Here is a 72,089-nt window from a genome sequence, read left to right on the forward strand (position 1 = left end):
TTGGTTGTGTTGATCATGTGGATTATCTAAATTTTGGTGTGAAATTTCCATGCTTTTGTAAATCTTTTCGAATGAAATTTAAAGGGTTTGCTTGTTTGAATTTGAGTATGTTAACACCCTCGTTGTTTAATTTGTGTAAATTGTTGGAGATAAAAGGACTCTTTTTGCCATTTGGATCGAGTAGTCAAAATCATGTCTTTAATCCTGGAGTTTGCTATTATGAATCATCCATGAAAGAAAGCAAGCATCGTAAAATTTGTTTGAATGAATGTGTAAATAATCTTTGTTTGTATGATACTTTGTCTTTAAGTTTGAAAATGAGCCATGTGAATCTTGTTGGTTTGTTAAGTCAAAATCAAAATTTTGTTTTCGGAGGATGTTCTCAACTGTGGACTAAAAGATCCGAACATGTTTTGAATGATAATGATTTTGAGTTGCTTAGTGCTCTTTCTATGAAGTCGGTCATGAAATTGCCAAATCAAATTGAAATGGCAAGAGAAAATTTTGTCTTTGACCCCGGTGAACACCATTTTATATCATTGCCTAAGGTAATCGAACCATGGAAAGTTGACTTCCAAAACCATAGCTATCAAATGCCTTGTGATTTATGTTTGTTTCCATCGAAGAAAAAGGTAAGAACAATTTCTATTTTCGATCCCGGTATTGGATTATTTGTTCAAACTGTGAATCAAATCTCAAAAAGTTCCTTCGTGTTTAATCTTCATCGTGTCACTAATTCGTTTTATTCTTTTAAAGGCGACAATGTGAAGTGGTACCCTCCTAAAGAGGGAGGGCATGCGAATGAGCTTCTTTTGATCCGAGTTAATTGTGGCTTTCAGAATCTTCAACAATTTTTCGCGAGTAAATGGCCCGATTTGGGGACAAATCGCTTTAAAGAGGGAGGGGATGATACGACCATGCCCCGGGCACACTTTTGGATTAGCTCCCTAAGCATTGTTTGCAAATCCATGCGAGCTGAATTAGTTCAATTTCATTTCGTTAAGCTCCATTTAGCTCGTTTCCAGCGCACTCGAGCTCAAGTCAACTCACTCAAGCTCAATTCAGCTCAATCTTAACCCAATGAGTTTATTTTTAGCTTTCTTTAGCTTGCATTTATTTTGCTGAAATAAACCATTTAATTTGTCATTAGTTAAATTAGTTGTTTATCTTAAGTTAGTTAATTTGTTAAAATCTGGACAAATAATTAATTAAGTGTTTTAATTATATCTAAATTAAATACTTAATTAATTATGATGTTTTAAATATGTCTAAAATTGTTAATATGTATGGCCAAATTTAATGTGCAAATTATTGAGTTCATATGCTGCTAATTTAATGTGTTTGAAATGCATTTAACTTGCTGATTTAATTTGCTGCAGGTTCATGAACGGATTGGTGCAATGTATGGGAGTGTGCATGCACAATTGAGGTTCAATGGATGGCATTTAAAGGAGCACATGCATTTGGGACGTTCATGCAAGAGGGAGTTGCTGAAAGTTCATGTATTTGAAGATTCATGGATCATATTTATGGGGGAAAATACATGGGACGTTTCATGCATGATTCATGCATTTTCAAGATGACCATTCAAGTATTTTAGGCATATTAATGCCTCATTCAGCCAAGGGAGATGTAGGATCATTAAAGAGCTGCACATTCAAGGAATTATGGAGATTCTTCAAGGCTAAGGATGCATGAATGCATCAAGTGAAGCATCATGATGGTTCGGCCAATTCATGTACCATCTTCAAGCATGAACTGGATTTTAATGCTATTTGTGTGAACATGTTAAATACCTGTGTGAACAGAATTTAAGTTAGTGTGAACAACATAGATGCCGAATATCAATAGGCATTTTAGGCTTATAAATAGTTTACTTGTTTATTGTAAAAGGTTACAGAATTTGATTATTAAACTTAATAGAACTTTTGTTCTTGTGAGGTTACCTCCTCTCTTCTTTCGTTCGAGTCTCGAAGCGACTTATCTAGCTTGCTAGTGGCGTCCATCCAAACTCAATTGAACTTATCACCAAACCAGTGTGGCGTTCAACCATATTTTTATACCTTTGGTTCTTACCTCTATATAGGTATTGGGTCAAGGTTCGTTTCTATCCTTCATCAAATTTCACCTTAAGCAATATAAGACTCGGGCAATACTTTTTAGTATTGAACATTCTTGACGTTTAAGTTTTATTTTCCATCTCCATCAATTACCTTTTTCTAACCTACCTTGTTTCTATTCTAAACCGAATTTATCAACACCAAACCACTCATCTAAACCCTCTCAAAGCTTCCGCAACCCTTAGCCTAAATCACCCAATTTTGACAACTCCAACTACTCCTCGTAGACGATCGGGCAACTTTGTGAAACGACTCGATTAACCTGGGCCAGATCACATCATCAAGGCCAACGAAGCGTGGAGGATTACTACAAGGAAATGGAAGTGGCCATGATCCACACCGATGTGGAGGAAGATCGAGAAGCCACCATGGCTCGATTTCTCGCCGGCCTTAACTGAGATATTACAAATATTGTGGAGCTACATCATTATGTCGAGGTCATTGATATGGTCCATATGGCCATAAAGGTTGAAAAACAATTAAAGAGAAAAGGTACATTCCGTTCTTTCCCTAATACTTCTTCTACGACTAGGTGGGGGCAAGGGTCCAACAAACGAGACTTGCCGAGTCAAAATAAAGAAGTAAGTGGAGCTACCAAATTCAACAAACCAATGGCCGAATCGAGTAAAGGAAAGATGGATGCCCAACCAAATAGATCTCGAGACATTAAGTGCTTCAAATGTCTTGGAAGGGGCCACATCGCAAGCCAATGCCCGAACCGAAATGCGATGTTTGTTCGAGATGATGGTGAAATTGAATCCGAAAGTGAATAAGAGAACGAGGCTGTTGAACAACTCAAAGAAGAGGAAGACATCGAACAAGCCGAGAATGGAGAAATCTTGGCTGTGAAAAGAAGCCTTACTTTGCAAGGTGCCGAAAATGATCAACAACGCGAAAACATCTTCCATACGCGATGTCACGTGCAAGGTAAGATTTGTTGCGTGATAATCGATGGGGGAAGTTGTACAAATGTGGTAGTACGTTGATGGTGGAGAAACTCGGATTGGCCACCATCAAACATCCCCATCCGTATAAACTTCAATGGCTTAACGATGGTGGAGAATTGAAGGTGATAATCGATGCTTTGTGACTCGTATCAACCACGCAAGTGCTTATTTCGTTTACAATCGGAAAATATCAAGATGAAGCGAAGTGTGACGTTGTGCCAATGCATGCGGGGCATCTTCTTTTGGGACAGCCTTGGCAATTCGACAAATGAGCAATTCATGATGGATACACGAACTGTTTTTCTTTCAAACATATGGGGCGAATGGTGACGTTAGCTCCATTAACACCCAAACAAGTGTATGAAGATCAAATCAAAATGAGGAGCTCTATTGAAAAATCCAAAGAAAGTGAGCGAGAGCAAAAAATGAAAAGAATGTAGAAAGAAGAAAAGCAAAAGATGAGTGATAAAAAAAGAGAGAGTGATTCAAAAGAGAAAGAAAAGAAACGAGTGATGAAAATGAAAAAAGAGTTTGTATGTAAAAGAAAGAGAAGTTAGGAAATCGATGTTGCTAAAGCAACCATTGTTGGTTCTTTTGTACAAGGAAAGCTTATTTGGTACTAACGAACTTGATGACAACTTACCTTCTTCTGTTTTGTCTGTGTTGCAGGATTTTAAAGATGTTTTCCTGGAAGAAATCCCGAGTGGGTTGCCACCTATTCATGGAATTGAACACCAAATAGACTTGGTGCCGGGGGCTACTATTCCAAACCGTCCTGCTTATCGAAGCAATCCCAAAGAGACGAAAGAACTACAAAAGCAAGTGAACGAACTTCTTGAAAAAGGCTATGTGCGTGAAAGCCTTAGTCCATGCGCCGTGCCTATTTTGCTCGTTCCGAAGAAGGATGGAACGTGGAGGATGTGTGTGGACTGCCATGCAATTAATAAGATAACCATTAAGTATCGTCATCCTATACCGCGATTGGATGATATGCTTGATGAACTAAGTGGCGCAAGTTTGTTTTCAAAAATCGATCTTAAAAGTGGTTATCACCAAATACGGATGCGCGAGGGAGACGAGTGGAAGACTGCTTTCAAAACAAAGCATGGGCTTTACGAATGGCTCGTTATGCCCTTTGGCTTAACAAACGCCTCGAGTACATTCATGAGGCTTATGAATCACATTTTGAGGCCTTTTATTGGTAGATTTTGTGTAGTATACTTCGATGATATATTGATCTATAGTAAAAATTTGGATGAACATGTTTTACATCTAAAGGCTATTTTGGAAGTATTGAGAAAAGAAACCTTGTATGCTAATTTGAAGAAATGTGATTTTTGCACTAACAAGGTTGTGTTTTTAGGTTTTGTTGTTAGCTCGGAGGGTCTTGAAGTAGATCAAGAGAAGATCAAGGTGATCCAAGAATGGCCCCGTCCGATGAATGTCTCCCAAGGTTGAAGTTTCCATGAATTATGATACGACCTCGATTTAGTAGTTGAACCCGAGTCGTTTAGTTCCCGATCGTAAACGAAGAAGTATATTAGACCAGAAGAAGATAGAATATATTTGAGTTCAAAGAAGTAAAGTAAGTCCGTGCAAAGTTGGATATGGATTTGGTTTAAGTCGAAATGGTATAACTAGAATGGCCGAGTTCGGTTTAGGATTAATTAAGAAATGGTATTTGGTTTTGGTACGTTTTGGTATTTGGGAATTGGTACGAATTGGTAAGGGATTTGGTACGAAATGGTAATGGTTCAAAAAGGTCAAGAGTGAACCAACACTAAAGAAAAGTGTCGACCCGAAACTTATAGGACCAAATTGAGTTGGAAATGGTTGATAAGGACCTTGACCCGATACTTAGTAAAGTATGAACCAAAGGTATCAAAGGTGAACGCCACACTCAGGTTTAGGGAGTGATAAGTTCGACAGAAAGACTCGAAAAGATGCCACTAGAAGCTAGATAAGTCTTACGGGTCCCGAACGAAATTTGAGAGAAAATGCCTCACAAATTTGGCAGCAATTCGTTACTTAAAAATGTCAAAAGTCCTTTACAAAGTAAAATTTCAGCTATTTATAAGCAACACCTAAGCTAGCCGAATGGTCACTTACATTCCTTAAAAATTAAGCAAATGAATCACTTAAATGAACTAGCTAGATTCGGCTGAACATGGAGCTCCATTAGACACCTTCTAGATGAAGCATTGGACTTGGAAAAACTTGGATGATGCATGGATAGCTAGGTTCGGCCAATGGGCATAAATTAGCTCATTTATGTTGCAACTTTTGGCTGAAAAGTGACCAGCAATTAAGAGGGTAATGAGCAGGCAATTCAAGTGTGAAAGCTCAACATTGAAGAGTCATGGAGTGTGAACACATGGAACCGAAAAGCCAATATGCATCCAGCAAATGTGAAAGGATTAATTGACAGCTTTGGAGTTGGAAACATTAGCTCTCTTGACTGAATAGTCACCTAGGAATGCCAAATTCAGCTCACCAATTTGATGCATGTATCTCCAGGTTCATTGAATCTATTGTGCATGCACCAAGCTTAAATGCTCCATCCACATTCGGCCAACCTACATAAAACATGAATGAGCTCAAATTGATGTAATATTGGCTGAACATAATTAAAATAAAACTTTGACAAGTTAAACATATTAATTCGGCACTAAAAATCTGCACATATAATTTAGTTTGGACAAAACACATTAAAACATGTAATAAAACTTGACTCATTAAAAATGCATAAAACAATTAATAAGCTGTAAAAATTAAGACAAACTAATGACATGTAAAATAACTCAATTAAGATGCAAAATTAAATTTCTCCAGATTTTAAGTTATGCAAACAACTAAAATTAATTGAGCTGTAATAAACTAATTAAATTGACTCAAAATAATTATTCAGCTACTAAATTAATGTCCAATTGATATTGAGCTGAATCGTAAGTATTTGAGCTGAAATTGAGCTGATTCGAGCTTATTGAGCTTGAAAGGAGCTGGAAACAAGCTAAATGAAGCTCCACAAAATAAGATTGAGCTACGTCCAGCTTGCAAACACGACGAGCCTCGCTTGTAGGCTGAAACAATAGCCGTTCCCAGGGGCGGGTCGTATCAAATTAGCAAGTTTTTACCGATGATTCGTGCCAAACTTCAGCACCTTAGCCGCACCCTTAACTGGGGTTATTCGTAAGAATTCTAATTTTGTATGGGGAGAGGAACAAGAAAAATCCTTTTTGAAAATTAAAGATTGTTTAACTCATGCACCCTTATTAGCATTGCCTAATTTTGATAAAACTTTCGAGTTAGAGTATGATGCATCAGGTTTAGGTATTGGAGCCGTGTTGATGCAAGATGGACGCCCTATCGCGTATTTTAGTGAGAAACTCAACGGTGCCGTTTTAAACTACCTGACGTACGACAAGGAGCTTTACTCGTTGATCCGAGCCTTAGAAATGTGGCAGCACTATCTTTGGCCCAAAGAATTCGTAATACACACCGACCACGAGTCCTTGAAGTATTTTAAAAGGGCAACACAAGTTGAATAAGAGGCATGCTAAGTGGGTAGAATTTCTTGAATCTTTTCCATATGTTATTAAATATAAAAAAGGTGAGGAAAACGTAGTGGCTGATGCACTATCTCGGAGGTATGCTTTACTAAATGTTTTGGATGCAAAATTGATAGGGTTTGTATTTCTCAAAGACTTATATGTCGAAGATGTTGACTTTGGTGAACATTTCAGGTTATGCGAAAAAGGAGCTTATGAGAAGTACTATCGACATGATGTGTACTTATTCCGAGAAGGGAAGCTTTGTATACCCCAAGGGTCCGTTCGAGAGGTGTTGATTGAGGAAGCGCATAGTGGTGGATTAATGGGGCACTTCGGAGTTGCCAAGACTTTAGCCACACTCAACGAACACTTTTTTTGGCCCAAGATGCGACGTGATGTTGAACGATATTGTAATCGATGCATTGCTTGCAAACGGGCTAAGTCACGAATTAAGCCCCATGGTTTGTATAAGCCATTGCCTATTCCCGAAACCCCTTGGTCTGATATCTCTATGGATTTCGTGCTAGGATTACCAAGGAGTAAAAATGGCCGAGATTCAATATTTGTGGTTGTAGATAGGTTCTCAAAAATGGCTCATTTTATAGTATGTCATAAAACTGATGATGCCGTGAATATTGCTAACTTATTTTTCAAAGAAGTGGTCAGGTTGCATGGCATGCCTAGGACGATTGTGTCCGACCGAGACGCGAAGTTTCTTAGCCATTTTTGGAGGTCACTATGGCGGCGTCTTGGAACGAAGCTGCTGTTTTCAACCACTTGCCATCCGCAAACGGACGGCCAAATCGAAGTGGTCAACCAGATTCTGTCTACATTGCTTCGAGCTATTAGTCGGAATAATTTGAAGGCTTGGGAAGAATGCTTACCACATGTGGAGTTTGCGTATAATCGAGCTGTTCATTCAGCTACCAAATTTTCTCCTTTTGAAATTGTTTATGGTTTCAATCCATTAACACCACTTGATTTAATACCATTGCCTTCTAATCAACTTGTTCATGTAGATGGGAAGCGCAAAGCTGATTTCGTCAAGCAATTGCACCAACGAGTTCGAGACAATATTGAGGCCAAGACCAAGAACTATGAGCAACATGCTAACAAAGTTCGTAAGCGAGTTGTGTTCGAGCCGGGAGATTGGGTTTGGTTGCATATGCGCAAGGAGAGATTTCCTATGCAAAGGCGATCCAAACTTCTTCCGAGAGGGGATGGACCGTTTCAAGTCCTTGAGCGAATTAACGATAACTCCTATAAATTAGACTTACCTGGTGAATATAATGTTAGCGCGACTTTTAACGTTTTTGATTTGTCTCCGTTTGATGCAGATTCCGATTTGAGGACAAATTGTTCTGAAGAGGAGGGGAATGATGTGAGCTTGCCTACGAACCAAGTGGAGAACGAACAAGAAGCCATCAAGCTGCCCATTGGTCCAATAACGCGATCTAGAGCTAAACGATTCAAAGATGCTATTTTAGCAATGGTGGAACGGGTTGAGGAAAATGATAGCAAGGAGTTTAAAAACGAGCTGAACATATTCAACTTCTTTGAAGCTGAATTTCATTCTAGCTAATTAATTTGCTGCTGGAATTTTAGACCATTTAAATAAGCATTTAAATAAGTTTCATTACAGCTTTTAAATATGTCTTAATTTATTACAAGTGTTTAATATGTTGATTTGGTTGAATTAAAGGTGTCCAGATGTCATTTAATTTGTCTGAATATATTACATGAATTAATTATGTTCAGCCGAATTAATGTGTCTTGTTTAGTACATATTTAATTCGGCTTAATGTTAATTAGTATGTTCATATTATGTTTTAAATTAATTCAGCTGGATTGAGTTAAATTAATGAGGTTCATTTGTTTTGTTTAGGTTCAGCTGAATGTGGAAGATGCATGGGAAAGGTTGGCCGAATGTGGTGTGCAAGATGCATGCATGTTGGATTCAATGCACCTAATGATACATGCATGAACTACATTAAAAATGGTGTGCTGATTATTGAAGTTCTCTAAGTGACCATTCGGCTAAAGAGATAGTTTTTCAAGCTGCCATTTATTTCCTTCACATTGCTGGATACATTTTGGCCATTTGGTTCTTGGTGTTCACATTTTAAGGCTCTTCAAAACCATCCATTCACACCTAATGTGGCTGCTCAAGTGCCCTCTTTATTATTGATAATTTTTCAGCAAGAGTTGCCTATTGAATGATCATTTAAGATCACCAGCCGAATGTAGCTGCTACATGCATCCCCAAGATTCATTTGCTTAATGTGGAAGCTTCATGTATGGTCACCATTTAGCCGAACCTACATTGGCCATTTTTGTTCAATGTTTGCTTAGAAACTAAGTCTAGAATATGTCCATTCGGCTACTAGGCATTAGGCTATAAATAGTTACTCATTTTCTTGTAAAAGGACTTTTTGCCAAATTTCTGAATGAAATATAATTTTAGTGAGAAATTCACTCTCTTTATTCTTCAAAGCTCAATTGACTTATCTTTACGTGTGGCGTCAATCTGACTTTGTTTCGAACTTATCTCCCTTGGTGTGGCGTTCACAAATATACCGAAGGTTCCTATTTTGCTAAATAGAGGGTCTCGATTTTATCTACCATCCTTTTCTTTTTCTTTGAAACCTTTAAGCCCGGGTCCTTATTTGCTAATAAGGGTTTGTTCTTGTTTCATTGGAAACCATTTATCCCCATTTTGCTTCCTAAGTCATTTAAAACCATTATAACTTATCTTATTGAATTTGAACTAAATCGACACTACCTAAATTCGATCGGGAACATAATACGACTCGTCATATCATCCAAAACGAGCTCGTATGAGGTAGAATTCAGTCTTGTGAGTTCTTTAGTAGAGTTTATATCAACCAATTAGAGAGTGTATGAACCGAACTACCAAAGAATCCTAATTTGCACTAGGATGCCAAAAACTGATGAGACACCAATTGATTCGTGTTGCACCGAGGAAGAATTGTGCACACTTTAAAAATCCTACTAACACAAGAAACAATAAGATGTTAGATAATGTAAAGGGATAATAAAGGAAAACAAATGAAAAACTTATAGCTAAGAATCAATAAAAATTGCTGAAACCAGAAAACCTGAAAAACTGCGGAGTAACTTGACAACTTCGTTCGAGGTGTTCCTCATCTCCAAAAATCATGAAATTAAATCTGGAATGTCCTTAAATATTTAATCTTTGATCTTGAAAGTTTGGGCACCTGATACGACCTCGGCCTCGTTGATGAATCCGAGTCGTTTTTGTTGCCCGATCGTCCTAACGATGAAGTTTCGTTCGTCTTGAATCAAGGAGTTATATTTGTTCAATGAAGGTGTTTATGGTTCATTTAAGGTTAAAAGGAAACGATTGGTAAGATATTTTTGCTAAGAAAGAAAGAAAAACAAATATTAAAGGTATGGAATTTTCGGTTTAAGGTGAAATGGAAAGAAAAGCTTAAAAACAAGAATGAACCAACACTAAGGAAAATGTTGACCCGAATCTTATATGTCTTTAAGGTGGATGAAAATTGATGTAAAAGGACCTCGACCCACTATCTATCAAAGATAGGAACCTCGGTATCAAATGAACGCCACACTTTGGGTGAAAGTGATAAGTTCGGGATGCAAAGAACAAAGGTTGACGCCACTAACTAGTAGATAAGCCAACTAAGTCTTTGGACGAAATTGAGAGAAGAATTCCTCACAAAATACTTAATTCAATAATCAAAATGGCAAAAGTCCCTTTACAAGAAATTCAGCAACTATTTATAGCTTGAGTGACTAGTAGCCGAATAGACAAGTTCAAGACTTAATATCTAAGAAAACATTGAAATAAATTCAGCTTAAATCCATGTATATTGGCCAATGTAGATTCGGCTGAATGGTGACCAAAATTAAAGCTTCCAAATTGATCAAATGAATTTCGGAGATTCATGTAGCAGCCAAACCCACCTAATGAGTTTAATTGACTCATTCATTAGGCAACTCTTGATGAAAAAATGACCAGCATTAAAAGAGAACTTGAGCAGCCTTTTTGGGGTGTGAATGGACGGTTTTGAAGAGTCCCCATGGTGTGAACATGGCTGAACCGAACAGCCATGGTGTGAACAGCCTTTATGCTCCCTTGAGAAGAGAATCGGCCAAGCTTGGAGGGATGAACAACTTGGACACTTTTGGCCGAATAGTTGCCTTGAAAAACACTAAAATTAATCAACTTTAATGCATTAAACCAGCTGCACATGCACCTTCACATTCATTGAATCTACATGCATGAATCGGCCAAATGCAATGAATCTAAGATGCATGCACCTTTGCCGTCCAAGGTAAATTCCTGCACCAAATTAAAACAGCAAATTAATCATGTATAAAACAAATTAAATTCAGCAGCAAATACTTGTAAAAATCTGCACATTTAATCATGTATTAGTTTAGGACATATTTAAAACACTTGAACTAATTAGGACATATTTAATAGTATCTAATTATTATTTGACCAGAAATTAGACTCAATTAATTAACTTAACTAATTAATTAACTCAATTAATGATCTATATGAAGCAAGTGACGTTGAAAGTGAACGAGGTTCGCGACAAAGTGCAAGGATACGAGGTCATCGAGTACGGGAACAAAGAGATCGAGAGAGACCTGATGATGATTTGAAGAATATTAAAATGGCAATTCTTGCTTTTCAAGGAAGGTCAGATCCCGAGGCCTATCCAGCAAAATAAAAATAAACGCGAATGAGCTTAAAATGAGCTAATCGAGCTACGAGTGAGCTCAATGAGATAAAATTGAGCTGAATGCACTTAAAGTAGATTGCACGGATTGCTTAATTTGCTGGCCCATGATTTTTCAAGTAGAACAGCCACGGATTCACCCCAAACTCGATCAACCAAAGCTAAAATTGCGTCTTTGAACTTCTTAGCCCTAGCTCGGGTAATAGGTCCTTTAGGCAGCTCAAGGGAAACATTGTTTGCACTTGATAGCTCATGGGGCTCGATTGCATCAGCAGCAAACTCAACCCGGTGAATATTTTTTTTAATTTTTATTGAATTTCGTAATTTTCAATTATTTTGACTTTTTCGACTGAATTTTTTATGGAAAATATTTTTTTATATTCAATAACAGTGCGAAAAATATGTATGTAAAATTTCAGATCAATCGAACAACATTTACCCACTCAAATGAATTTTTTTCGAAAAATTTTTCTGGGTAAAACTGTTGTTTGTAGTTTAAAAAATAGAGATCAGTTTAGAAATCAACCAAGAACACCCAAAACGCCCAAAATCTGATACCAAATGATAGAGGGTTGCGCAGGGACCAAGATCGAGTTGTCAAGTCACGAGAAACTCCTACGAGGCTCTAAACGAACAGATCTGAAACGAAATAGAAATTAAAAGATTAGAACTTTGAATTTCCAGATCTGGAATAAAAATCCCCAAATCAGCAAAGAATCAAATTGAGAATAGGAATAAGTGTTAATAAAGGTTCTTGGGGAATCAAGAACATGTAATTGAACCCAAAGAATACTCCAATCTGCCGAATCTGAAAAGAAAGACACAAACAGCAAGTTAAATTTCCCCAAAATTCCAGCAATCAAAACAACCCAAATCTGAAAAGAAGAAATCGGCAAGAACAAGGAATTTAGATGATACGAGTTACAAAGGCCTTAGATCCGTACACAAAAGAAAGAGAAAATTAAGATTTACTTTCTTGTTTTCAAGAAAATCAAGAAACCAAATCTTGGCCCAATTTTGCTGTTTGGAGCGATTTCAAGAATCAAGAAAATCAAGATTTCAAATCTTGGAAATCTTGGTCCAAGAAACCGAGTCTTGCAACTAAAGCGCATTGGATCTCCATTACGAGCATCAATGAACCAATTTCGATAGCAGATGGACTACAAGCCCAAGTTCTTGAAGGCAAGGCCCAATAAGAGGATTCCAAGCCCAACCAAGAAGTCAAATCATACTTAGTTGAAAATCAGGCCAAATTGTTAAAGTGGCGCAATTTGTAAAAATTTTAATTGTTTAATTTAATTTTTTGACTTTAGGAGTATTATATGTAAAAATTTGGCCCAAGCAGCCCATTAAAATGACTTGGCCAAATTTCCCTCTTAAATTTGTTAATTAGGCTTTTTTTAGTTTTCCTAATGAGATTAGGAAGTAGTTATAAGGCCTATTTATAGGCATGGCCAGCCACCCTTGTTACACACATTACAATACATTAAAATTTCAGATTTTTGCTGAGTAAAAATTCTCTTAGAGTTTTCTCCAAGAATTCTCTCTTGAGTTTCTTTAGAAGTAGTTTTAACAATCTTTTTGATTGTGGGAGCCATCTTCAGCCTTCTTCTTGCCATTGTTATTCATTGGAGGGGGGATTAGAGTCGTTTGAAGGGAGTTGTGAAATCTTTCAGGATTTCAAGGCTTCTTAGGACTTTATCTTTATTTTCTTGCTGTTCAATCTCTTTTAAATTTCTGCTTGTGTCGATTTTTATTAGCTAATTTGTTTGCTATTCTTGTTGCGTTTTAGCCTTTCTAAAACTCCAAGATCTGATTTGGCACTTCCTTGGACATAAAGAAACGTTTTTGATTTCACAAAAAACCCCTCTTTTCTTGCCGTCCAATCCCTATAACTAGTTTCAATTGATTTCGCAATCTATTTTTAATTTATTTGCTGTTTGTGTTCTTTGATAGTTTCGGCTGATTGGAAGTTGATCTTGGGGCTTAATTTCGTGTTCTTGGCTTCCAAGAACATCTATTCATAAGTGTGTTGATTCTTGGCTGTTCTTTATTGATTTGGGGATTTTTAGTTTTCAGATCTAATTGATTTTAATTAAGTTTTGCTGTTACATTCCAGATCCAAATGTTTAGAGTTCTCGTAGGAGTTTCTCGTGACTTGACAACTCGATCTTGGTCTGCGCACAACCCTCTATCATTAGGAATTTTGAACAAATTTTGCTGCCAAGAATAAAAGGGGCGATTCGATCTTTGGCAAAGAAGAGGGCGAATCAGATTTCGAATGCTTTGGAACGCCTAAAACGTAATAAGAACAACAAACAAACTGATTAAATAAAATCGACACAAGCAGAATTTAAAAGAAAAAAATTGACAGCAAGAAATTAAAAGATAAGTCCTAAGAAGCCTTAAAATCCCGAAAGATTTCACAACTCCTTCAAACGGCTCTAATCTCCCCTCCAAAGAATATCAATGGCAAGAAGAAGGCTGAAGATGGCTCCCACAATCAAAAGATTGTTAAAACAACTTCTAAAGAAAACTCAAGAGAGAATTCTTGGAGAAAAACTCAAGGAGAATTCTGCACTTAAGCAAATCTGAAATTTTTAATATATTTGAGAAGTGAATAACAAGGTGGCCGGCCAAGCACACAACTTCGTCTTGATACTTACCGATAGAAAAGGCGATGCGCACTTGTTGAGTGACCCTAAATTGGCCTTCATTGCTAAGCCCTTGTAGTTGATAAGGTTGCGAATGCTTGGTAGTGGTTAAGCAAAGCTTTTCCACCATCGTCGTGATGGCTATGTTCGAGCAATTTCACCATCAATAATAACTCTACAAAGCTTACCTTGTACATGGCAGCGAGTATGAAAGAGATGTTCTCGTTGCTGCTCGCTCTTTGGTTTTGCAAAAGAGGGTTGTCCACGATCATGAAGATCATAATCAGTTCTAGGGACACGCCGAGGAGCGCGCCTATGAGCAGGAGGCTGGTTATCCACATCGTCTTTAATTTGATCTCGATATTGAGGCTCTTGATTCAACCGCACCTCATTGATAGTAGCAGTCAACGCTCGAAGTGCAGCAGCCTGTTCGTCCAACTGTTGTTGGAATCTTTTAAATATGTCCTCATTATTATCACCTTTAGACATTTTCAAAAACCTGTAAAAAATAAACACTCAACACTCAAAAATAGAGTGTGAGTTCTTTATCAGAGTTTATATCAACCAATTAGAGAGTGTGAACTAAACTACCAAAGAATCCTAATTTGCACTAGGATGCCAAAAACTGACGAGACACCAATTGATTCGTGTTGCACCGAGGAAGAAGTTGTGCACACGTTTAAATCCTACTAACACAAGAAACAAGAAGGTGTTAGATAACGTAAAGGAAGAATAAAGGTACACAAATGAAAACCTACAGCTAAGAATCAATAAAAATTGCTGAAAACAGAAAACCCGAAAAACTGCGGAGTAACTTGACAACTTCGTTCGAGGTGTTCCCGATCTCCAAAAATCACAAAATTAAATCTGGAGTGTCCTTATATATTTAATTTTTGATCTGGAAATTTTGGGCACCAAACTCAACCCGCTGAATATTTTTTAAAATTTTTATTGAATTTCATCTTTTTTGATTTTTTGACTTTTTTGACTGAGTTTTTTTGTGGGAATAATTTTTTTATATTCAATCACAGTTCCAAAAACATGTATGTAAAATTTCAGATCAATAGGACAACGTTTACCCACTCAAATGAATTTTTTTTGAACAATTTTTCTGGGTAAAATAGCTATTTATGCTTTAAAAAATAGAGATCAGTTTAGAAATCAACCAAGAACACCCAAAACGCCCAAAATCTGATACCAAATGATATGGTGTTGCGCACAGACCAAGATCGAGTTTCCAAGTCACGAGAAACTCCTACGAAAGCTCTAAACGAACAGATCTGAAATCAAACAAAGAACGAGATTAAATCTGGAAAATTAAAATCTGAAATAAGAACCCTAAAAATCAGCAAGATCTAATCAAGGAACGAAACACTTATGAAAGAGGTTTCTTGAAACCAAGAACACGAAATTGATTCCCAAGAATGAACTCCCACAAGCCGAATCTGTCAAAGAACACCAAATCAGCAAGCAAATTAGATCGACCAGAATTTCTTGAAACAAATTAGGGTTTATGCGTCAATGAGAAAGAAAGAAATTGAAGGCATAAAACGGCTATTGAGGCTGAGAAAGCGAGGGCGATCTGCTCAATTGACCACCACGAAAGTTTCCCCTAAGTTTCCACAACCAAATTCACCCAAGAAGAATAAGTGTGCATTTGGCAAGAACCCTAGAATTTGGGGATTTAGGGCTGATTGTCGAACTCCAGCAAAAAGTGAAATTGATCAATTCTTTAAGATAAACGAGGGCTGGAACCACAAATAAAACAGCAAATAGATTAGAATTGAGATTCTGCACAAGTAGAATTAAATAAAAGAAATTGAACAGCAAAAATTAATGGATAAGTCCTAAAGATCCTTGAAATCCCAAAAGATTTCACAAATCTCTTCAAACGGCTCTAATCTCCCCTCCAAAGAATATCGATGGCAAGAAGAAGGTTGAAGATGGCTCCCACAATCAAAAGATTGTTAAAACAACTTCTAAAGAAAACTCAAGAGAGAATTCTTGGAGAAAACCTCAAAGAAAATTCTGCACTCAACAAATCTGAAATTTGATAAAAAAATAATAATAAGATGTTTACAAAGGGTGGCTGGCCAATGCTTATATAGGCCTCCAACAAATCCTAATCTAATTAGAAACTTAAAAAAATTTAAACTTAATTAAAAAAAACAAAGGAAAATTCGGCCATGCATCCTATTGGGCTGTTTTGGGCCGAATTTAACATGTGATATTCCTAAAACTTAAAAATTAACTTAAACAACTAAAATGTTTACAAATTGGGCCCTTTGACATTTTGGCCTGATTTTCAACTAAATATGTATGGATTTCTTGATTGGGCTGGGAATTTGCTTATTGGGCCTCGCCTTTAAGAATTTGGGCTTGTGATCCATCTCCTACCGAAACTGGGTTGTTGACGCTCGTAATGGAGATCCAACGCGCTTTGGCTGCCAGATTCGGTTTCTTGGACCAAGATTTCCAATATTTGAAATCTTGATTTTCTTGATTCTTGAAATCGCTCCGAACAGCAAAATTGGGCCAAGATTCGATTTCTTGATTTTCTTGAAAACAAGAAAGTGAATCTTGATTTTCTTGATTTGAGCCCATCACCTTCTTAAGCTTGGGTTGGGCCTTTGTGACTCATATCACTTTATATAGGCCTCTCAAGTGTTTTCCTAATCTAATTAGAAAACTAAAAATAAAAATAAAAAACTCCTAATTATTTTAATATTTAAATGGAAATTTGGCCAAGGGCTTTTAATTGGGCCTCTTGGACTGAATATCTACATAAAAATTTAAACTAAGTATTTAAAAAATAAAACTTTACAAATTGGGCCACTTTGACAATTTGGCCTGATTTTCAAGTAAGTATGGTTTGTCTTCTTGTTCGGGCCTGGAATCATCTTATTGGGCCTTGCCTTCAAGAACTTGGGCTTGTATTCCATCTTCTACCGAAATTGGTTCGTTGATGCTCGTAACGGAGATCCAATGCACTTTGGCTGCAAGATTTGGTTTCTTGGACCAAGATTTCCAAGATTTGAAATCTTGATTTTCTTGATTCTTGAAATTGCTCCAAATAGCAAGATTGGGCCTAGATACGGTTTCTTGATTTTCTTGAAAACAAGATGATATATGGTTGCGCACGGACCAAGATCGAGTTGCCAAGTCACGAGAAACTCCTACGAAAGGTCCTAGACAAATAGATCTGAAAACAAAAACAAAGATTAAGATTAAACCAAATCAGATTTGAATTTAAAATTCCCAAATTCAATTAAAAGAGCAGCAAGAAGAAAAGAAATAGAATCGATGAATCAAACGAAATTGAGAAGAAAGAAAAGATGCGAATCTGCCAAGGAATTGATTCGGCCAAGAATGCCCAATTTCCAGCAATCAATTGATTCCCAAATTGAAAGAGATCCAATCGGCCAAACCCTAGGAATTGGGGATTTTTGGGTTCGAATGGGTGCTGCCAATAGGAGAACAACTTAAACGATGAGATCTTGAGTTTAATCAATGCTGGAAAACAAACAAGAACAACAAAATATTAGATGAGAAATCGGCACAAGTATAAGCAAAGAAAAGTAAAGAAAGAAATCGAAAACAGCAAGAATTAAAGGATAAGTCCTAAAGATCCTTGAAATCCCGAAAGATTTCACAAATCTCTTCAAACGGCTCTAATCTCCCCTCCAAAGAATATCGATGGCAAGAAGAAGGTTGAAGATGGCTCCCACAATCAAAAGATTGTTAAAACAACTTCTAAAGAAAACTCAAGAGAGAATTCTTGGAGAAAACCCCAAAGAAAATTCTGCACTCAACAAATCTGAAATTTGATAGAAAAAAATAATAATAAGATGTGTTTACAAAGGGTGGCTGGCCAATGCTTATATAGGCCTCCAACAAATCCTAATCTCACAAGTAACTAATAAAAATTAAACCTAATTAATAAAATAACAAGGTAAATTCGGCCATGCACTTATATGGGCTGTTTTGGGTCGAATTTTACATGTAATACTCCTAAAGATTAAAAAATTAAATTAAACAAGTAAGATGTTTACAAATTGGGCCCTTTGACATTTTGGCTTGATTTTCAACTAAGTATGAAGAAATTTCTTGATTGGGCTAAATTTTGGTTATTGGGCCTCGCCTTCAAGAATTTGGGCTCGTGATCCATCTCCTACCAAAATTGGGTCGTTGACGCTCGTAATGGAGATCCAATGCGTTTTGGCTGCAAGATTTGGTTTCTTGGACCAAGATTTCCAAGATTTGAAATCTTGATTTTCTTGATTCTTGAAATCTCTTCAAACAGCAAAATTGGGCCAAGATTCGGTTTCTTGATTTTCTTGAAAACAAGAAAGTGAATCTTGATTTTCTTGTTCTCTCGTGTATGCATCTAAGGCCTTGCTAACAAGCTCTTGAATGGTCCCATTTAGTTTGGACCGCATTTGTCGGGCCTTTGATCTTGTTATTGGGCCTTGTGGCAATTTGAGCCCATCACGTTCTTGAACTTGGATTGGGCCTTTATGACTCGTATCATTCCCCCCTTCCTCAAAAAGATTCGTCCTCGAATCTGAAAAATCAAATGGGGACAAGTCAGCCACATTAAAAGTAGAACTTACATTGTACTCACCAGGTAGATCAATTTTATAGGCATTATCGTTGATCCGCTCGAGTACTTGGAAAGGCCCATCGCCCCTTGGGTCCAACTTAGTCTTCCTTTTTGTAGGAAATCGTTCTTTCCTCAAATGGACCCAAACCCAATCTCCGGGTTCTAGTACAGCCCGTTTGCGCCCCTTGTTTGCTTTGTTGGTATTGGCGTCATTTGTTTTGGCTATTCGCTGTCTAGCTGATACGGCCACGCCTCGGGCACACTTTTGGACCAGCTCCCTAAGCATCGCTTGCAAATCCATGCAAGCTGAAATAGTTCAATTCCTTTTCGTTGTGCTCCGTTTAGCTCGTTTCCAGCTCACTCGAGCTCAAGTCAGCTCAATCGAGCTCAATTTAGCTACAATTCAGCTCATTTATTTTATTGGTTGAATAATTAGAGTATTTATTAACTTAGTTTAAGTTATTACAGCTCATAATTATGTTTTGATTTATTTCATGTTTTTAAAGTTGTCTTAGCCGAATTTAATATGTTTAGCTTAAGACTTTATTAATCTGTCCAGCCGAATTTATGTGTCATGTTTATTAATATTCAAGTTGTCACAATGTTAATTAGGATGTTCACATTATGTTTATTAATATTTATGTGTCATGTTTATTAATATTCGGTTTAAGATTAATTAGAAAATGGTATTTGGTTTTGGTACTTTTTGGTATTTGGGAATTGGTACTAAATGGTAAAGGATTTGGTACGAAATGGTAATGGTTCAAAAAGGTCAAGAGTGAACCAACACTAAAGAAAAGTGTCGACCCGAAACTTATAGGACCAAATTGAGTTGGGAATGGTTGATAAGGACCTTGACCCGATACTTAGTAAAGTATGAACCAAAGGTATCAAAGGTGAACGCCACACTCGGGTTTTAGGAGTGATAAGTTCGGAAAAGACTCGGAAAGACGCCACTAAAAGCTTAGATAAGTCTTACGGGTCTCGAACGAAATTTGAGAGAAAATGCCTCACAAATTTGGCAGCAATTCGCTAATTAAAATGTCAAAAGTCCTTTACAAAGTAAAATTTCAGCTATTTATAAGCAACACCTAAGCTAGCCGAATGGTCACTTACATTCCTTAAAAATTAAGCAAATGAATCACTTAAATGAACTAGCTAGATTCGGCTGAACATGGAGCTCCATTAGACACCTTCTAGATGAAGCATTGGACTTGGAAAAACTTGGATGATGCATGGATAGCTAGGTTCGGCCAATGGGCATAAATTAGCTCATTTATGTTGCAACTTTTGGCTGAAAAGTGACCAGCAATTAAGAGGGTAATGAGCAGCCAATTCAAGTGTGAAAGCTCAACATTGAAGAGTCATGGAGTGTGAACACATGGAACCAAAAAGCCAAGATGCATTCAGCAAATGTGAAAGGATTAATTGACAGCTTTGGAGTTGGAAACATTAGCTCTCTTGACCGAATAGTCACCTAGGAATGCCAAATTCAGCTCACCAATTTGATGCATGTATCTCCAGGTTCATTGAATCTATTGTGCATGCACCAAGCTAAATGATTCTCCACATTCGGCTCACCTTGCTAAATGAACCCCCACATTCGGCCAACCTACATAAATAGGAAAAACTAAGATTAATGTGGTATTTAGCTGAACTAAATTAAGAATAAAAACAAGACACATTAATTCGGTCAATAATGACACTAAAATCAGCTCATTAAATTCGGCAGCTTTAAAGCAATTTTAAATCATGTAATAAAACTTGACATATTAAAAACATGCAACAAACATATTAAAAGCTGTAATAAACTAATTAAATCGACTTAAATGTTCAGCTATTAAATTTAACCTAACATTAATCCCTTGTAAAGCCATTTGAAGCCGACCCATTGAACTACGATAAGGTCACGACGAGTCGCTTACGAAATCACGAGAGGAAATTGAGTGGAAAAAGGCACGAGTGTTGTGAGAGCATTAGAGAGAGAAGAAAAAGCCATTAAAGAGTGTAAACACGAGTGGAGTGCCAATTTATTTTCTTTTTGAGTGACTTGTGAGTTTTTGTTGTGAGGTTATAATTTCATATATCAAGAAGTCCTACAATAAACATGGCAGAAAGGCAACCTGTTCGAAATGTGCCGGACTTGAATTTACAAGCATTGCTACGCGAGGTGGAACGATTATTCGATCAAAAGTTAGAACCGATTCAAGATAGACTTGATCGTGTGGAAGGAAGAGCCCAACGAAGGAGAACTCCCTTAAGCCCTCCGAGAAATCGAGGACGGCAATCTGATTTAGATGATGAATCTTCCGAGTCGATTGAATACGAAAGTGATCAAGGGTCCAATGCGAATGTTCAACAAAGAGGCCAACGCAACCGAGGCCAACGAAATTGAGGGAGGTTCGATGATGACTTGAAAAGCATTAAGTTGTCAATCCCTTCATTCCAAGGCCGATCGGATCCTGAAGCTTATCTCGAGTGGGAGAAAAAGATCGAGCTTATATTTGAATGCCATAACTATTCTGAGGCCAAGAAAGTTAAGTTGGCTGCTATCGAATTTTCGGACTACGCAATGGTGTGGTGGGACCAACTTACAACTAGCCGAAGGCGAAATGGCGAGCGTCCTATCCAAACATGGTCCGAGATGAAGGCTGTAATGCGACAACGTTTCATCCCTTCGTACTACCATCGGGAGTTGTACCAAAAACTTCAAAATCTTACACAAGGGACGAGAAGCGTGGAGGATTACTTCAAGGAGATGGAAGTGGCCATGATTCGAGCGGATGTGGAGAAAGATCGAGAGGCAACTATGGCTCGTTTCTTAGCCGGACTTAACCGTGAAATTGCCAACATAGTTGAGTTGCAACACTACGTAGAGATCGTCGATATGGTTCACATGGCGATCAAGGTCGAAAAGCAACTCAAAATGAAAGGAGCCGTACGTGGTTATTCCTCTTCGAATGCATCTAAGTGGAACCAAGGGGCAAGTAAGAATGTTTCAACGAATCAATCAAAAGAAACTGTGGTGCCCATGAAGTCCAACAAGTCTGTGGCCGAATCTAGCAAAGGTAAGGCCATTAAAAATACTCAATCCCGAACACGTGATATTAAGTGTTTTAAGTGCCAAGGGAGAGGGCACATCGCAAGCCAATGCCCAAATCGTAACACAATGATCATGCTTCCCAATGGTGAGATTGAATCGGAGGATGAAGTAGACAAAAACGAAGAAGAAGTTCAACATCCATCCGAAAATGAAGATGAAGTAGAATTTGCTGTTGAAGGTGAAATGCTCGTTGTAAAAAGAAGTTTTAGTGTGCAAAGCTCTATGGGTGAACCACAACGCGAGAATTTGTTTCATACCCGATGTTATGTTCATGGAAAGGTTTGTAGCGTTGTAATCGATGGCGGGAGTTGCACAAATGTTGCAAGCACACTTATGATCGAGAAGTTGTCCTTGCCGACCCTTAAGCACCCGAGTCCCTACAAGTTACAATGGCTCAATGAAGGAGCCGAACTTAAGTAACCAAACAAGCCTTGATTCCCTTTTCAATTGGAAAGTACCAAGACGAGATTTTGTGCGACGTTGTGCCCATGCATGCGGGCCATTTACTGCTTGGGAGGCCGTGGCAATTTGATCGGCAAGTCAAGCACGATGGGTTTTCTAACCAATATTCGTTCAAGCACAAAGGCAAAAATATCACTTTGGCCCCATTGTCTCCACAACAAGTGATGGAAGATCAACAACGATTAAAGCAATCCTTGGAAGATTTGAATGAACAAAAAAAGAAATTGAGAGAGAGTGAAAAGGAAAAGAAAAATGATTCAAAAGAAAAGAATCGAGATTGTGAGAAAAACAAGATCAAAGAAAAAGAAAGTGAAAGAAATTTGAGTGAGAGAAAGAAAAATGTTTTGATTAATCGTTGTCTTCCTGTCTCTTCATTTTTTCAGGTTAAACCAAACAAGGAATTACGATTACATTATATTCCTGAGAAGAGAAGGTTCATATTGCGAGAGAATGGTAAAACTGATCCTCAAATCTATAATCTCAAGGATAGACAAGGTTTGGTTTCTGAAGAACTAAAAACATCTCTATTTTGTTCAAAAGGTGATGACATTCGTGAATATGACAAGTTTGATGAAGAAGTGGAAGATTATTGGCCAGTACTAAGTTTAAATTTGCAAAACTTGGTTCGACTAAGTGATCTTGTTTCTTTTGACCGATTAATATTTTTTTCACATCTTTGTTTAAAAGACTTTTTGTGGATTTGTGGTTATTCGTTAAAATCTATTCGTCCATTGGATGGGATTTTTTATGGTGAAGATTTGACCAATCGATTTAATTGTTTGATTCATGAGTCTTCGAATCCATTTGATGGAGTGTGTTGTGGGATATGTGTTTATTTGCATGAACTGTTCATATTCGTAGAATTATTTCCCATGTCTAGATCCTTGATGAATTTGAAAAATCAATGTGGAAAGGTAAGGCTTATTTATATTTTGAATTCGGCAATAGTTCTTTTCCTCCAATTGAGAATGAAAATTTGGAAAGAGTTCGCAAGTTTTTAGTTCATTGTGTCATTCATAATTTTCTTTATTGTGTAGGTGACATTGTGTGAAAGCTCAACATTGAAGAGTCATGGAGTGTGAACACATGGAACCGAAAAGCCAAGATGCATTCAGCAAATGTGAAAGGATTAATTGACAGCTTTGGAGTTGGAAACATTAGCTCTCTTGACCGAATAGTCACCTAGGAATGCCAAATTCAGCTCACCAATTTGATGCATGTATCTCCAGGTTCATTGAATCTATTGTGCATGCACCAAGCTAAATGAATCTCCACATTCGGCTCACCTTGCTAAATGAACCCCCACATTCGGCCAACCTACATAAATTCGGTCAACAATGACACTAAAATCAGCTCATTAAATTCGGCAGCTTTAAAGCAATTTTAAATCATGTAATAAAACTTGACATATTAAAAACATGCAACAAACATATTAATAAGCTGTAATAAACTAATTAAATCGACTTAAATATTCAGCTATTAAATTAATGTCTAGTTGATATTGAGCTGAATTGAAAATGTTTGAGCTGAAGTTGAGCTAATTCGAGCTTATTGAGCTTGAAAGGAGCTGGAAACGAGCTAAATGAAGCTCCACAAAAATATAATTGAGCTACGTCCAGCTTGCAAACACGACGAGCCTCGCTTGTAGGCTGATGCAATGGCCGTTCCCAAGGGCGGGTCATATCAACACTACTCGACAAGAGACTCTTATCAAGACTTCTATTCAACAAGGCGTTCGAGACCAAAAGAAGCAAACTCCGAGTTTGAGTCTTTCCGAGATGATAAACGAAAAGGTAAACGTGTCTCTACAAGTGCCTCAATTTATTCATCTACAAAGGATTATTTACAAAGAGATGCACGTGTTTCAAGAGTGTCAAAGTACTCGGCTACGGAAGATTTATTACAAAGAGATGATTGTCATTTGTATGAAGAATCCTTTTCTTATTCTCAACAAAAGGTTTCTCATTTTGATGATTTCTACTTTTGTAATGGAATTGAAATAGCATGTGAAAAAGAAAAAGAGCACGAGCGAGAAAATGAAAATGAAAAAGAAATGATAGAAAAAGAAGATGAGTGTAAGATAGAAAAGAAAATTGAAAATGAGATTGAGAATAAAAACGAGTGCGAAAAAGAAAAGGAAACCGAAAAAGAGAGTGAGATTAAAGGAAGAAACGAGAGTGCAAAAGAAATGAGTGATATGGTAAAAGAAAGAGGATTTGAAAATGAGTTGGAAAAAGAAAGAAATGAAAAGGATGAAAGTGAAAAAGAAAGGAGTGTTGTTACTAACCATCCTATGAATTTTCCTTGTTTTGTTTCTACTTTTCAGGTTTCTCGAAATCCCATCGATCAATTTCAACTTCAATACTTTTCTAAGGAGAAACGATTTCGATTAGTCGAGAAAGGTAAGATCGTAGATGACCCTAGTCCACAAGTGCTTAAAGGTAAGCCATGTAAGGGATCTACTGTATTTGAGTCTTCTCAATCTTACTTGATTCTTGATGACGAGATTAGCAAAGACTTAGTTTGTGAGAAAGTTTTTCATCTTGATCTGATTGGAAATCATAATTTGATTGTTGATAAATGTGTTTTACATAGTAATGTGAAATATCTTTCTGCTCATGAGCCTATCATTGTCAAGATTGATCAAGAAGTAAGTCCAGGTAAGCCCAAACAAAATTTGGGATTGTGTGATGAAAAGTTGACATCTAATCTGTGTGCTTGTGATGATCATGCGAATTATCTAAATTGTGGTGTGAACTTTTCTTGTTTACGTGTGCGAATGAAATATGAAGGGTTTGATTGCTCGAATGTATGTATGCCTAACTCCTATTTGCTTGACATGTGTGAAGTCTTGGTGAAGAAGAAATTTTTGTTGCGTTGCGAAACGACCAATGAAAATCGCGTTTTTAAACCCGGGATATACATTCCTAAGTTAACGTCAAGCCAAGCAAGAGGAAGCTTCGTTTTTGACCCCGGAGATTATTATTCTTTGTTCTTGTTAAAAGGGTTTGGATTTTGCAATTTTGACTTTCGAGATTATGTCTTTCGACTGTTTTGTGGTTCGGATTTGTTTCTATCCATGAACTTTTTGATTCATTTTGGAAAGGTAAGACCGAATTTCATTTTTGGTCCTGGCATTGGGTTAAGCATCCCAATTTTGAATAAGCATCTAAAAATATCATTTGTGTTTATAATTTTTAGTGTCTCTAATCCCTTTCATTCTTGTGTAGGTGACACTCTAAATTGTTTCCCTCTCAAAGAGGGAGGGCGTGGAAATAATTCAATTTCTTATCGAACCATTTGTGATTTTCAAAGTTTAGGAAATGATTCTATTCGGATCATGAACAAAAGGGTTCGAGATCTTGAAAAAAATTTTCTCGAGCAAATGGCCCGATTTGAGGACAAATCGCCTTAAAGAGGGAGGGGATGATACGACCACGCCTCGGGCACATTTTTCGATCAGCTCCATAAGTATTTCTTGCACACCCATGCGAGCTAAATTAGCTCAATTGCATCTCGCTGAGCTTCGTTTAGCTTGTTTCCAGCTCAATGGGATCATTTTGCTCAATTTGAGTTTATTTTAATTCTTAAATTTTCATTTGCTAAAATAAATTGAATAAGTTAGTTTATTTATTTATTCCAGCACAACTAAGTGTTAGTATTAAATTTATTAAAATTGGACATTTTAATTAGGTGTTTTAAATATGTTTTATATTTATGTTTTTTTAATGTGTCCTATTTTCATACATAGCATAAATATGTCTAGGCTATTACATCTATTTATTATGACGAATTTAATGCTGCCACTGCATGTTATAAATATGTCTGGACGAAATTAATGCTGCTGCTACATGTTTGGACGAATTTAATGTATGTTTTTAAGGTGTCCAGCTGAATTTAATTGTCATTACATCATTTAATTTGTTTTGCTACAACCGAATTTAATGATGTCTTAAATGGTGTCCAGTTGAAGTTAATTGTGGCTGCCGAATTAAATATGTCTAGTTAACCATTTAATGTTGTCTTAACATGAATTAATGGTTGTTGCATGCAGGTACATGGACAGCATTAAAAGAAGTGGTTGTTGCCGAAATTAAAATTGCTGGAATTAATGTGCAACAAAAGCAATTATGGACGGCCATTCAATGGATGCTGGAAGCATTTAAGGAGCTGCTTGTGCTTTTTCATGTGGCCATTTAATGGACGAAATTAAAGAAGCTGCTTGCTGATTTATTGTGCAGCAAAGCCATGAATTAAATGTGATGTTCCACATGCAAGGAATGTCCACTTAATGAGCTGCTGATTTATTTTTTTCGTGCACAACAAGGGATCCATGAAGAGTTGCTGATTCCTCTTTTCCATGAGCCATTTTCGTTCTTTTCAAATGCCATAAATGTGCCGTCCATGTGAGGGAATGTGCCTCTTCGTGGAGATTAAAAAGCTATGACTCCTCAAATTTATTTGGCAGCCCATTTCTCTTCCCCAAGTTGGCCTTTGAGCTCCCCAAGCATCCATAAGAGCTTTCACACAAGTTGGACAAATTTAGGCCAATCTAAACAATTCTATTCAGCCATTTCAGCTCAACCATCACCTCATTAATTCAAGGCTATTAGAAGACATCAAATGGCTGTCCATTGACGTCTCCAAAGCTGGGAATCTTCAAGAAAGCTTCAAGGGACGTTCTAGGAAGCTACATGAAATTTTCAATTCATTTGCTTTGAAAATAAGCTGACTTTTTAGCTGCTCAAGTGTCCATTCGGCTAGCCTAGGAATTTAGCTATAAATAGTTTGCTTTGTAATTGTTTTGGGGTTAGACAATATACTTTTAAACTTTATATGAAATCTGATTACTTTGTGAGTTTGTTTTCAACTCTCATTGTTCTCCAAAGACTCGTCTGACTTATCAAGTAACCCTTGTGGCGTCAACCCGTCTTTCTATCCGAACTTATCACTTTAATCCCGAAAGTGTGGTGTTCGATTCGTACTGAGGTTCCTATCATTTTTGATAGCGGGTCGAAGTTTCTATCCACTTAACAAACCTTCCATTGACACCTTACCAACCTAAGCATTCTCATAAGTTATGGGTTAACACACTACTATTGTGTTAGTTCGGCTTTTGAATCCTTAGCCAAATTACATCCATTGTCTTCTAATTCATTTCCTAAACCAACAAAACTCTTTTGAGCCTAAATAAATCCTTTTCTTCTAGCCTATTTTGTAAAGCTTTCAAATTACTCCAATTCACGATCGGGCACATCTACGACTCGACTCTCCTTCCCGAGCCGGGGCACATCATAATGTGTTTAAGGGTGGCTGGCCAAGCCACATATATAGGCCTCCTAACTACTTTCCTAGCCCTACTAGGAAAACTAAAAAAAAAATCCTAATTTTGACTTTCAAAGGGGAATTTCGTCCAAGGCCTTTTAATGGGCCTCTTGGACTGAATTTTTACATAGAAATTTATTCATAAAGTCTAAAAATTAAAATTAAGTATTTAAAGAATTAAATTGGGCCACTTTGACAATTTGGCCTGATTTTTAGCTAAGTCTAATTTAAACTTCTGGATTAGGCTTGGAACATCTTATTGGGCCTTATCTTTAAGAACTTGGGCTTATAATCCGTTCTCTCTCGAAATTGGCTTGTCAATGCTCGCAACTAATATCCAATGCGCCTTAGTTGCAAGATTCGATTTCTAGGACCAAGATTTGAAATCTTGATTTTCGTGATTCTTAAAATTGCTCAAAACAGCAAAATTAGACCAAAATTCAGTTTCTTGATTTTCTTGAAAGTAAGAAAGTGAATCTTGATTTTCTTTTTCCTTCGTATACACATCTAAGGCCTGTGACTCGTATCAAGACTGAATTCTACCTCATTGAGAATTTAAATTTTCTTTTTGAGTGATTAACGGTGAGGTTTGCTAACTTTTATTTTTGAGTGTTGAGTGTTTATTTTGCAGGTTTTTGAAAATGTCTAAGGTTGGTCAAGGTGATAATGACCATAATGATGTCTACGACACATTTACAAAATTCCAACAACAGTTAGACAAACAGGTTGCCTTACTCAGAACTTTCAGTGCTACTTTAAATGAGGTGCGATTGAATCAAGAACCTCAGTATCGAGATCCAATTAAAGATGATGTGCATAACCAGCCTCGTGCTCATAGGCACACTCCTAGACGTGTCCCTAGAACTGACTATGGCGTTCATGATCGCGGACAACCCTCTTTGGCATAACCAAAGAACGAGCAGCAATGAGAACATCTCTTTTATACTCGCTACCATGTACAAGGTAAGCTTTGTAGAGTTATTATTGATGGTGAAAGTTGCTCGAACTAGCCAGCACGACGATGGTGGAAAAGCTTTGCTTAACCACTACCAAGCATCCACGACCTTATCAACTACAAGGGCTTAGCAACGAAGGCCAATTTAAGGTCACTCAACAAGTGCGCATAGCTTTTTCTATCGGCAAATATCAAGACAAAGTCGTGTGCGACGTAGTGCCTATTCAAGCCTGCTGATACGACCCCGGCCTCGTGGATGAATTTCGTTCATCTTGAATCAAAGAGTTATATTTGTTCAATGAAGGTATTAATGGTTCATTTAAGGTTAAAAAGAAATGGTTTGTAAGGTATTTCGGCTAAGAAAGAAAGAAAACAAATATTAAAGGTATGGAATTTTCGGTTTAAGGTGAAATGGAAAGATAGGCTTAAAAACAAGAATGAACCAACACTAAGGGAAATGTTGACCCGAATCTTATATGTCTTTAAAGTGGATGAAACGGATGTAAAGGACCTCGACCCACTATCTATCAAAGATAGGAACCTTGGTATAATTTGGGTTGAATGCCACACGTAAACGTGATAAGTTCGATTGAACAAAAACGGTTGACGCCACTAACTACTTAGATAAGTCAATGAAGTTTTTGGACGAAATTCAAGAGAAGAGTTCTCTAAACAAATTGACAGCATTTCATTAAGGTTCAAAAGTCCTTTACAAAATGAATTTAACAACTATTTATAGACAAATACTGAGCTAGCCGAATAGTCACATGAATTCTTAAGTATTAAGCAAATGAGTTCCTTTAATGTCAATGGATAGGTTAGGCTGAATGGGGAGCTCCAATAGTCATCTTCTAGATGGATAATTGAACTTGGAACTTGAGTAAATACATGGCAGCAGCTACATTCAGTTGATGTGCTTAAAGGAGTTCATTTAATTGGCAACCATTGCTGAAAAATTACCAGCAATTAAGGAGATGTTGAGTAGTCACTTCAAGTGTGAAAACCAAGTTTTGAAGAGTCCTTGAATATGAACACCTTGAACCGAACAGCCAAGATGTATCCAGCAATGTGAAAGCTGATACGGGGGTTGCGCGCGGACCAAGATCGAGTTGCCAAGTCATGGGAAACTCCTACGAAAGCTCTAAACGAACAGATCTGAAAATTAAAACAAAGAACAAGATTAAACGAATCAGATCTGAAATTAAATCCCCAAATTCAATTAAATGAGCAGCAAGGAACAAAGAACAAATGAATAAATGTATTCGGAGTTCAAGAAGATGAAATCGAACTCCAATAGTGAAATCCCACAAGCCGAATCTGCCAAGAACACCAAAATAGTAAGTAGATTGAAACAATCAGATTTTTAATTGGAAGATTAGGGATTTGGGCGGCAAAAAGAAAAGAAAGAAATAGATGAAATTGAACGGTTCAAGAAGTGAATTTAAGTTACGATTCGGTCCAATTGAACACCCAAGATGAATTGCCCAAATTTCAGCAGCCGAATTTCACCCAACAAGAAGAAATAGAAAATGGCAAGAATCCTAAATTTTGGGGAATTTTGAATCGATTAGATGCTGCCAATAAAAGGAGCGATTAAATGAAGAGTTCTTAGAGTTTGAATCAAGGCTGAAACACAAACAAAAACAGCAAAGAAATTAGATATAGATTCGGCATCAACAGAAATAAAGAAAAGAAATTGAACAGCAAGAATAAAAGATAAGTCCCAAAGACCTTGAAATCCCGAAAGATCTCACAAATCTCTTCAAACGGTTCTAATCTCCCCTCCAAAGAATATCGATGGCAAGAAGAAGGTTGAAGATGGCTCCCACAATCAAAAGATTGTTAAAACAACTTCTAAAGAAAACTTAAGAGAGAAATCTTGGAGAAAACTCAAAGAAAATTCTGCTCTCAACAAATCTGAAATTTAAGAATAATTCTAAGTGTTATGTACAAGGGGTGACCGGCCATGCCTTTAAATAGGCCTCAATTAATCCTAATCTACCAAGTAACTAATAAAATTAAACCTAATTAATAGAATAAATAAAGGAAAATTCAGCCAAGCATATATATGGGCTGTTTTTGGGCCAAATTTTACATGTATGTTCCTAAAGCTTAAAAAATTAAATTAAACAATTAAAATGTCTATAACTTGGGCCCTTTGACATTTTGCCCTGATTTTCAACTAAGTATGAAGGAATTTCTTGATTGGGTTGGAATTTGGTTATTGGCTCGCTATGTGCCCTCTCCCTTGACACTTAAAACACTTAATATCACGTGTTCGGGATTGAGTATTTTCAATGGCCTTACCTTTTGATACGAGTCATAAAGGCCCAATCCAAGTTCAAGAACGTGATGGGCTCAAATTACCACAAGGCCCAATAACGATATCAAAGGCCCGACAAATGCGGTCCAAACTGATATGACCCTGGTCAACGATGCCCTTGATTTCAGCTTGAATTCAGCTCCTCAAGCTCCATTTAGCTTGGTTCAGCTCACCGAATTTTATTTTAGCTCACATGAGCTTAATTCAGCTCGTTTGAGCTTGGTTTAAATTCAATTCAGCTCATTATTAGCTCTTTAGCTAAATTAACTTTATTTGCTGGAGTTTTAGACCATTTAAATAAGCATGTAAATAAGTTTCATTACAGCTTTTAAATATGTCTTAATTTATTACAAGTGTTTAATATGTCTTGATTTGGCTGAATTAAAGGTGTCTAGATGTCATTTAATTTATCTAAATTATTACATGTTTTAAATTTGTCCAGCCGAATTTATGTGTTATGATTTGTTAATATTTAAGTTGTCTCAATGTTATTTAGGATGTTCACATTATACTTTAATTTAGTTCAGTTGAATTTGCTTGAAATTAATTAAGTTCATGAGTGTTTTTAGGTGCAGCCGAATTTGAAGATGAATTGGGCAGATTCATGCATGGAGATTCAATGAATTTGAAGATGCATGTGCAGCTGATTTAATGCATTAAAGCTGATTAATTTTTGGAGTTTTTTTAAGGCAACTATTCGGCCAAAGTGACCAAGCTTTTCATCTTTTCAAGATTGGCCGATTCTCTTCTCAAGGAAGTATAAAGGCTGTTCACACCATGGTTGTTCGGTTCAACCATGTTCACACCTCATGGCCCTTCAAAACCGTCCGTTCACACTTCTAAATGGCTCTTCAAATTGCCAATTAATGCTGGTAATTTTTTAGCAATAGTTGCTTCATGAATGACCCCATTATGTTCATTGACCGAACCTAGCCTATTCATGCACATCCAAGATGTTCAAGGTGCATTTGCCCATCTAGAAGATGACCATTGGAGCTCTCATTCAGCCGAATCTACATGGGATAATAATTTTGCATTCATGCTGAATTTTAGTTCATTGTTTACTTAGAAACTAAGTCTTGAATTTGTCCATTCGGCTACTAGTAGGAAGCTATAAATAGTTGTTGAATTTCTTGTAAAGGGAATTTTGACTTTTGATCATTTGAATGAACTTTGTTCAAAGAGTGAGTTTTCTCCTCTCTAAATTCGTACGAGTTTCGATCTGACTTATCTAGCGTGCTAGTGGCGTCTATCGTTCTCTTTTGAACTTATCACCTTGCTTTGGTGTGGCGTTCAACCTTCTACAATTCCGTAATCCCACCTTGAACCGAATAGAAATCGGGGTGACACTTTTAGTGTTGAATCGTTTCTGGTGTTTAAGCTCATTTATCCATTCCACCGACTGTCCTAGATTTTACCCAACTATAATATCTTTTTACAAAACCGAGCCTTCATTTATCAACTTCCATTTTTCTTATTTTTATACTTAAATCGAGCCTACTACCCTTATAAATTTACCATCACCTTAGCCAACCTTTAAAACCATTTGAAAGCTTCCGCATCTTTAGCCTTATTTCATCCTATTTCCGATAACTCAACTATTCCTCGTCGACGATCGGGCAATCAAGTGAATCGACTCAATCAACCGAGCCGGATCACATCACAAACTAAATGGGACCATTCAAGAGCTTGTTAGCAAGGCCTTAGATGCATACACGAGAGAACAAGAAAATCAAGATTCACTTTCTTGTTTTCAAGAAAATCAAGAAATCGAATCTTGGCCCAATTTTGCTGTTCGAAGAGATTTCAAGAATCAAGAAAATCAAGATTTCAAATCTTGGAAATCTTGGTCCAAGAAACCAAATCTTGCAGCCAAAACGCATTGGATCTCCATTACGAGCATCAACGACCCAATTTTGGTAGGAGATGGATCACGAGCCCAAATTCTTGAAGGCGAGGCCCAATAACCAAAATCCAGCCCAATCAAGAAATTTCTTCATACTTAGTTGAAAATCAGGCCAAAATGTCAAAGGGCCCAATTTGTAAACATCTTGTTTAATTTAATTTTTTAATCTTTAGGAACATTACATGTAAAATTCAGCCCAAAACAGCCCATATAAGTGCATGGCCGAATTTACCTTGCTATTTTATTAATTAGGTTTAATTTTTTTTAGTTACTTGTGAGATTAGGATTTGTTGGAGGCCTATATAAGCATTGGCCAGCCACCCTTTGTGAAAACATCTCATTATTATTTTTTTCTATCAAATTTCAGATTTGTTGAGTGCAGAATTTTCTTTGGGGTTTTCTCCAAGAATTCTCTCTTGAGTTTTCTTTAGAAGTTGTTTTAACAATCTTTTGATTGTGGGAGCTATCTTCAACCTTCTTCTTGCCATCGATATTCCTTGGAGGGGAGATTAGAGCCGTTTGAAGGAATTTGTGAATTCTTTCGGGAATTCAAGGGTTCTTAGGACTTTTCTTTATTTCTTGCTGTTTCGATTTGTTTCTTTATTCCTACTTGTGCCGATTCATCATCTAATAATTTGTTGTTCTTGTTTGTGTTTCAGCCTTGATTCAAACTCCAAGAACTCTTCATTTAATCGGTTCTTTTATTGGCAACATATAATCGACTCAAAATTCCCCAAAATTTAGGGTTCTTGCCGTTCTCTATTTCTTCTTGTTGGGTGAAATTCGGCTGCTGAAATTTGGGCAATTCATATTGGGTGTTCAATTGGACCGAATCGCAACTTAAATTCACTTCTTGAACCCTTCAATTTCATCTATTTCTTTCTTTTCTTTTTTTTGCCGTCCAAATCCCTAATCTTCCAATTAAAAATCTGATTGTTTCAATCTACTTACTGTTTTGGTGTTCTTGGCAGATTCGGCTTGTGGGATTTCACTATTGGAGATCGATTTCATCTTCTTGAACTCCGAATACATTTATTCATTCGTTCTTTGTTCCTTGCTGCTCATTTAATTGAATTTGGGGATTTAATTTCAGATCTGATTAGTTTAATCTTGTTCTTTGTTTTAATTTTCAGATCTGTTCGTTTAGAGCTTTCGTAGGAGTTTCTCGTGACTTGGCAACTCGATCTTGGTCCGCGCGCAATCTCGTATCATTTGGTATCAGATTTTGGGCGTTTTGGGTGTTCTTGGTTGATTTCTAAACTGATCTCTATTTTTTAAAGCATAAACAGCAGTTTTACCCAGAAAATTTGTTAAAAAAAATTCATTTGAGTGGGTAAACGTTATCCGATTGATCTGAAATTTTACATACATGTTTTTGGCACTGTGATTGAATATAAAAAAGTTATTCCCGCAAAAAAATCAGTCAAAAAAGTCAAAAAATCAAAAAAATACGAAATTCAATAAAAATTTAATAAAAGGTGAAGCGAGTTGAATTTGGTGCCCAAAATTTCCAGATCAAAAATTAAATATATAAGGACACTCCAGATTTAATTTCGTGATTTTTGGAGATCGGGAACACCTCGAACGAAGTTGTCAAGTTACTCCGCAGTTTTTCGGGTTTTCTATTTTCAGCAATTTTTATTGATTCTTAGCTGTAGGTTTTCATTTGTTTACCTTTATTCTTCCTTTACATTATCTAACACCTTCTTGTTTCTTGTGTTAGTAGGATTTAAACGTGTGCACAACTTCTTCCTTGGTGCAACACGAATCAATTGGTGTCTCGTCAGTTTTTGGCATCCTAGTGCAAATTAGGATTCTTTGGTAGTTTGGTTCACACTCTCTAATTGGTTGATATAAACTCTGATAAAGAACTCACAAGATTGAATTCGACCTCATTGAGAATTTGATTTTTTTTCTTTTTGAGTGATTAACGGTGAGGTTTGATAACTTTTATTTTTGAGTGTTGAGTGTTTATTTTTGCAGCTTTTTTGGAAGATGTCTAAAGATGACCATAATGATACACACTTATGGAAGTCCAACAACAGTTAGAAGGACACGCTGCTGCAATCACACAAATAAATGCTACCCTTCAAGCATTGAATACTACTTTGAATGAGGTACGAATGAATCAAGAACTTCAATATCGAGATCCAATCAGGGAAGATAGGAATAACCAGCCCCATAGGCGCGGCCCTCGACGTGTCCCTAGAATGGATGATGATTTTCATGATCGTGGACAACCTTCTTTGGCAAAACCGAAATTCACAATTCCCCAATTTCGTGGTAAGAATGATCCTGACGCTTATTGTGAATGGGAATCTAAGATTGAACTCATGTTTCGGTATTATAAATGTCCGGATGATGAAAAGGTAGCGTTAGCAACACTGGAATTTTCTGATTATGCATTAAGTTGGTGGACTCAACTTGGGGTAAACCGCCATCGGAATTATGAAGGTGAGATTTCGACATGGGATGAGTTGAAACAGATTATGCGTAAAAGGTTTATTCCACCTCACTACTATAGAGAAATTAAAACAAAGTTGAGAAGACTTATCCAAGGTAGTAGGACGGTGGATGAATATTTTAAAGAGATGGAGATGCTCATTCAGAGAGCTAATGTGGAGGAAGATGAAGAAACAACTATGGTTCGATTCATTGATGGTTTGAACAGGCCGATAGCTAATACATTGAGGCTACAAACTTACATTGATTTGGAAGAAGCAGTTCACAAAGCCATTGAGATCGAGCAATAATTAAAGGAACAAAGGTTTGGGTCCTTCTCTACTTCACAATATTATCGAGGTAACAATTCCAATTCTGATTTTAAGAGTTCAAAACCACCTTTTGTTACTAACAAGTCTTCTTTGAGTAATGGAAGTAAACAATCAGATTGGAAAAAAGGGGCTCCTGCAAAAACGCAAACACCGTCTAAGCAGCCCAATTTAGGTGATTCGAGTGCGAAGAGGACTCGTGAGATTGAATGCTTTAAGTGCAAAGGGTGTGGTCATTATAGTAGAGAATGCCCTAACACGAGATTACTTCTTCTAAAAGATAACGGTGAGTACACTTCCGACTCTGATAATACAGATCCAGATATGCCAGAACTTGTGGATGACAGTGATAATGGCGACGAGTTAGTCGAACCACCAAAGGAAGGGGACTTTGCTAATTTTCAATGCCTTGTAGTTCGTCGAACCCTTAACATTCAGATGAAAGATGATGAGAGCCAAAGGACCAATATTTTCCATTCTCGGTGTTTTATTAAAGGTAACTTATGTTCACTCATTATTGATAGTGGGAGTTGCTCGAATGTAGTGAGTAGTTATTTGGTGGATTCTTTAAAGTTGCCTTGTACCAAACACCCTAAGCCATATCACCTTCAGTGGCTTAATGAATGTTCCGAAGTTAAAGTTACGAAACAGTCCTTGGTCACTTTTAAACTCGGCAATTATGAGGATGACATATGGTGTGATGTAGTCCCTATGCATGCGGCACACTTGCTCCTTGGACGACCTTGGCAATTTGATCGCGATGTTACACACCAAGGTAAACTTAATCGATACTCCCTTGTATTTAAAGGCAAGAAATTCACTTTTGCTCCTTTAAATCCTACTGATGTATATAAAGATCAATTGAGGATGATAAAATTTTGTGAGGGGGTAAGGGAGAAAGAGCAAGTACAAAAGACAGAGAGAAAAGAGGCTAATAGTAGTGGAAAAAGTCAAAATTTAAAAAGCCTAAAGGTGAGTGAATCCTCTAGTGGTAAAATGAGCGGAAAAAATCTTTTGGCAACAAAAAAAAGATGTGAAGAGAGCCCTACTTAATAAACAGCCTTGTATCCTTGTGAGGTTTAGGCAAAATTATTTATCTTTATCTAACATTAACGAAAATTTGCCTAGTGTGTTTCAATCTCTTTTGCAGGATTATGAGGATGTTTTTAGTGAGGCCCCTAAAGGTTTACCACCTTTACGAGGGATAGAACATCAAATTGACTTAGGCTTCAATCCCAAATCGACCAGCCTATAGATGCAATCCCGAGGAGACAAAGGAATTGCAAAGGCAAGTGGAGGAATTACTAGACAAAGGGTACATTCGTGAGAGCCTAAGTCCTTGTGCTGTTCCTGTCTTATTGGTGCTAAAGAAAGATGGTACGTTTCGTATGTGTGTTGATTGTCGCCCAATCAACAAGATAACGGTAAAGTATCGACACCCAATCCCTAGACTTGATGATATGCTTGATGAATTACATGGTTCAATAATATTTACAAAAATTGATTTAAAAAGCGGTTATCATCAAATTCGAATGAGGGAAGGGGATGAATGGAAAACAGCCTTTAAAACAAAATTTGGATTGTATGAATGGTTAGTTATGCCTTTCGGCCTTACTAATGCACCTAGTACATTTATGAGATTAATGAATCATGTTTTGAGGCTACATTTGAGTAAATTTGTAGTAGTTTACTTTGATGATATTTTAATTTACTCAAAGTCATTAGATGATCATGTTTTCCATGTTCGAACCGTTTTGGATATTCTACGAACTGAAAGATTATTTGCCAACCTTGATAAATGCACATTCTGTTGTGATAAACTAATATTCTTAGGTTTCATAGTTAGTTCTCAGGGTATTCATGTCGACGAGGACAAAGTTAAGGCAATTAAGGAGTGGCCGACTCCTAAATCGGTAACTGAGGTGAGATCTTTCCATGGTTTAGCCAGTTTTTATAGACGATTTGTGAAAGATTTCTCTACTATTGCTGCCCCATTAACTGAAGTTATAAAGAAATCAGTGGGTTTCAAATGGGGTGAAACCCAAGAAACAGCTTTTCAAACTCTAAAAGCTAAGTTATGTTCTGCTCCTTTGCTTAAATTACCTGATTTTGCTAAAACTTTTGAACTTGAGTGTGATGCTTCAGGAATTGGAATCGGCGCCGTTTTAATGCAAGATAAGCAACCTATTGCTTATTTTAGTGAGAAATTGAACGGTGCACAGTTAAATTACTCGACTTATGACAAAGAACTATTGGCATTAGTTCGTGCACTTCAAGTATGGCAACATTATTTGCTGCCTAATGAGTTTGTCATACATACAGATCATGAGTCTCTTAAATGGTTAAAGGGACAAGGTAAATTGAGTAAAAGACATGCCCGATGGGTAGAATTCATTGAAACATTCCCTTATGTGATTCAATATAAAACAGGTAAAGATAATGTAGTCGCAGATGCTTTCTCTAGACGATATACTTTAATAACTACATTGAATGCTAAAGTCTTAGGGTTTGAACATATTAAAGAGTTATATGATGATGATACTGATTTCAGCCATATCTATAAGAATTGTGGACATACTGCTTTTGAAAAATTTTATCTTGTAGATGGCTTTCTTTTTCGTTTAAACAGGTTATGCATACCAAAGTGTTCCATGAGAGAATTGTTGTGATGTGACCACGTCCCAAGCACCACCAAGCTTGAATCTTGTTTCCCTCGAGCTCCCAAAGGGACCAATGACTCGAGTTAGGTCCAAGCAAATTCATGAAGCTATTTTAGCTTTATTGTTCAAGTTTTGGAAGGAGAATCAGCTCGTTGAAGATGGGGAAGCTCGATCCAACTCCTTGAAGAAACCATGCACCTTAGTGCAAGCTAATTTCAGCTCAATTCCAGCTCCCTTAGCTCAATTCGACTTTAATCAACTCACTTGAGCTCAATTTCACCTATTTGAGCTCAATTTAGCTTCTTTCCAGCTCGTTAATTTTATTATTTGAATAATTTGAGTGATAGTTTTATTTTAATTATTTTTACTACAGCTCATAACCGAATTTTCTAGCTCAATTCAGCTCATCAAGAATTTTGACTATCATTGAGCTAGCCGAATTTATTATTAATTATATTTTATTTATGTCTTTATTTTAATTTGTTAAATATGTCTTGATATTATTTAATTTAAGCTGAATGTACCTTGAATCTAATTTGTTTATATCATTTGTAGGTACATCCACATGTGGGAACACAATTAATGAGGATTCATGAACATTTCTGGTTCAATGTATGTTCGGGTACATGCATGACTACCTACAACGAATGGTTGCCTTAAAGATGATGCATGAATGATTCAATACAATGAATGGAAGAGTGCATGAATATCCACCTACATGCATCGGTTGCTGACCATTGAATTTCCTATGCACCTATTCGGCCAAAAGACATCTTTTGAAGTGTCCATTCACACCTTGGCCGAATCTAGACAAAGCTATTGGCATCCCATGCATTCATCAGCCCTCAAGTACATTTCCTTACTCATGAAGTTGGCCATTGAACATCCATACAACTGAATTTGGACATCACTTTTAATGGATACATTTCTAGTTTAGTTTTACACATTTAATGCCGAATTACTTAGTCTTTAAGCTTGTTTAGTATGACTATTCAGTTATCATCTGAACTCTATAAATAGTTCATTTCTCTTTGTAAAAAGGTTAGACAATTCTGATTATTAAACTTGATTGTGAGGTTTCCTCCTATCCTATTTCGTACGAGTCTCGTTCTGACTTATCTAGCTCGCTAGTGGCGTCAACCTGACTCCTTGAACTTATCACCATCCTGGTGTGGGGTTCATCCACCTTTTTATACCTTTGGTTCCTACCTCTCTATAGGTAACGGGTCAAGGTCCATCTTCGACTTCCATTAAACCCACCTTAAGCAATATAAGTCCCGGGGCAATACTTTACATGGTATTGAATCGTTCTTCGCTTGAGTTCAATTTCCATTCCATTTTATCTATCTACTTAAACTTTATTTTCTTTGTTAAACCGAACCTATCCATTCTCCAAACCAAGCCATTTTTGAACCCTTTTAATTACTTCCGCTTAAAACAACTCCATAAAGTTATCTCCATTCGACATCAACCAATACTTCTCGTCGACGATCGGGCAACTTAAGTGAACTCGACTCCATCAACCGAGCCGGATCACATCATGTTGATTCATGAAGCCCATAGTGGGGGACTAATGGGACATTTTGGAGTGGCCAAAACACTAGACATATTGCAAGAACACTTCCATTGGCCACATATGAAGAAGGATGTGGAAAAGGTATGTTCCAAGTGCATTACATGCAAACAAGCAAAATCTAAGGTAATGCCTCATGGCCTTTACACTCCTCTACCGATTCCTACTTCACCTTGGGTAGATTTATCCATGGATTTTATTTTAGGTTTGCCTCGAACAAAAAAAGGAAGAGATAGTATATTTGTTGTTGTTGACAGGTGATACGAGTCACAAAAGCCCAAATTCTTGAAGGCGAGGCCTAATAAGCAAATTCCCAGCCCAATCAAGAAATCCATCCATACTTAGTTGAAAATCAGGCCAAATTGTCAAAGTGGCCCAAGTTGTAAAGTTTTATTTTTATTTTTATTTATTTATTTACTTAGTTTAAATTTTTATGTCAATATTCAGTCCAAGAGTCCCAGATAAAATGACCTTTGACCGAATTTCCATATTAAAATAATTAGGAGTTTTTTTATTTTAGTTTTCTAATTAGATTAGGACTAGTTATAAGGCCTATTTAAAGGCATGGCTGTCCACCTTGTTAAACACTTATCATTATTATTAAAATTTCAGATTTGTTGAGAGCAGAATTTTCTTTGAGTTTTCTCCAAGATTTCTCTCTTGAGTTTTCTTTAGAAGTTGTTTTAACAATCTTGTGATTGTGGGAGCCATCTTCAACCTTCTTCTTGCCATTAATATTCTTTGGAGGGGAGATTAGAGCCGTTTGAAGGGAGTTGTGAGATCTTTCGGGATTTCAAGGCTTCTTAGGACTTATCTTTTAATTTCTTACTGTCAATTCTTTCTTTATTTCTGCTTGTGCCGAATCTTTATCTAATTTATTTTCTGTTCTTATTGTGTTTTCAGCCTTTTTCTATCTTAAGGAATTAGCCCAAAAATCCCCAATTTCTAGGGTTCTTGCAGATTCATCCATACTCTTTTTGGGAGAAATTAGATTGCCGAAATTTGGGGAAAACTATCTGGGTGTTCAATTGGGCAGAATCGCAATCTCTTCTAGGGTTTCAAGATTCCTTATTAACACTTATTTCTATTCTCTATTTGATTCTTTACTGTTTTGGAGATTTTATTTCAGATCTGAAAATTCAAAAATCTAATCTTTTAATTTTCTGTTTCGTTTCAGATCTGATTGTTTAGGGTTCTCGTAGGAGTTTCCTGTGACTTGGCAACTCGATCTTGGTCCGCGTGCATTCCTCTATCATTTGGTATCAGATTTTGGGCGTTTTGGGTGTTCTTGGTTGATTTCTAAACTGATCTTTATTTTTTAAAGCGTAAACAGCAGTTTTACCCAGAAAAATTGTTCAAAAAAAATTCATTTGAGTGGGTAAACGTTGTCCGATTGATCTGAAATTTTACATACATGTTTTTGGCACTGTGATTGAATATAAAAAAATTATTCCCGCAAAAAAATTAGTCAAAAAGTCAAAAAAATCAAAAAAGACGAAATTCAATAAAAATTTAAAAAAAAGATTCAGCGGGTTGAATTTGGTGCCCAAAATTTCCAGATCAAAAATTCAATATATAAGGACACTCAAGATTTAATTTCGTGATTTTTGGAGATCGGGAGCACCTCGAACGAAGTTGTCAAGTTACTCCGCAGTTTTTCGGGTTTTCTGTTTTCAGCAATTTTTATTGATTCTTAGCTGTAGGTTTTCATTTGTTTACCTTTATTCTTCCTTTACGTTATCTAACACCTTCTTGGTTCTTGTGTTAGTAGGATTTAAACGAGTGCACAACTTCTTCCTCGGTGCAACACGAATCAATTGGTGTCTCGTCAGTTTTTGGCATCCTAGTGCAAATTAGGATTCTTTGGTAGTTTGGTTCACACTCTCTAATTGGTTGATATAAACTCTGATAAAGAACTCACAAGATTGAATTCGACCTCATTGAGAATTTGATTTTTTCTTTTTGAGTGATTAACGGTGAGGTTTGATAACTTTTATTTTTGAGTGTTGAGTGTTTTGCAGGTTTTAAAAAAAATGTCTACAGGTGATAATAATAGTGACATATTTAAAAAATTCCAACAACAGTTGGATGAACAGGCTACTGCTCTTCGAGCTTTGACTGCTACCATCAATGAGGTGCAATTGAATCAAGAACCTCAATATCGAAATCCAATCAAAGAAGATAGGGATAACCAACCCCAGAGGCGCGGCCCTCGACGTGTCACTAGAATGGATGATGATTTTCATGATCGTGGACAATCATCTTTGGCAAAACCAAAGAGCGAGCAGCAACGAGAACATCTCTTTCATACTCGCTGCCATGTACAAGGTAAGCTTTGTAGAGTTATTATTGATGGTGAAAGTTGCTCGAACATAGCCAGCACGACGATGGTGGAAAAGCTTTGCTTAACCACTACCAAGCATCCACAACCTTATCAACTACAAGGGCTTAGCAACACAGGCCAATTTAGGGTCACTCAACAAGTGCGCATCGCCTTTTCTATCGGTAAGTATCAAGACGAAGTTGTGTGCGACGTAATGCCTATTCAAGCCTGCCATTTGTTGCTAGGAGAACCATGGCAACTGGATCGAAAAGTCACTCACGATGGTCGTACCAATAGGTCTTCTTTCAAGCATCAAGGAAAGAAACTCACCTTAGTGCCGCTCACTCCGGAACAAGTCCATGAGGACCAAATCAAACTGAAAAATTCTGTTAAAACAAGTGAGGAAAAAGAAAAAGAGAATGAAAAAGAGCAAAAAGAGATTGAGAGTGAAAAAGAAATTGAAGAAAGAAGAGAAAATGAATTAGAAAAAGAAACAAAAGAAAAAGACGTGGAAAGGGTAGTGAGGAATGTTTCCACTAACCAAGATATGAATTTTTCTTGTGTTGCTACTTTTCAGGTTCCCGAAAGATCGAAAGATAATTTTCAACTTCAATACCTCTCAAATGAAAGACGCTTTCATACGATCAACTTAGGCAAAGATGAAATCACACTACATGATCCCGAAGGTAAGCGAGGTAAGGAAATTTTAGAAACCGAGTCCAGTACAGATTTGAAAATTATTGATAAAACTTTTGGTGACTTAGTTCTTAAAAGATCCCCTCATTTTGATCCGATTAATTGTTACTCTTCGATTGTGGTTGATAAAGTCATTACGAAAAGAAGCGTGATTTGTTATTCTCTTGATTTACCTTGTGTAAAATCCTCGAATTTGTCCAAATCTGTTTTGGAGAATAAGGTAATGAAATTTTCCAAATTTGTTTTCAATTTATATTCGTGCCTTAAACAGTTTATGTGGTTGTACATGAAGTTTGAGTTCCATTTGACAAAGGTTAACTCAACAACGGAGATTCGACTACACTATGCCCCCGATGAGCGAAGGTTTGTTTTAAATGAAAAAGGTAAAATCGACCCTTATTCTTCTGCTTATCGAGGTAAGATGCTTGAAACCTTTGAAACACTTTTGTACTCCTCGGATAGTGATAAAGATCGTGTTGATGAACACTTAGATCGAAACGTGCTTGACTGTCCTATTTTATTTATTGATGATTTATCTGTTTTGATGGTTGATAAAAAGATTCTTGTTTTTGATAATGCATGCGTGAGTGAATCTATAGACCGTCGATTAATGCATGGTATGATTATGCAACTCTGTGAACCATGTGAATCTTTTCAAATACCTACTTGTGACGATTATGTTTACCATTTGATTTATTACTCGCAATTTATTCATGGTTTGTGGGAACAATGTGAGACGACTGAATGCCTTAAAACATGTCCATCTTTGTTTCAAATATTTGACGAGGAAGTGGTGAGTAAATTAGATTGTTTGCATGGTAATCTGAATCTGTCCATTCACATGCGTTATACCTGTTCTGTTATGCTTATGATTGGACTACAAGCTTGTTTCCGTTGCTATTTACTATCTCATGGCTATTCTTTTCAGTGGACTCAATTGCCATTAGTCCCGTTCGATAGAGGAAAGTCGAGTTCATTTGATTTTTCAGATTCGAGGACGAATCTTTTTGAGGAAGGGGGGAATGATACGAGTCACAAAAGCCCAAATTCTTGAAGGCGAGGCCCAATAAGCAAATTCCCAGCCCAATCAAGAAATCCATCCATACTTAGTTGAAAATCAGGCCAAATTGTCAAAGTGGCCCAAGTTGTAAAGTTTTATTTTTATATTTATTTATTTATTTATTTACTTAGTTTAAATTTTTATGTCAATATTCAGTCCAAGAGTCCCAGATAAAATGACCTTTGACCGAATTTCCATATTAAAATAATTAGGAGTTTTTTTTATTTTAGTTTTCTAATTAGATTAGGACTAGTTATAAGGCCTATTTAAAGGCATGGCTGTCCACCTTGTTAAACACTTATCATTATTATTAAAATTTCAGATTTGTTGAGAGCAGAATTTTCTTTGAGTTTTCTCCAAGATTTCTCTCTTGAGTTTTCTTTAGAAGTTGTTTTAACAATCTTGTGATTGTGGGAGCCATCTTCAACCTTCTTCTTGCCATTGATATTCTTTGGAGGGGAGATTAGAGCCGTTTGAAGGGAGTTGTGAGATCTTTCGGGATTTCAAGGCTTCTTAGGACTTATCTTTTAATTTCTTACTGTCAATTCTTTCTTTATTTTTGTTTGTACTGAATCTTTATCTAATTTATTTTCTGTTCTTATTGTGTTTTCAGCCTTTTTCTATCTTAAGGAATTAGCCCAAAAATCCCCAATTTCTAAGGTTCTTGCCGATTCATCCATACTCTTTTTGGGAGAAATTAGATTGCCGAAATTTGGGGAAAACTATCTGGGTGTTCAATTGGGTAGAATCGCAATCTCTTCTAGGGTTTCAAGATTCCTTATTAACACTTATTTCTATTCTCTATTTGATTCTTTACTATTTTGGGGATTTTATTTCAGATCTGAAAATTCAAAAATCTAATCTTTTAATTTTCTGTTTCATTTCAGATCTGATTGTTTAGGGTTTTCGTAGGAGTTTCCCGTGACTTGGCAACTCTATCTTGGTCCGCGCGCAACCCCGTATCAATAGGTTTTCAAAGATGTCACATTTTATTCCTTGTCACAAAACAGATGATGCTACACATGTGGCAGACTTATTCTTTAAAGAAGTGGTAAGACTTCATGGCATCCCTAAAACAATTGTTTCTGATAGAGATGTCAAATTCCTTAGCCACTTTTGGAAGGTATTGTAGGGTAAGCTTGGTACTAAATTGCTTTATTCTACTACATGTCACCCCCAAACTGATTGATACGAGATCAAAGGCCCGACAAATGCGTTCCAAACTAAATGGGACCATCCAGGAGTTTGTTAGTAAGGCCTTAGATGCGTACACAAAAGAAAGGGAAAATCAAGATTTCAAATATTGGGAATCCTGGTCCAAGACACCAAATCTTGCAGCCAAAGCGCATTGGATCTCCATTACGAGCATCAACGATTCAATTTCGGTAGGAGATGGATCACAAGCCCAAATTCTTGAGGGCAAGGCCCAATAAGAAATTCCAAGCCCAATCAAGAAATCCACCCATACTTAGTTGAAAATCAGGCCAAATGGTCAAAGTGGCCCAAGTTGTAAAGTTTTATTTTTATTTATTTATTTATTTATTTTACTTAGTTTAAATTTTTATATTCAGTCCAAGAGTCCCAAATAAAAGACCCTTGGCCGAATTTCCATATTAAAATAATTAGGAGTTTTTTTTTTAGTTTTAGTTTTAGTGTTCTAATTAAATTAGGAAAACATTTGAAAGGCCTATTTATATGGCTTGGCCAGCCACCCTACATTACATTACAATTACATTGAAAATTTCAGATCTGATTTGAGTGAAAATTCTCTTTGAGTTCTTTAAGGATTTTCTCTTGAGTTTTCTTTAGAAGTTGTTTTAACAATCTTTTTGATTGTGGGAGCCATCTTCAACCTTCTTCTTGCCATTGATATTCTTTGGAGGGGAGATTAGAGCCGTTTGAAGGGAGTTGTGAGATCTTTCGGGATTTCAAGGCTTCTTAGGACTTATCTTTTAATTTCTTACTGTCAATTCTTTCTTTATTTCTGCTTGTGCCGAATCTTTATCTAATTTATTTTCTGTTCTTATTGTGTTTTCAGCCTTTTTCTATCTTAAGGAATTAGCCCAAAAATCCCCAATTTCTAGGGTTCTTCCGATTCATCCATACTCTTTTTGGGAGGAATTAGATTGCCGAAATTTGGGGAAAACTATCTGGGTGTTCAATTGGGCAGAATCGCAATCTCTTCTAGGGTTTCAAGATTCCTTATTAACACTTATTTCTATTCTCTATTTGATTCTTTACTGTTTTGGGGATTTTATTTCAGATCTGAAAATTCAAAAATCTAATCTTTTAATTTTCTGTTTCGTTTCAGATCTAATTGTTTAGGGTTTTCGTAGGAGTTTCCCGTGACTTGGCAACTCGATCTTGGTCCGCGCGCAACCCCGTATCATTTGGTATCAGATTTTGGGCGTTTTGGGTGTTCTTGGTTGATTTCTAAATTGATCTCTATTTTTTTAAAGCACAAACAGCAGTTTTACCCAGAAAAATTGTTCAAAAAAAATTCATTTGAGTGGGTAAACATTGTTCGATTGATCTGAAATTTTACATACATGTTTTTGGCACTGTGATTGAATATAAAAAAATTATTCCCGCAAAAAAATCAGTCAAAAAAGTCAAAAAATCAAAAAAAGACGAAATTCAATAAAAATTTAATAAAAGGTGCAGCGGGTTGAATTTGGTGCCCAAAATTTCCAGATCAAAAATTCAATATATAAGGACACTCCAGATTTAATTTCGTGATTTTGGGAGATCAGGAACACCTCGAACGAAGTTGTCAAGTTACTCCGCAGTTTTTCGGGTTTTCTGTTTTCAGCAATTTTTATTGATTCTTAGCTGTAGGTTTTCATTTGTTTACCTTTATTCTTCCTTTACGTTATCTAACACCTTCTTGTTTCTTGTGTTAGTAGGATTTAAACGTGTGCACAACTTCTTCTTCAGTGCAACACGAATCAATTGGTGTCTCGTCAGTTTTTGGCATCCTAGTGCAAATTAGGATTCTTTGGTAGTTTGGTTCACACTCTCTAATTGGTTGATATAAACTCTGATAAAGAACTCACAAGATTGAATTCGACCTCATTGAGAATTTGATTTTTTTTTCTTTTTGAGTGATTAACGGTGAGGTTTGATAACTTTTATTTTTGAGTGTTGAGTGTTTATTTTTGCAGCTTTTTTGGAAGATGTCTAAAGATGACCATAATGATACACTTATGGAAGTCCAACAACAGTTAGAAGGACACGCTGCTGCAATCACACAAATAAATGCTACCCTTCAAGCATTGAATACTACTTTGAATGAGGTACGAATGAATCAAGAACTTCAATATCAAGATCCAATCAGGGAATATAGGAATAACCAGCCCCATAGGCGCGGCCCTCGACGTGTCCCTAGAATGGATGATGATTTTCATGATCGTGGACAACCTTCTTTGGCAAAACCGAAATTCACAATTCCCCAATTTCGTGGTAAGAATGATCCTGACACTTATTGTGAATGGGAATCTAAGATTGAACTCATGTTTCGGTATTATAAATGTCCGGATGATGAAAAGGTAGCGTTAGCAACACTGGAATTTTCTGATTATGCATTAAGTTGGTGGACTCAACTTGGGGTAAACTGCCATCAGAATTATGAAGGTGAGATTTCGACATGGGATGAGTTGAAACAGATTATGCGTAAAAGGTTTATTCCACCTCACTACTATAGAGAAATTAAAACAAAGTTGAGAAGACTTATCCAAGGTAGTAGGACGGTGGATGAATATTTTAAAGAGATGGAGATGCTCATTCAGAGAGCTAATGTGGAGGAAGATGAAGAAACAACTATGGTTCGATTCATTGATGGTTTGAACAGGCCGATAGCTAATACATTGAGGCTACAAACTTACATTGATTTGGAAGAAGCAGTTCACAAAGCCATTGAGATCGAGCAACAATTAAAGGAACAAAGGTTTGGGTCCTTCTCTACTTCACAATATTATCGAGGTAACAATTCCAATTCTAATTTTAAGAGTTCAAAACCACCTTTTGTTACTAACAAGTCTTCTTTGAGTAATGGAAGTAAACAATCAGATTGGAAAAAAGGGGCTCCTGCAAAAACGCAAACACCGTCTAAGCAGCCCAATTTAGGTGATTCGAGTGCGAAGAGGACTCGTGAGATTGAATGCTTTAAGTGCAAAGGGCGTGGTCATTATAGTAGAGAATGCCCTAACACGAGATTACTTCTTCTAAAAGATAACGGTGAGTACACTTCCGACTCTGATAATACAGATCCAGATATGCCAGAACTTGTGGATGACAGTGATAATGGCGACGAGTTGGTCGAACCACCAAAGGAAGGGGACTTTGCTAATTTTCAATGCCTTGTAGTTCGTCGAACCCTTAACATTCAGATGAAAGATGATGAGAGCCAAAGGACCAATATTTTCCATTCTCGGTGTTTTATTAAAGGTAACTTATGTTCACTCATTATTGATAGTGGGAGTTGCTCGAATGTAGTGAGTAGTTATTTGGTGGATTCTTTAAAGTTGCCTTGTACCAAACACCCTAAGCCATATCACCTTCAGTGGCTTAACGAATGTTCCGAAGTTAAAGTTACGAAACAGTCCTTGGTCACTTTTAAACTCGGCAATTATGAGGATGACATATGGTGTGATGTAGTCCCCATGCATGCGGCACACTTGCTGATGTGATTCGGCCCAGGTTAATTGAGTCGATTCACTTGATTGCCCGATCGTCTACGAGGAGTAGTTGGAGTTGTCAAAATTGGGTGATTTAGGCTAAGGGTTGCGGAAGCTTTGAGAGGGTTTAGATGAGTGGTTTGGTGTTGATAAATTCGGTTTAGAATAGAAACAAGGTAGGTTAGAAAAAGGTAATTGATGGAGATGGAAAATAAAACTTAAACGTCAAGAATGTTCAATACTAAAAAGTATTGCCCGAGACTTATATTGCTTAAGGTGAAATTTGTGGAAGGATAGAAGCGAACCTTGACCCAATACCTATATAGAGGTAAGAACCAAAGGTATAAAAATATGGTTGAACGCCACACCAGGATGGTGATAAGTTCAAGAAGTCGGGTTGACGCCACTAGCGAGCTAGATAAGTCAGAACGAGACTCGTACGAAATAGGATAGGAGGAAAACCTCACAATCAAGTTTAATAATCAGAATTGTCTAACCTTTTTACAAAGAGAAATGAACTATTTATAGAGTTCAGGTGATAGCCGAATAGTCATACTAAACAAGCTTAAAGACTAAGTAATTCGGCTTTAAATGTGTAAAACTAAACTAGAAATGTATCCATTAAAAGTGATGTCCAAATTCGGCTGTATAGATGTTCAATGGCCAACTTCATGAGTAAGGAAATGTACTTGAGGGCTGATGAATGCATGGGATGCCAATAGCTTTGTCTAGATTCGGCCAAGGTGTGAATGGACACTTCAAAAGATGTCTTTTGGCCGAATAGGTGCATAGGAAATTCAATGGTCAGCAACCGATGCATGTAGGTGGATATTCATGCACTCTTCCATTCATTGTATTGAATCATTCATGCATCATCTTTAAGGAAACCATTCGTTGTAGGTAGTCATGCATGTACCCGAACATACATTGAACCAGAAATGTTCATGAATCCTCATTAATTGTGTTCCCACATGTGGATGTACCTACAAAAGATATAAACAAATTAGATTCAAGGTACATTCAGCTTAAATTAAATAATATCAAGACATATTTAACAAATTAAAATAAAGACATAAATAAAATATAATTAATAATAAATTCGGCTAGCTCAATGATAGTCAAAATTCTTGATGAGCTGAATTGAGCTAGAAAATTCGGTTATGAGCTGTAGTAAAAATAATTCAAATAAAACTATCACTCAAATTATTCAAATAATAAAATGAACGAGCTGGAAAGAAGCTAAATTGAGCTCAAATAGGTGGAATTGAGCTCAAGGGAGCTGATTGAAGTCGAATTGAGCTAAGGGAGCTGGAATTGAGCTGAAATTAGCTTGCACTAAGGTGCATGGTTTCTTCAAGGAGTTGGATCGAGCTTCCCCATCTTCAACGAGCTGATTCTCCTTCCAAAACTTGAACAATAAAGCTGAAATACCTTCATGAATTTGCTTGGACCTAACTCGAGTCGTTGGTCCCTTTGGGAGCTCGAGACAAACAAGATTCAAGCTTGGTGGTGCTTGGGACATGGGCACATCATTCCCCCCTTCTTCAAAACGACTTGTCCTCAAGTCGAGCTGTTTGTTCTCTAGAAAATAATCCGTCTTATGCAACTCTCCTTGAATGAATGGAACAATTAGTCGTTCATAAGCCTTTGCAAAAGAACTCACAATTTTCGGCATTAGAGATGGCAAATGAATCAATGAAAATAGACAACCATTAATCATCAAGAAATGATCAGAACAACTATGTGGATCATGCATGGTCATAACAAGACAAGTATGAGTCATGTAAAAAGGCAAATTTAAAACATCATTCTTACAATCATATGGACAAAACTCCTTCCATATCCATAACTCATCAAATGGTCGAGACAAAGACAAATATGTTTTTAAGCATTCGAACCTTTCAATTTGCTTCCACAAGTCATTGTTCAAGTAAATGGAATGCGAGTAATGGAACAAGAAATTTAAATCTTCATCACAAACACACAAATGAAAAGTTTCATATGATTCATGATTTCGCATGTTTGGCACTCGCAATTGTCGTTTGGTTATGTTCTCAACAATGAATTCATCACATTTTCCAAAGAGAAAAATCGTCTTATCATTACTCAAAATGGATTTATCATCATCAAGCAAAATCAAATAATTAACCACAACAGGATTCAAGTGATTTTCAACAATCAATGTGTCTTCAAAAATTTTAGTTACATTCGACTTAAGAAAAGATGGTCGCATAACATCAGAATTCATACCTGATTCACCTTTAGGAGTGGAAAATTGAGAATCAATTTTACCTTTTTCAATCAAAGTGAACCTTTTCTCCTTGAGAAGGTATTGAAGTCGAAGCTTATTACACAATCCTTGAAAAACCTGAAACGAAGGGTAAACACAAAGGCAACTTGCACTTTTCGAAATGTTGGGTTCATAATGCTGAAAGAGGGTAATGTCTCCATAGACATTGAACTCAAAGGAACAGGCTAAAACACTATTCACATATTGAACATATGTAACGATACCAGGTTCAAAAACATGAGTTGATCTTACCTTTTCGAAATGAAAAATGAATTTCATGTACAGCCACATAAAATGATCAAAGAACAATTTTAAATTATAAACAGAGTCTTTAAATTTCAGAGGCCAAACATCAAACAGACATAAATTTGTCGCATAAAATTTAGGATGCTTGAGTTCCGCACATATCAACCTAAAACGATAAATTCCAGGTTTGAACACACGAGTTTGATTACTTACACCAAAGTGTTTTAGTAAATCAAACATGTCAAACCAAAAGGGTTTTCGTGTCCATAGATACAAACATTCAAATCTCTTTATATTCATCAAATCAAACTTGCACAAATTCATGGATTTGTCACATGACAATAATGGATGCACAAAATTATCATATTTGAAAAATTGAATCGCTTTTCGTGAAAACTCGACATCATGCAAAACCAAATCTTTAGTTTGTCGTTCGTACCGAACAACATCAACCACATTGAAAGAATAGAAATTAATCGAATGAAAATAAGAGAATTTTTTTAAAACAAAGTCATTTTCAACAACTTTCAAACTTGATGGCCATGACTCGATTTTTAAAACTTCCTTACCTCGCTTACCTTCAAGCTCGTGTGGTTTGATTTCAACTTCATCCTTACCTTTTTTGGTCATGCAAAAACGTCGCTCGTTAGGAAGATATTGAAGTTGATATTCGTCACAGAGATTTGTCGAAACCTAAAAAGAAGGAACAGAACAAAAACAAACATCACGGGGGTTAGTTAAAATTTTGTTCTCCTTTTCTTGTTCTCGCTCACTATCTTCATTTTCTCTCGTTTCTTCTTCAACATCTTTTTCTTTTTCAATTTTTTTCTCAATCTCAATTTCTTTTTCAATTTTCTTTTCTTCATTTTCTTTTTCACTCACTATTTTGATTTCTTTTTCTTTTTCACTACAATGTGTGGATGACACGAAAGAATCAAAGAGATAATCATTTGGCTCAAAGAAAGAGAAAATATTTTCATAAGCTTCTCGTCCATTTCTTCGAGAACAATCCTTTGGGAAGGACTTCTTTGAAGCATACGAGGAATAGCTCATCCTTTCTCGCTCATCTCGAGTGATTTTTGACTCAAAGTTTTCTTCTCACGGTCTCGAAAGCCTTGTTGAATAGGAGTCTTGATATGTGTCTCTTCTCGAATAATGTCGTCGTGATGCACTTAACTCTATTTCTCGACTCGGTGTAGTTTGCTTCCGTCGGGCTTTTTCCTGCACTCGGCCCAAACGTCTTTTTAATGGGCTTAGTTTTTCCTCCAATATTCGGCCCATCTCGTTCACCAAGTATTGAAATTCATCGGTAGAGAATTCTTCTTGAGACATGATTCAAGAAAATGTTAGAAAATCGAAAGATAGAATAAATAGTAAATGAACCTCACCAATTCAAAATCCTCACCAATCTCTCACAAAGAAATAATGATTTTCACTCGTACTCGTGTTTAGACTCAATTTTTGGCTTTTTCTTTTGATGTATTTCACTCTTGCCTTTTACCACTCGACCTCTTCTCTCAATTTCGTGATTTGTCTCGATAGACTTAATTTGCTGCTTGAGGGTCGGTTTCAAAATGGGTTACAAGGGATAATGTCGGGTGTAGGGTAGGCTGAACAAAGAAGAAAATTGGTTTAAAATGTGGCGTTGGGATGGTAAATAATGGTAGGAAGGGAAACTTGATGATCGGAGTAATAAGTGATAATGATAAAAACTCGCAAGACTTTTCACTTTTTTTTCTTTCTTCTTTTTTTTAACTCGATTTTTTTTGTCACTTCTTTTTTTTCCTTTTTTTTTCAATCAAATTTTTTTTTTGAATTTTTTTTTGATTTTTTTTTGTTACTCCAATACAATAGTAAGCTAAATACAAGGGAAAAAAAATTAAATTACAACTCAAATTTTTTTTTTGATTTTTTTTCACGTTTCGAACCTACTTGCGGCCTTATTACGAACGTCGGCGCTCCTCGTTTTAGTAGCTCTGATACCAAATGATGTGATCCAGCCCAGGTTAATTGAGTCGATTCACTTGATTGCCCGATCGTCTACGAGGAGTAGTTGGAGTTGTCAAAATTGGGTGATTTAGGCTAAGGGTTCGGAAGCTTTGAAAGGGTTTAGATGAGTGGTTTGGTGTTGATAAATTCGGTTTAGAATAGAAACAAGGTAGGTTAGAAAAAGGTAATTGATGGAGATGGAAAATAAAACTTCAATGTCAAGAATGTTCAATACTAAAAAGTATTGCCCGAGACTTATATTGCTTAAGGTGAAATTTGTGGAAGGATAGAAGCGAACCTTGACCCAATACCTATATAGAGGTAAGAACCAAAGGTATAAAAATATGGTTGAACGCCACACCAGGATGGTGATAAGCTCAAGAAGTCGGGTTGACGCCACTAGCGAGCTAGATAAGTCAGAACGAGACTCGTACGAAATAGGATAGGAGGAAAACCTCACAATCAAGTTTAATAATCAGAATTGTCTAACCTTTTTACAAAGAGAAATGAACTATTTATAGAGTTCAGGTGATAGCCGAATAGTCATACTAAACAAGCTTAAAGACTAAGTAATTCGGCTTTAAATGTGTAAAACTAAACTAGAAATGTATCCATTAAAAGTGATGTCCAAATTCGGCTGTATGGATGTTCAATGGCCAACTTCATGAGTAAGGAAATGTACTTGAGGGCTGATGAATGCATGGGATGCCAATAGCTTTGTCTAGATTCGGCCAAGGTGTGAATGGACACTTCAAAAGATGTCTTTTGGCCGAATAGGTGCATAGGAAATTCAATGGTCAGCAACCGATGCATGTAGGTGGATATTCATGCACTCTTCCATTCATTGTATTGAATCATTCATGCATCATCTTTAAGGCAACCATTCGTTGTAGGTAGTCATGCATGTACCCGAACATACATTGTAACACCCCGAACCCGAGACCGACACCGGAGTCGGACACGAGATGTTAACAAACTTTGAAAAATTTTTTTTTTTTTTTCAGACACTGCCCAGTCTGAGTACTAGTCGCTTCAAAAATCATATCTTGAGTTTCACAACTCAAAAATCAGTTTTGTGATTTTTCCCTGAAACTAGACTCATGTCCCCACCTATGTATTTTTTTCTAGAATTTTTGGTCGGGCCAATTAGTACAGTTTATTAGTCAAAGTCTCCCATGTTACAGGGGTCGACTACACTGACCTTTTCCCATTACAACTTGGATATCTCTCTGCACAGAGCTTCAATACTGATGCCGTTTGTTTCTATGGAAACTAGACTCAGAGAGGAATCCATACATATATGGTATGACCCCTAATTATCTCTGGTCAATTTATAGTGAATTTCCAAAGTCGGAACAGGGAATCCAGAAACTGTTCTGGCCCTGTTCCACAAGAACCCGAATATCTCTTACTGTACTGTTCCTATGATTGTTTCGTTACTTCCATATGAAAGTAGATTCATCAAGGTTCGATTACATAATTTATTCACTATTTAATTCCACTCCTACGAATTCTTGTGATTTTTCCAATCCACACCACTGCTGCTATCAGCTTCTGTTTTCAAAGTAAACCTTACCTAATTTGGGGTTTCATGGACCAACTAGGGCCTTGTCATACATAAGCCCACATATGATCATACTTAGCCATTCTAGTGGCTGGTCATTTGCTCAACACTTCCATTCCAACTATAGTTACATCATGAAACCATCTATACATTCATAAATACGCATGGTCTAATGCCATACTCCACTTCTACAAGCCATTTTCGCATGGCTGTACACTTATACATTTCATAAAGTACTCGAAAGACAACGATGGGTAGTCCTATACATGCCATATCAAAATTCAACCAAAATAGTACCCAAAAGAGCCTTTGATAGTGTGGGCGACTTCGACTTCAAGATCCCGAGTCCGATAGCTGGAGAACCAAAAATCTATAAAACAGAGGAGCAATGTAACGAGTAAGCAATTTATGCTTAGTAAGTTTGAGCAAGGAATTCCAGCATGCACAAATAATAGCACACATTTAGCTAAACGGAATATTTCATAATACGCAATTTACCGATATCAAACTTGCTTCACAACATTAACAACCCTTATGTACATACACAATAAACTAACTTGGCCGAAGGCCGGTAGCTCGTTTATCAACTGAGCGAACATTTATTTGTAAGGGCTCGATTAATATTTAACACATACGTAACATATCCCCATATTGGGATGTTTTTCGAGTATTCGCTGAAATTTTACAGCAAGCTCATTCATTACCAAATCACGTACCTTCGGGATTTAACCGGATATAGCTCCTCGTTCAAATGCCTTCGGGACATAGCCCGGTTTTAGTAACTCACACAATGCCTTCGGGACTTAACCCGGATTTAACAACTCGCACGAATGCCTTCGGGACTTAACCCGGATTTAACAACTCGCACGAATGCCTTCGGGACTTAACCCGGATTTAACAACTCGCACGAATGCCTTCGGGACTTAACCCGGATTTAGTATCTCGCACAAAGGCCTTCGGATCTTAGTCCGGATATATTCACTTAGCACAAAGCCTTCGGGACTTAGCCCGGACAGCATTCAATTAATCATGCACATCTAACAATAATTCATGGCACATTCATATTTCATTTTCGTTTAAGAAACTCAAACACAAGGCACATATTGTCCTTGTACATTCGGCTCAATAGCCACACATAGAGCATGATTTAATCACATCGAAATTTAAGCTCTCTTACTCAAGAACTTACCTCGGGTGTTGTCGAACGATCCCGCTAACTATTCGACCACTTTTTCCTTCCCTTTATCGGATTTATTTCCCCTTTGCTCTTGAGCTTAATCAAACAAATAAATTGATTTCATCATTTAGGCATCAAAAGATGAACACAAGGCACTTAGCCCATATTCATACATTAGACATTAAAGTCTCATACATGCAAAAATCATGCATCAACACAACATATTAGCTAATTTCTTTCCCCTTGGCCGAATATGCATGTCCATTTTTGGGGTCGATTTCAACACTTAATACACACATATACACACTAGTAAAGCATCCTCCCCCTTTTCATCGATTTAACACATGCATTGCTCATCAACATGCAAAGTTACATTCGGCCTTAGCACACATCTTGCTAGCCGATTCTTCTCCCTTTAGCAACCAATGCACATATGTGCTCACACAAAAATGCTAAAAAGGAGGTTCAAGAATCATCAAGCCATCATCACATGCATCATTAACAAGCTTCATATTTTGCATGCAATGGCATTAACACAACCCCCACCTAGGCCGAATCTTAACTCATCCTCATGCCTCATCACCACAACATCAAACACCAACCAAGAATGATGCATCCATGGTCAAGTGCCATTTCCATCACATAGCAAGATTTAGACCATGGGCTAGGTAGAACTCAAGCTAACAACTAAAACATGCATGCATCTCATGGAACATCATTAAACATACCTTGGCCTAGCTACATGCATGGCCGAATCTCTTCACCTTTCTTCTTCTTTCCTCCTTAAAATTTTTGGCCAAGGATGAACCAAAGGATGAGAAATTTTTTTTCTTTGTTTTTCTTTCTAATTTAGGCTAAAATGGAGGTGAGAAAGGATGAACACAAACTTTTCTCCTTTCTTCTCTTGAGCTCACGGCAATGGGGGGGGGGACAAACACTACACACACACATTTTTTTTTTTGTTTTCCATTTCTTTATTACCCATACTTCTTATTTTATTCTTCCACTAACAAAACATGTTTCATGACATGTTTTGCCCATCATTCTTTGTCATGGCCGGCCACTACTCATTAGGGGGGGAAATTTGACATGCAAGTCCCCCCTTTGTCCACATCACTAATAGGTCCTCACACATTGACCTATCACATTTTTGAATTTTCTCACATAAGTCCTATTGACTAAATTCACATGAAATCAACCAAATTGAAGCTTGAAATTTTCACACATTCATAATTACATATTCTAGACAATAAGTATCACATTCAAACATTTCGGTGACTCGGTTTAGCGGTCCCGAAACCACTTCCCGACTAGGGTCAACTTTGGGCTGTCACAACTCTCCCCCACTTAAGAAATTTTCGTCCCCGAAAATCTTACCGGTAAATAGGTTTGGGTATCGTTCTTTCATCGAGCTCTCGGTCTCCCAAGTAGCTTCCTCGATCCCGTGTTTGAGCCATAACACCTTTACTAGCGGAACTCTTTTGTTTCGCAACTCCTTCACTTCACGAGCTAGGATACGCATCGGTTCTTCTTCATAGCTCATGTCGACTTGAATTTCAACCTCTGATGGGCTAATTATATGCGATGGATCAGATCGATAGCGTCGAAGCATCGAAACATGAAAGACATCATGAATCTTTTCAAGCTTCGGGGGCAAAATCAATCTATACGCAACCGGACCAACTCGTTCGGAGATTTCGTACGGCCCAATGAATCTTGGGCTCAACTTGCCCTTACGGCCGAACCTGAGTATCTTTTTCCAAGGTGAAACCTTAAGGAACACTTTGTCTCCCACCTGATACTCGATGTCTTTTCGTTTCAAATCTGCGTACGACTTCTGACGATCCGTGGCTACCTTCAGACTTTCACGGATTACCTTTACTTTCTGCTCAGCATCTTTAATCAAATCAACTCCGAAAATTTTACTTTCACCGAGCTCGGTCCAAAACAATGGTGTACGGCATTTACGACCGTACAAAGCCTCGTAAGGTGTCATCTTAATACTTGATTGAAAACTATTGTTGTAAGCGAATTCAATCAAAGGTAAATACCGTTCCCATGAACTACTGAACTCGAGGATGCAACATCTCAACATATCCTCAAGTATCTGAATTATCCGCTCGGATTGACCATCGGTTTGGGGGTGAAAAGCAGTGCTAAAATGCAACTTGGTACCCAGAGCTTCTTGCAATTTCTTCCAAAATCGTGAGGTGAATCTCGGATCTCTATCCGACACGATAGAAACAGGTACCCCGTGTAATCTCACAATTTGATAAACGTACAATTCAGCTAGTTTATCCAATGAAAAATCCGTACGTACGGGGATGAAATGAGCCGACTTAGTCAGTCTATCAACAATAACCCATATCGCATCCTTCTTACTTGCTGACAAAGGCAGTCCGGACACAAAGTCCATTGTGACTCGATCCCATTTCCACTCGGGTATCATGATCGGCTGGAGTAATCCTGAAGACACTTGATGTTCCGCGTTCACTTGTTGACATATTAAACATCTCGAAACAAAGTCAGAGATGTCCCGTTTCATACCATGCCACCAAAATTGACGTTTCAAATCGTTGTACATTTTCGTACTCCCCGGGTGAATTGACATTCGGCTACAATGGGCTTCGTTCAGAATCATCGAAATGAGTTCCGAATTCCTTGGAACACACAAATGATTTCTGAACCTCAAACAATCATCATCATCAATTTGAAACTCTGATTCCTCGTTCGGAAAACACTTAGACCGTTTTGCAACCAATTCATCATCGACTTTCTGAGCTTCACGAATTTGGTGAGTCAATAATAGTTTAGCTTTTAATTCAGCTACTAACACACTGTCTGGTAAAACAGACAAATGCACGTTCATCGCTCGTAAAGCAAACAATGACTTCCGGCTTAAGGCGTCCGCAACCACGTTAGCCTTTCCCGGGTGGTAATCAATGACAAGCTCGTAATCTTTCAACAACTCAAGCCAACGTCTTTGTCGCAGATTCAAGTCTAGTTGAGTCATCAAATATTTGAGACTTTTGTGATCCGAAAATACATGGCACTTCTCACCAAACAGATAATGTCGCCATATTTTTAAAGCAAACACGATGGCAGCTAGTTCGAGATCATGGGTCGGATAATTCCTCTCGTGTGGCTTCAATTGTCTCGACGCATAGGCCACGACTCGACCTTCTTGCATCAATACGCAACCCAACCCAAGTAGGGATGCGTCACTATAGATGACAAACTCTTTACCTGATTCGGGTTGCACCAAAATTGGAGCTTCAGTCAAACGAGTTTTCAGTTGGTCGAAACTTTTCTGACATTTCTCCGTCCACTCGAACTTAACATCCTTTGAAGTAGCTTCGTCATTGGTGTGGCTATCATCGAGAAACCTTTCACAAATCGTCGGTAATAACCGGCGAGCCCCAAAAAGCTCCGAACTTCAGTAACATTTCTCGGAGGTTTCCAGTCCAGTATGGCTGAAATTTTGTTCGGGTCAATTCGAATACCCGACGCGGATACCACATGACCCAAGTAGCTAACCTCTCTTAACCAGAGCTCACACTTACTGAACTTAGCATATAACTGCTTATCCCGCAAAATTTGCAGCACTAGCCTCAGATGCTCAGCATGTTCGGTCTCATCTCTTGAATAGACCAAAATGTCATCAATGAACACAACTACGAACTGATCCGAATACGGTCTGAAGATCCGATTCATCAAATCCATAAATACCGCAGGGGCATTAGTGAGCCCAAACGGCATCACTAAGAATTCGTAGTGACCATATCTCGTTCTGAAGGCAGTTTTGGGAATATCTGGATCTTGAATTCGCAACTGATAATAGCCCGATCTCAAATCTATTTTTGAGAACACTGAGGCTCCCTTCAGTTGGTCGAACAAATCATCGATGCGCGGCAACGGATATTTGTTCTTTATCGTCACTTTATTCAGCTGACGATAGTCAATGCACAACCTCATGGTTCCGTCCTTCTTTTTCACGAACAATACTGGTGCACCCCAAGGTGAGAAACTTGGTCGAGCGAAACCTCTCTCCGTCAGTTCTTGCAACTGAGCTTTCAACTCCTTTAACTCGGTTGGTGCCATACGATACGGAGCTATCGAAATCGGCGTAGTCCCAGGTACAAGCTCAATACCAAACTCTACCTCCCGAACATGTGGTAAACCCGGTAATTCTTCCGGAAAAACATCCGGGTATTCACAAACCACCGGCACAGATTCGGGTTTCTTTTCTAATTCTTTGTCAACAAGCACATATGCAAGGTATGCTTCGCACCATTTTCTTACATATTTCTGTGCCAACATTGCTGATATTACAGCTGGCATCCCCTCCAAGTCCGCAGACTCAATTCGGACTACTTCGTTATTTGCGCACCTCAAATCAATAGTCTTGCTCTTGCAATTCACAATCGCATCATGCGCGGTCAACCAATCCAACCCAAGGATAACATCAAATTCATCAAACGGCAAAAGCATCAAGTCCGCTGGAAAACAGGAACCTCGAATTTTCCAGGGGACATTTCTTACACACTTTGTCGACAAGCACGTAACGACCCAAGGGATTTGACACCCGAATTACAAACTCAGTAGACTCAATAGGTAAAGTCTTACTGGATGCTAAGGTTTCACATATGTAAGAATGGGTAGAACCGGGGTCAATCAAAGCAATTACATTAGTATCAAAGAGGGTGAATGTACCGGTAATAACATCAGGCAAAGAAGCATCCTCGCGGGCACGTATAGCATAAGCTCTAGCAGGCGCACGGGCTTCGGATCTGGTTATATCATCTCTAGATCCTCTCTGACCACCACCAGCATTGCCCATATTTCCAGATGGTCTACCTCGAGCAGTGGTAGCACCCGGTCTCCCACTCTGATTTGCATTCTGTCCCGACAACCTCGGGCAATCTTTAATGAAGTGGTCCACTGATCCGCATTTGTAACAGGAGCGGTCAGGAAATCTACAACTCCCCGAATGCCATTTACCGCAATATCGGCATTTCGTCATGTCTCGACGTTCATTCCCAACACTGGCGACCGAAGTGCCACGTGTACCCACAGGGGGTCGATCACGATCTCGTCCAAAAAGGCCCGAAGTGCCTCTAAACTGGCCCGCATCATCTCGAAATCTCTTCGATGTCTGTTGAAGAGACCTTCCCGAGGATCTTTTACGAAACTCTCCAGTTCCCTCATCAACTCTTTGCTTTTCTTTTCTAAGCTCTTCGGCTTTACAAGCTCGTTCAACAAGTACCACGAACTCTCGTATTTCAAGAACGCCAACGAACATTTTTATATCTTCATTCAGCCCATCCTCGAAGCGTTTACACATAATAGCTTCGGACGAAACACATTCCCGAGCGTATTTGCTAAGTCTAACAAATTTTCGCTCGTAATCAGTAACCGACATGGAGCCTTGCTTAAGCTCAAGAAATTCCTTCCGTTTTTGATCAACAAATCTCTGATTGATATACTTTTTCCGAAACTCAGTTTGGAAAAACTCCCAAGTTACTTGCTCTCGGGGCACAATAGAAGTCAGAGTACTCCACCAATAGTAGGCAGAATCACGTAGCAAGGAGATAGCACACTTTAGACATTCATCGGGTGTACAAGATAGCTCATCGAGTACCCGGATAGTGTTGTCCAGCCAAAATTCAGCTTGCTCGGCATCATCGCTATCCATAGCCTTAAATTCAGTAGCCCCATGTTTTCGGATTCTGTCAACTGGGGGCTTATTTGACCTTATTTGGTCAGTTACCGGTGGTATTGTAGGTGCGGGGGTAGTATTTGTCGGGAATGGAGGTTGTGGAACAGCCATATTAGTTCGAATGTATTGGTTGAACCAATCATTCATCACGCTATAGAATGCTTGTCTAGCTTCATCATTCGGATTACTAGCATTAGGTTGAGAGTCTACCGGCACTGCCCCTTGCGCGGGAGCAGGCCCTACACTCTCAAGATCATCAGCTACCTCTCGGTCACGATCGGGATCCATTACTATAAACACATTTACAATTGTCAGAAGTCACCACACTATCAAGTAATCACATAAAATGGCATGTATAGCTAGACCCAACACATTACGGTAGTCCTAGAATCGACTAAACCGTAGCTCTGATACCAATAAAATGTAACACCCCGAACCCGAGACCGACACCGGAGTCGGACACGAGATGTTAACAAACTTTGAAAAATTTTTTTTTTTTTTTCAGACACTGCCCAGTCTGAGTACTAGTCGCTTCAAAAATCATATCTTGAGTTTCACAACTCAAAAATCAGTTTTGTGATTTTTCCCTGAAACTAGACTCATGTCTCCACCTATGTATTTTTTTCTAGAATTTTTGGTCGGGCCAATTAGTACAGTTTATTAGTCAAAGTCTCCCATGTTACAGGGGTCGACTACACTGACCTTTTCCCATTACAACTTGGATATCTCTCTGCACAGAGCTTCAATACTGATGCCGTTTGTTTCTATGGAAACTAGACTCAGAGAGGAATCCATACATATATGGTATGACCCCTAATTATCTCTGGTCAATTTATAGTGAATTTCCAAAGTCGGAACAGGGAATCCAGAAACTGTTCTGGCCCTGTTCCACAAGAACCCGAATATCTCTTACTGTACTGTTCCTATGATTGTTTCGTTACTTCCATATGAAAGTAGATTCATCAAGGTTCGATTACATAATTTATTCACTATTTAATTCCACTCCTACGAATTCTTGTGATTTTTCCAATCCACACCACTGCTGCTATCAGCTTCTGTTTTCAAAGTAAACCTTACCTAATTTGGGGTTTCATGGACCAACTAGGGCCTTGTCATACATAAGCCCACATATGATCATACTTAGCCATTCTAGTGGCTGGTCATTTGCTCAACACTTCCATTCCAACTATAGTTACATCATGAAACCATCTATACATTCATAAATACGCATGGTCTAATGCCATACTCCACTTCTACAAGCCATTTTCGCATGGCTGTACACTTATACATTTCATAAAGTACTCGAAAGACAACGATGGGTAGTCCTATACATGCCATATCAAAATTCAACCAAAATAGTACCCAAAAGAGCCTTTGATAGTGTGGGCGACTTCGACTTCAAGATCCCGAGTCCGATAGCTGGAGAACCAAAAATCTATAAAACAGAGGAGCAATGTAACGAGTAAGCAATTTATGCTTAGTAAGTTTGAGCAAGGAATTCCAGCATGCACAAATAATAGCACACATTTAGCTAAACGGAATATTTCATAATACGCAATTTACCGATATCAAACTTGCTTCACAACATTAACAACCCTTATGTACATACACAATAAACTAACTTGGCCGAAGGCCGGTAGCTCGTTTATCAACTGAGCGAACATTTATTTGTAAGGGCTCGATTAATATTTAACACATACGTAACATATCCCCATATTGGGATGTTTTTCGAGTATTCGCTGAAATTTTACAGCAAGCTCATTCATTACCAAATCACGTACCTTCGGGATTTAACCGGATATAGCTCCTCGTTCAAATGCCTTCGGGACATAGCCCGGTTTTAGTAACTCACACAATGCCTTCGGGACTTAACCCGGATTTAACAACTCGCACGAATGCCTTCGGGACTTAACCCGGATTTAACAACTCGCACGAATGCCTTCGGGACTTAACCCGGATTTAACAACTCGCACGAATGCCTTCGGGACTTAACCCGGATTTAGTATCTCGCACAAAGGCCTTCGGATCTTAGTCCGGATATATTCACTTAGCACAAAGCCTTCGGGACTTAGCCCGGACAGCATTCAATTAATCATGCACATCTAACAATAATTCATGGCACATTCATATTTCATTTTCGTTTAAGAAACTCAAACACAAGGCACATATTGTCCTTGTACATTCGGCTCAATAGCCACACATAGAGCATGATTTAATCACATCGAAATTTAAGCTCTCTTACTCAAGAACTTACCTCGGGTGTTGTCGAACGATCCCGCTAACTATTCGACCACTTTTTCCTTCCCTTTATCGGATTTATTTCCCCTTTGCTCTTGAGCTTAATCAAACAAATAAATTGATTTCATCATTTAGGCATCAAAAGATGAACACAAGGCACTTAGCCCATATTCATACATTAGACATTAAAGTCTCATACATGCAAAAATCATGCATCAACACAACATATTAGCTAATTTCTTTCCCCTTGGCCGAATATGCATGTCCATTTTTGGGGTCGATTTCAACACTTAATACACACATATACACACTAGTAAAGCATCCTCCCCCTTTTCATCGATTTAACACATGCATTGCTCATCAACATGCAAAGTTACATTCGGCCTTAGCACACATCTTGCTAGCCGATTCTTCTCCCTTTAGCAACCAATGCACATATGTGCTCACACAAAAATGCTAAAAAGGAGGTTCAAGAATCATCAAGCCATCATCACATGCATCATTAACAAGCTTCATATTTTGCATGCAATGGCATTAACACAACCCCCACCTAGGCCGAATCTTAACTCATCCTCATGCCTCATCACCACAACATCAAACACCAACCAAGAATGATGCATCCATGGTCAAGTGCCATTTCCATCACATAGCAAGATTTAGACCATGGGCTAGGTAGAACTCAAGCTAACAACTAAAACATGCATGCATCTCATGGAACATCATTAAACATACCTTGGCCTAGCTACATGCATGGCCGAATCTCTTCACCTTTCTTCTTCTTTCCTCCTTAAAATTTTTGGCCAAGGATGAACCAAAGGATGAGAAATTTTTTTTCTTTGTTTTTCTTTCTAATTTAGGCTAAAATGGAGGTGAGAAAGGATGAACACAAACTTTTCTCCTTTCTTCTCTTGAGCTCACGGCAATGGGGGGGGGACAAACACTACACACACACATTTTTTTTTGTTTTCCATTTCTTTATTACCCATACTTCTTATTTTATTCTTCCACTAACAAAACATGTTTCATGACATGTTTTGCCCATCATTCTTTGTCATGGCCGGCCACTACTCATTAGGGGGGGAAATTTGACATGCAAGTCCCCCCCTTTGTCCACATCACTAATAGGTCCTCACACATTGACCTATCACATTTTTGAATTTTCTCACATAAGTCCTATTGACTAAATTCACATGAAATCAACCAAATTGAAGCTTGAAATTTTCACACATTCATAATTACATATTCTAGACAATAAGTATCACATTCAAACATTTCGGTGACTCGGTTTAGCGGTCCCGAAACCACTTCCCGACTAGGGTCAACTTTGGGCTGTCACATACATTGAACCAGAAATGTTCATGAATCCTCATTAATTGTGTTCCCACATGTGGATGTACCTACAAAAGATATAAACAAATTAGATTCAAGGTACATTCAGCTTAAATTAAATAATATCAAGACATATTTAACAAATTAAAATAAAGACATAAATAAAATATAATTAATAATAAATTCGGCTAGCTCAATGATAGTCAAAATTCTTGATGAGCTGAATTGAGCTAGAAAATTCGGTTATGAGCTGTAGTAAAAATAATTAAAATAAAACTATCACTCAAATTATTCAAATAATAAAATTAACGAGCTGGAAAGAAGCTAAATTGAGCTCAAATAGGTGGAATTGAGCTCAAGGGAGCTGATTGAAGTCGAATTGAGCTAAGGGAGCTGGAATTGAGCTGAAATTAGCTTGCACTAAGGTGCATGGTTTCTTCAAGGAGTTGGATCGAGCTTCCCCATCTTCAACGAGCTGATTCTCCTTCCAAAACTTGAACAATAAAGCTGAAATAGCTTCATGAATTTGCTTGGACCTAACACGAGTCATTGGTCCCTTTGGGAGCTCGAGACAAACAAGATTCAAGCTTGGTGGTGCTTGGGACGTGGTCACATCACTTGCTCCTTGGATGACCTTGGCAATTTGATCGCGATGTTACACACCAAGGTAAACTTAATCGATACTCCCTTGTATTTAAAGGCAAGAAATTCACTTTTGCTCCTTTAAATCCTACTGATGTATATAAAGATCAATTGAGGATGATAAAATTTTGTGAGGGGGTAAGGGAGAAAGAGCAAGTACAAAAGACAGAGAGAAAAGAGGCTAATAGTAGTGGAAAAAGTCAAAATTTAAAAAGCCCAAAGGTGAGTGAATCCTCTAGTGGTAAAATGAGCGGAAAAAATCTTTTGGAAACAAAAAAAGATGTGAAGAGAGCCCTACTTAATAAACAGCCTTGTATCCTTGTGAGGTTTAGGCAAAATTATTTATCTTTATCTAACATTAACGAAAATTTGCCTAGTGTGTTTCAATCTCTTTTGCAGGATTATGAGGATGTTTTTAGTGAGGCCCCTAAAGGTTTACCACCTTTACGAGGGATAGAACATCAAATTGACTTAGGCTTCAATCCCAAATCGACCAGCCTATAGATGCAATCCCGAGGAGACAAAGGAATTGCAAAGGCAAGTGGAGGAATTACTAGACAAAGGGTACATTCGTGAGAGCCTAAGTCCTTGTGCTGTTCCTGTCTTATTGGTGCCAAAGAAAGATGGTACGTTTCGTATGTGTGTTGATTGTCGCCCAATCAACAAGATAACGGTAAAGTATCGACACCCAATCCCTAGACTTGATGATATGCTTGATGAATTACATGGTTCAATAATATTTACAAAAATTGATTTAAAAAGCGGTTATCATCAAATTCGAATGAGGGAAGGGGATGAATGGAAAACAGCCTTTAAAACAAAATTTGGATTGTATGAATGGTTAGTTATGCCTTTCGGCCTTACTAATGCACCTAGTACATTTATGAGATTAATGAATCATGTTTTGAGGCTACATTTGAGTAAATTTGTAGTAGTTTACTTTGATGATATTTTAATTTACTCAAAGTCATTAGATGATCATGTTTTCCATGTTCGAACCGTTTTGGATATTCTACGAACTGAAAGATTATTTGCCAACCTTGATAAATGCACATTCTGTTGTGATAAACTAATATTCTTAGGTTTCATAGTTAGTGCTCAGGGTATTCATGTCGACGAGGACAAAGTTAAGGCAATTAAGGAGTGGCCGACTCCTAAATCGGTAACTGAGGTGAGATCTTTCCATGGTTTAGCCAGTTTTTATAGACGATTTGTGAAAGATTTCTCTACTATTGCTGCCCCATTGACTGAAGTTATAAAGAAATCAGTGGGTTTCGAATGGGGTGAAACCCAAGAAACAGCTTTTCAAACTCTAAAAGCTAAGTTATGTTCTGCTCCTTTGCTTAAATTACCTGATTTTGCTAAAACTTTTGAACTTGAGTGTGATGCTTCAGGAATTGGAATCAGCGCCGTTTTAATGCAAGATAAGCAACCTATTGCTTATTTTAGTGAGAAATTGAACGGTGCACAGTTAAATTATTCGACTTATGACAAAGAACTATTGGCATTAGTTCGTGCACTTCAAGTATGGCAACATTATTTGCTGCCTAATGAGTTTGTCATACATACAGATCATGAGTCTCTTAAATGGTTAAAGGGACAAGGTAAGTTGAGTAAAAGACTTGCCCGATGGGTAGAATTCATTGAAACATTCCCTTATGTGATTCAATATAAAACAGGTAAAGATAATGTAGTCGCAGATGCTTTGTCTAGACGATATACTTTAATAACTACATTGAATGCTAAAGTCTTAGGGTTTGAACATATTAAAGAGTTATATGATGATACTGATTTCAGCCATATCTATAAGAATTGTGGACATACTACTTTTGAAAAATTTTATCTTGTAGATGGCTTTCTTTTTCGTTTAAATAGGTTATGCATACCAAAGTGTTCCATGAGAGAATTGTTGATTCATGAAGCCCATAGTGGAGGACTAATGGGACATTTTGGAGTGGCCAAAACACTAGACATCTTGCAAGAACACTTCCATTGGCCACATATGAAAAAGGATGTCGAAAAGGTATGTTCCAAGTGCATTACATGCAAACAAGCAAAATCTAAGGTAATGCCTCATGGCCTTTACACTCCTTTACCGATTCCTACTTCACCTTGGGTAGATTTATCCATGGACTTTATTCTAGGTTTACCTCGAAATAAGAAAGGAAGAGATAGTATATTTGTTGTTGTTGACAGGTTCTCAAAGATGGCACATTTTATTTCTTGTCACAAAACAGATGTGCTACACATGTAGCAGACTTATTCTTTAAAGAGGTGGTAAGACTTCATGGCATTCCTAAAACAATTGTTTCTGACAGAGATGTCAAATTTCTTAGCCACTTTTGGAAGGTATTGTGGGGTAAGGTTGGTACTAAATTACTTTATTCCACTACATGTCACCCCCAAACTGATGGCCAAACTAAAGTAGTTAATCGGATCTTAGGGACTTTATTACGATCTGTTGTGGGAAAGAACATTAGAAATTGGGAAGAATGCCTACCGTTTGTTGAATTTGCATATAATAGATCTATTCATTCTACAACTAGTTATTCTCCATTTGAACTTGTTTATGGTTTTAACCCACTAACAGTACTTGATCTTGCGCCATTACCACTTGAACACAATGTTAATTTAGATGGTGAACAGAAAGCTGAGTTGGTGAAATCCTTACATGAGCAGGCTAGGCAACGAATAGCCAAAACATATGATGCCAACACCAACAAAGCAAACAAGGGGCGCAAACGGGTTGTCCTAGAACCCGGAGATTGGGTTTGGGTCCATATGAGGAAAGAACGATTTCCTGCAAGAAGAAAGACCAAGTTGGACTCAAGGGGCGATGGGCCTTTCCAAGTACTCGAGAGGATCAACGATAATGCCTATAAAATTGATCTACCTGGTGAGTACAATGTAAGTTCTACTTTTAATGTGGCTGACTTGTCCCCATTTGATTTTTCAGATTCGAGGTCGAATCTTTTTGAGGAAGGGGGGAATGATACGAGATCAAAGGCCCGACAAATGCGTTCCAAACTAAATGGGACCATCCAGGAGTTTGTTAGTAAGGCCTTAGATGCGTACACAAAAGAAAGGGAAAATCAAGATTTCAAATATTGGGAATCCTGGTCCAAGACACCAAATCTTGCAGCCAAAGCGCATTGGATCTCCATTACGAGCATCAATGATTCAATTTCGATAGGAGATGGATCACAAGCCCAAATTCTTGAGGGCAAGGCCCAATAAGAAGATTCCAAGCCCAATCAAGAAATCCACCCATACTATAGTTGAAAATCAGGCCAAATTGTCAAAGTGGCCCAAGTTGTAAAGTTTTATTTTTATTTATTTATTTATTTATTTTACTTAGTTTAAATTTTTATATTCAGTCCAAGAGTCCCAAATAAAAGACCCTTGGCCGAATTTCCATATTAAAATAATTAGGAGTTTTTTTTAGTTTTAGTTTTAGTGTTCTAATTAAATTAGGAAAACATTTGAAAGGCCTATTTATATGGCTTGGCCAGCCACCCTACATTACATTACAATTACATTGAAAATTTCAGATTTGATTTGAGTGAAAATTCTCTTTGAGTTCTTTAAGGATTTTCTCTTGAGTTTTCTTTAGAAGTTGTTTTAACAATCTTTTTGATTGTGGGAGCCATCTTCAACCTTCTTCTTGCCATTGATATTCTTTGGAGGGGAGATTAGAGCCGTTTGAAGGGAGTTGTGAGATCTTTCGGGATTTCAAGGCTTCTTAGGACTTATCTTTTAATTTCTTACTGTCAATTCTTTCTTTATTTCTGCTTGTGCCGAATCTTTATCTAATTTATTTTCTGTTCTTATTGTGTTTTCAGCCTTTTTCTATCTTAAGGAATTAGCCCAAAAATCCCCAATTTCTAGGGTTCTTGCCGATTCATCCATACTCTTTTTGGGAGAAATTAGATTGCCGAAATTTGGGGAAAACTATCTGGGTGTTCAATTGGGCAGAATCGCAATCTCTTCTAGGGTTTCAAGATTCCTTATTAACACTTATTTCTATTCTCTATTTGATTCTTTACTGTTTTGGGGATTTTATTTCAGATCTGAAAATTCAAAAATCTAATCTTTTAATTTTCTGTTTCGTTTCAGATCTAATTGTTTAGGGTTTTCGTAGAAGTTTCTCGTGACTTGGCAACTCGATCTTGGTCCGCGCGCAACCCCGTATCACTGATGGTCAAACTGAAGTAGTTAATCGAATCTTAGGGACTCTATTACGAGCTGTTGTGGGAAAGAACATTAGAAATTGGGAAGAATGCCTACCATTCGTTGAATTTGCATATAATAGATCTATTCATTCTACAACTGGTTATTCCCCATTTGAACTTGTTTATGGTTTTAACGCACTAACAGTACTTGATCTTGCGCCATTACCTCTTGAACACGTTATGAATTTAGATGGCGAACAGAAAGCTGAGTTGGTGAAATCCTTACATGAGAAGGCTAGACAGCGAATAGCCAAAACAAATGATGCCAACACCAACAAAGCAAACAAGGGGCGCAAATGGGTTGTACTAGAACCCGGAGATTGGGTTTGGGTCCATTTGAGGAAAGAATGATTTCCTACAAAAAGGAAGACTAAGTTGGACCCAAGGGGCGATGGGCATTTCCAAGTACTCGAGCGGATCAACGATAATGCCTATAAAATTGATCTACCTGGTGAGTACAATGTAAGTTCTACTTTTAATGTGGCTGACTTGTCCCCATTTGATTTTTCAGATTCGAGGTCGAATCTTTTTGAGGAAGGGGGGAATGATACGAGTCATAAAGGCCCAATCCAAGTTCAAGAACGTGATGGGCTCAAATTGCCACAAGGCCCAATAACGAGATCAAAGGCCCGACAAATGCGGTCCAAACTAAATGGGACCATTCAAGAGCTTGTTAGCAACGCCTTAGATGCATACACGAGAGAACAAGAAAATCAAGATTCACTTTCTTGTTTTCAAGAAAATCAAGAAATCGAATCTTGGCCCAATTTTGCTGTTCGAAGAGATTTCAAGAATCAAGAAAATCAAGATTTCAAATCTTGGTCCAAGAAACCAAATCTTGCAGCCAAAACGCATTGGATCTCCATTACGAGCATCAACGACCTAATTTTGGTAGGAGATGGATCACGAGCCCAAATTCTTGAAGGCGAGGCCCAATAACCAAAATCCAGCCCAATCAAGAAATTTCTTCATACTTAGTTGAAAATCAGGCCAAAATGTCAAAGGGCCCAATTTATAAACATCTTACTTGTTTAATTTAATTTTTTAATCTTTAGGAACATTACATGTAAAATTCGGCCCAAAACAGCCCATATAAGTGCATGGCCGAATTTACCTTGCTATTTTATTAATTAGGTTTAATTTTTTTAGTTACTTGTGAGATTAGGATTTGTTGGAGGCCTATATAAGCATTGGCCAGCCACCCTTTGTGAAAACATCTCATTATTATTTTTTTCTATCAAATTTCAGATTTGTTGAGTGCAGAATTTTCTTTGGGGTTTTCTCCAAGAATTCTCTCTTGAGTTTTCTTTAGAAGTTGTTTTAACAATCTTTTGATTGTGGGAGCTATCTTCAACCTTCTTCTTGCCATCGATATTCCTTGGAGGGGAGATTAGAGCCGTTTGAAGGAATTTGTGAATTCTTTCGGGAATTCAAGGGTTCTTAGGACTTTTCTTTATTTCTTGCTGTTTCGATTTGTTTCTTTATTCCTACTTGTGCCGATTCATCATCTAATAATTTGCTGTTCTTGTTTGTGTTTCAGCCTTGATTCAAACTCCAAGAACTCTTCATTTAATTGGTTCTTTTATTGGCAACATATAATCGACTCAAAATTCCCCAAAATTTAGGGTTCTTGCCGTTTTCTATTTCTTCTTGTTGGGTGAAATTCGGCTGCTGAAATTTGGGCAATTCATATTGGGTGTTCAATTGGACCGAATCGCAACTTAAATTCACTTCTTGAACCCTTCAATTTCATCTATTTCTTTCTTTTCTTTTTTTTACCGTCCAAATCCCTAATCTTCCAATTAAAAATCTGATTGTTTCAATCTACTTACTGTTTTGGTGTTCTTGGCAGATTCGGCTTGTGGGATTTCACTATTGGAGATCGATTTCATCTTCTTGAACTCCGAATACATTTATTCATTCGTTCTTTGTTCCTTGCTGCTTATTTAATTGAATTTGGGGATTTAATTTCAGATCTGATTAGTTTAATCTTGTTCTTTGTTTTAATTTTTAGATCTGTTCGTTTAGAGCTTTCGTAGGAGTTTCTCGTGACTTGGCAACTCGATCTTGGTCCGCGCGCAATCTCGTATCACCTTTGCTAGATTTGGCCACAGACTTGTTGGACTTCATGGGCACCACAGTTTCTTTTGATTGATTCGTTGAAACATTCTTACTTGCCCCTTGGTTCCACTTAGATGCAT

The sequence above is a fragment of the Gossypium hirsutum genome, chromosome D08, assembly GCF_007990345.1.
Source record: "Gossypium hirsutum isolate 1008001.06 chromosome D08, Gossypium_hirsutum_v2.1, whole genome shotgun sequence".
NCBI lineage: Eukaryota > Viridiplantae > Streptophyta > Magnoliopsida > Malvales > Malvaceae > Gossypium > Gossypium hirsutum.